The sequence below is a fragment of the Xenopus laevis genome, chromosome 1S, assembly GCF_017654675.1.
Source record: "Xenopus laevis strain J_2021 chromosome 1S, Xenopus_laevis_v10.1, whole genome shotgun sequence".
NCBI lineage: Eukaryota > Metazoa > Chordata > Amphibia > Anura > Pipidae > Xenopus > Xenopus laevis.
In genome coordinates this window covers 101,430,974-101,503,062 of record NC_054372.1, presented here as the reverse complement: position 1 = coordinate 101,503,062, position 72,089 = coordinate 101,430,974, and the positions used below count along the sequence as shown (strand labels likewise).

Sequence of the window (72,089 nt, the reverse complement as noted above, 5' to 3'; positions counted from 1 at the left end):
ATAAATGTAGAAACTCTACGAATCACCCTATGTGGCTTAATATAGAAGTAAAGAAGTAAAGCACTCCCTCATTTTGGCTGTTCGGGACTTCAGGAGAGGAGGTGCGGCTTGGGCCTGGTACAGTAGTACCCCCTGTGCCCCCCTGATATCATCCCTGGTGGGGGAGCATTAGATGTGATCTATTTGGATTTTGCCAAAGCTTAGATACTATACCCCACAAACGACTGCTTTCTAAACTAAGGTTTGTTCGGTTAATGAAGTCGTTTGCACATGGATAGGAAACTGGCTACAGGATCGGGTACAGAGGGTGGTTGTTAATGGGACATTCTCTACTTGGAGTAAGGTTCTTAGTGGGGTCCCTCAGGGCTCAGTATTGGGTCCACTTTTATTTAACTTGTTCATTAATGACTTGGGGAGGGTATTGTAAGTAATGTATCAGTGTTTGCAGATGACCAATTAATTTCATCCAGGATGCGGCATCCTTGCAACGGGATCTTGACAAACTGGCAATCTGGGAAGCTAAGTGACAGATGAGATTCAATGTTGATAAATATAAAGTCATGCACCTGGGATGTAAAAATATCCAAGCCACCTTGGATATGTACCCTTAATGAGACTAAACTAGGCAAATCCATAATGGAAAATAGATAATAAACTTGGCTGTAGCAAGGAATGCCAGTCAGCAGCATCAAGGGCAAATAAGGTATTGAGCTGTATTAAAAGAGTCAAGGGTGGAGGGGGTCATTCTTCCACTGTATAGAGCACTTGTAAGGCCCCTTCTAGAATATGCTGTACAGTTTTGGTCTCCATCACTCAAACAGGACATTATTGTATTAGAGAGGGTACAGAGAAGGGCAACTAAGCTGGTAAAAGGTATGGGAAATCTTAGCTATGAGAAAAGACTGGCAAAATTGGGGATGTTCACGCTGGAGAAGAGGCGTCTCAAGGGATATGATAACTATGTATAGATATATAAGGGAATCATATAATAATCTCTCTAATGCATTATTTACCAGTAGGTCTTTCCAACTGACACGAGGTCACCCATTCCGATTAGAAGAAAAGAGGTTCCGCCTAAATATTCGGAAGGGGTTTTTTACAGTGAGAGCTGTGAAGATGTGGAATTCTCTCCCTGAATCAGTTGTACAGGCTGATACATTAGATGGCTTTAAGAAGGGGTTGGATGGCTTTTTAGCAAGTAAGGGAATACAGGGTTATGGAAGATACTGTAGCTCACAGTACAAGTTGATCCATGGACTAGTCCTATTGCATCTTGGAGTCAGGAAGGAAATATTTTTTCCCCTGTGAGGCAATTGGAGAGGCTTCAAATTTTTTTTTTTGCCTTCCTCTGGATCAACTAGTTGTTAGGCGGGTTATATATAGACTAAAATGAAACTTGGTGGACTGGGTCTTTTTTCAACCTAACTTACTATGTATTATTTACTTGTCCTTTAAATTTCAGATCCTTCCCTTTTCAATCCCTTCATCATTTCTGGAATAGCTGCAGATTGAACTTCTGGCTCGTGTTTTACTATTACACCCTGTAATCATATGTAGCTGGTACCTGCTTATTATTTCCAAATTATGATTATAATAATCCACCAGGTTTGTGTAATTAACTGACACTAATAAATAAAAACGATCACCAAAGAATGTTGCAAAATGTAGCTTAATGCTGGGGACAGAAAAAGGGAAGATATGGTTGCAGAACAATTTATTTAAAAGGATCCCATGTTCGTAAAAACTGCAGTCAACAGGTTTTCCCTTTATATCTTGCTTGGTGGGAAGCAACAGAAGTCACCCAAAATGGTTATTAGTTGGAAGTAAAGGATGATTTATAGTCCTTTCCATACCAAGATAAGTAACTACTTTTTAATAACCACTGCTTGTGACTTTGGCCTAACATAGGCATCACAGGGGAGTTAACTACTCAACTTCCTCCCTGCGACCCACCTGCCTGACCTATATAATCTGTTTGACCCTGGCTATGAATTAGAATGTTGGAAAATAATCAGATTTGGGGGCAGATTTATCAAGGGTCGAAGTGAATTAGAGGGAATTTTCGAAGTAAAAACATTCACTACGACTTCGAATTTACTTCGATTCGAAGTAAAAATCGTTCGAATATTCGACCATTTGATAATCAAAGTACTGTCTCTTTTACAAAAACTTCGACTTCAATACTTCGCCAAATTAAACCTGCCGATGTGCTATGTTAGCCTATGGGGACCTTCTACAACCATTTTCTAAGTCTTCACACATCGAAGTAAAATCGTTCGACCGTACGCTGAAATCGTTCGATCAAACGATTTTACTTCGATCGTTCGATGGCCAAATTCGGTGAAAAATATTTCGACTTCAATATTCGAAGTCGAAGTATTTCAATTCGATGGTCGAATTTCCAAGTATTTTTTACTTTGAAATTCGACCCTTGATAAATCTGCCCCTAGCTGTTGGTAAATAACCATTGAGCACAATTCCTGCCACCCCCTCCGCCAACAAAAGGGGTAGGCTAGCAGAAGAGGTATATGCCTCCACAACCCACTGTGTCCTAGGTATGTACCTATTTTGCCTACCCACTAGTTCCAGCCTTGAATAAGATTTAGTGGTTATTTTACTAAACTCCGAATGCAAAAATCACGAAAAATACGAGATTTTTTAAAATAAAATTGGACTTTTAAAAAAAATCACAAATTTTTCAGAATTTATTAAACCCTGAAGATGTGAAAAGTCAGAATCAGAAAATCCGGGCATCTCAGACCTGTCGAAGTTGCATATTAGTCAATGGGAGAAGTCCCAATGATTTTTTGATGTGGACTGGGTTTTTGGCAATACCCAGAAGTTTTCTGGGTTTTCGTGTGAAAAATCCGAAAAAAAAAAAAGAAAATCAGATGAAAAATCTGTGAAAATCGGATAAAAAAAATCAGATTTTTTCCTGCAAACAAAATTTTCGGGAATTTTTATTAATAAATAAGCCAAAAAAACCCTGTGCGGATTTGGTTGGAGTTTTTTTTTCCGAAAATATTGAGATAAATTCGGACTTTAATCAATAACCCCCTAAGTGTAACATCATTATACCTACTAATAGTGACCACCGAAAAGTAAATACTGTATTTTGTTTTGGAGGTAGCACTTCCCCTTAAAATACGTTTTCTCCTTTTTATGCAAAAGGCACTAATGGGGGAATGTAATAAAAGTCACAAAGAGAAAAACAATTTGTACAAATAAGAATAAAAATGTACATTTCGCAATGTCATATTCTTCCTGCTGTTGCATTGTGAATGTTAATTGATTATTGCAAATTTTAATTGCACATTATGAATTTTAATTGCTCAAATTTAAGAAGTGCTTGAAGGTGTCATAATCTTTTAGAGCGCACATAATATCTTTTTCAGCTGCCCACTGGCACAAACTAAAAAAAAACCCAAACCTTCTTCCACTGTCCGAAGAGGTCGCTAAACAGATTCCAGGGTTTGCAAAAGCTTTATTAAAATAGTGCAAAGAAAACATTTTTGTGCAAAGGCATAACATTTCACATTGCAGATATTTTTCGACTTTCGACTTTTATTACATTCCTTCACAAGTCTGCAAAGATACAGTAACCCATCGCAACCAATAAGATGTTTGCTTTCCAGGCCCAGACTGACAATTTATGGGTTTTGGCAAATGTCAGAGGAACTGCTGTAAGATTCCATAGAAGGCTGATTCTTTCTAGCAAGCCATTTCAAAGGCCAGAAATTAATGGAATGAGACATATTAAAGGAGAAATGAGGGTTAGGAAATGTTCTAGATATGGGTGAAGACCAAAGGGCATATGCTGATATGGGAACAGCTATCCAGAATGCTACAGACCTGGGGCTTTCCAGATAAAGGGTCTTTCTGTAATTTGGATTTCTATACCTAGGGGCCGATTCACTAAGGGTCGAATATCGAGGGTTAATTATTCGACTGGGAATTAAAATTCTTCGACTTCGAATATCGAAGTCGAAGGATTTAGCGCAGATAGTACGATCAAAGTATTATTCCTTCGATCGAACAATTAAATCCTTCGAATCGTTCGATTCGAAGGATTTTAATCCAACAATCGAAGGAATATCCTTCGATCAAAAAAACTTAGGAAAGCCTATGGGGACCTTCCCCATAGGCTAACATTGAGTTTGGTAGGTTTTAGATGGCGAACTAGGGGGTCAAAGTTTTTTTTAAAGAGACAGTACTTCGATTATCGAATGGTCGAATAGTCGAACGATTTTTACTTCGAATCCTTCGATTCGAAGTCGTAGTCGAAGGTCGAAGTAGCCCATTCGATGGTCGAAGTAGCCCAAAAAACACTTTGAAATTCGAAGTTTTTTTTACTTCGAATCCTTCACTCGAAGTTAGTGAATCGGCCCCCTAAAGTCAACTAAAAAAAAAAAAAAAGCTTTAAAACGTGAATTCTCCTCAATAGGATTGTTTTGTCCTTCAATAAGGAGTAATTATATCTTAGTTTGGATCACATAGAAGTTAATGTTTTTTATTACAGGCTAATAAAAATCTGAATTATTCGATTAAAATTGAGTCCATGGGAGATGGCCTTCCCGTAATTCAAAGCTCTCTGCATAATGGGTTTCCAAATAAAGGATCCATAGAAAATGTGTTGTAGTTTCCAGATAAAGGATCCCATACCTATACTGAATATACTAAATGAATAACCAGGAGCACTCAGGAAGACACGGGCTTACTCCACAATCTTTACAATGAGCTGAGAGGTGAAGCAAAGTCATGAGGGCTATTTGGACTCATCAAGACTCAGAATTTGATCACAGGGTAAAGGAGGAAACAGAATGGATGGTGCAGAAAAGTGTGACGGGGAAAGAGGAAGAGCTGAAAAGAAAGAGGGTAGTCACTATTTGGCTTATTTGCTTTGGACTGCCAGTACCTTGGTTCTAAGCACATGGTTAAAATAAGTAATCTTTAAGTCAGATGTACTATATCTGCAATTATACTTGTATAACCAGTTCCAACTTTGCCTTTGACAGAACATTCTCAATGTATTCTGCTATTAATTACATGTTTTTGCTGCCTGAGTACTGCCTGTCTTGTTTGTATGGATGTATGCAAGTAACTATGTATATTTTGCAACTGTATTCGTTTTGTATCTATGCTGCTGTTTGCAGTTCAAAGGTTTAAAGTACATTTTTTGCAGTTTAACCCATGTAGATAGCTTGATCACCCCCTTAATGATCACCCCCTTAATGATCACCCCTTAATGATCACCCCCTTAACACCTCCCAAATTTGAGAAGTGATCATCTGAAAGAACTTTTATACTAAGTCACTGAAATATTGATCTTAGTTCATTTGATTTGAAAAAAGATTGTTCTATATTAATTTTAAAAAGATACGGTCATTTTTTTACTTGGTAAAGGAAAATATTGTCATGTCATAAAATTGCATTTATATATGTAACATTAGTGTTCTAGTTTCACCTTGTTCCTTGTGTAAACAAATCATTAGACTGCATTTTTGTAATGGCAGAGAATAATTACAGGGGTGGTGATTACTCTTACATTACATCAGTTTAATTTAAGAGAACAACAACGGTAACACTCTCATGCTCACTCCCCATTAATTTGTTAATGAAGCTGTCTGACACTGCTAGCGCTGTTAGTTATTACATGGATGGTTTGCAGGTACAGTAACTGACTGAACCAGCTGTGACAGGTTGTTTCCAATATATTTAAATAGAAGCTGCCCAATGGCTAAAATGCAGTGGCAGAGGAATTGTCCCATGTGCCATTAGCTTTAAGCTTGGAGTTCATAGACTGTAGCACAGAGCTGGACCTTGCACTGGCTTCCGTGATCTAGATATGTCTGTCCTTCATTCATTAGAAAGGACAGACAATCATGGAGGGCATGGACTGCTTTAAGCTGTGCATGTGGTCCTCTCCCAAAATGTCTGTGCAGGCTCCCCTATATGATCCAATAATTTGCCCATGGGAAAGCATGATTGATCCTGTTTTTTGTACTTTGCACCCTGCACTTAGTAAGTGACCCCCAATGTTTCCCTTCAATCCCTACATTGACCTTTCTCTTGACTTTCCATTTCTCTTTCTTTGTATTGCTGTTTTACTTTTGTTTACCACTTACTTTTTTCTCCCCATTTGGATATCCAAGAAAACGACTACATACAGTCTCAACATATGAACTAAATAGCCATGCCTCGATTCACTGCCCTATAAAAAGAATTCGAGCCAGGTCTTACATTGGCATTTACTAGATTTCAATACATTGTTCTACCTGTAAAAAAAATGTTTCACATCAAGCTGTTCCCACAAAACACTACATGAACAAGCAGTGACTAGCTTCTCACTAGTAGGGTAAGGATTTTCTTTCTGTCTCAGAGCAGTGGCTGTCGCAGCATTACTGGCAGAAACATTTCTTGACATCATCCTTGACTTACTGCTTGTTAATAAGTCCCCCATTACTTCTTGTTAAGCTAACTCCTTTCCACACCAGACTGACTTTTTGAGCCTGTTTATTTAACACTTAGGGGCAGATTTATCAAAGGTCGAAGTGAAAATTCTAATTAAAATTTTTTTTAATTCAGAGCTAATTTTTGTGTACTTCGACTAGGAAATAGTCCAAATTCAATTTGAATTTGAAAAAATTAGAAAATTAGAATTTCGTAATTTATCATGTACTGTCTTCAACAATTCGCCATCTAAAACCAGCCGAATTGCTGTTTAAGTCTATGGGGGACCTCCTAGAATCTATTTGGTGGACTTAGAAACTTAGATTCGTATGATTCAAATCTGATCGAAACCGGACCTATTTGACTGTTCTAAATTGATACATTTACTTGATACATTTGTTATCTTTGTCCCCGCTGAGTGGAATCTCTGACTTTCATTGAAGGCAGCTGTTGGAATTGATACAAGAGTCATTAATATTTCACACATACTGCTGAGAAATGTATCCACTAAATGTATCGAATTAAATTGTAACACTTAAGAGTCTGCTCCTGGATCACTGAGCTGCCAGACTCAAACAACAGAAACAAGAACATTCATTTTTAAACTTAAATTCTGGTAGAATGGTAAAAAAACTAAAGATTGAAAGCTATTGAAAAAAGTCTTTGTTTATGGTGAATGATATGAAACCAACTGAACTGAAAAAAGTGTTTGGATGGTGAACAACCCATGTAAAGAGTGGCTCTGTATTATAAAGTTGCTCTGTTATACTAAGAGACACCCATGCTGTATCATTGTTGGCTCCTCATTTTGCTATACGTGACTGGAAAATCTGCTGCCCTATCTCACCCATTAATGAAATGGTATCAGGCATGGTTGTGTTGCTCCTGTATCAACCAAAGATTCCACATAAATTCAATTGAGTTTGTACATGAACAGAGGCTGTGTAATTTTAAATAAACATTGTGCTGTTGTTACAACTTATAATAAGGCATGAGGCATAGAAAGTCAACACATTGTGGCTAAACAAATATTGACAGTCTTATAGTCATAAGGCTTTGCAGACAATAAATACCTAACAACGTGTTTGTTTGTCAGACTCCAATTGTTCATTCTGACAATAGATAATTTACAGTAGTTTCCCAGCATTGTACCCTGACTTTCATATGTTCCAGGTAATATGACCTGTGCATGCATACTTCATTTAGCTGATTTGCCTGAATTTCAGCCAGTGGCATAACTATATGTTAATGGGCCCCACAGTAAAGTAATTTTAGGGCCCCAATATATCCAGAGGTTGTCCTATTTTAACAATAGTGTATATATTGGAATTGCTTACTGATTAGGGCCTCATGGGTCCCCTTTACCTCTTGGGCCCCCCTGCAGCCGCAGGTTAAGGGGGCTCTCGGGACCCACTGGGGCTGCTGTCCCAAGGCCCCCCTGCTGCGCCGCAGCACATGTGCACACACGCACGCGCCCTTTTTCGGGCAGTCGGGGCAGTAAAGAAGCCACCGGATCTAGGACCCAGTCCGACCTTACACACCCCCTCAGGCCCGCTGGCGGTATGGCAGTGCTGCTCCAATCACTCTCACAACCCAGCGTGTGTGCATGTGTGGTCATTCTGACTCTGCTTCTGCACATGCAAAGGAAGGTAGCCTGGCAAGTGTAGCACAGCAACAACTGTGTGCGGACCTCTCTGCTTCTCATCTCATCTCACCTCCAGCACCTGCACAGGATTCCCATTGTAAGTAGAATAATGATGCTAATAACACCAACAAAGTACAGTCTCTCTCCCCATGTGTCGTTTCTCTGAGGCGGGTCTTGGAGCATGAGGCAAAACTTAGGAGAATGTGTCTTCCCCCGGGTATAACATGAGCTGACCTCGTGTTCTGGTCCCTTTACTCAGTTTCGGGAGGATCTGTGGACCCTGGTAGTGGGGCACAAAGTACAACTTTCTGCTGCTGTTGCCGTTACTGGCTTCTCTGTATTTAAATGTCAGTCTAATCAGAATTTAGCATGTGACTGCACTTAGCACTTAGCAGGCTGTCAGTGAGGCCCCTGACCCTGGAAAAGGAGCAGCCGCCCCAGTGCCATGGAGGGAGATGATAGTTCAGAGATAGGACAAATGTGAGAACGAGCAGAGGGATCAGGCAGGCCTGGATTTCTGGAAAGGCCACCTAGGCCCGGGCCTAGGGTGGCAGGATTTTAGGGGGGATGGCATGCTGCCCAACCACACCCACATTGGTTCAAAAACACTGGGGATGCATAATTTTTTAAATTTCCCATGCACCAATCCCCATTGCTCCGTTCTAGATGATGAAAATTTGCACGAGTAAAGGGGAGCGGACAGGGGCGACAAACGGCAGTGGGCCTAGGGGCACCCACTATGTAAATCCGGCCCTGGGATCAGGCGCTGAGCGGAATCGTCTTTTAGTTGAGAGCGGTGCTGAGATGACAGGGGATGGGGAAGTGCAGTTGTGTCTACTGATGGGCTGCTCGCTACCTGGAGGAACCCTTTAGTATTGTCCGATCTGCAGCCCTCCTGCTTCAGTTGTTTTAGTTCTGTGTTTTGGAGCCCAGTAACAACTGGAGGCCCGCAGGATGGGCTAAAGTGACACATTATTTCTGGACTCTTTTCTTTCCTTCCTGGCAGCTCTGTGGGGAAGTACGGGGAGCCCAGCAGGACCATTCTTGGCATTGCTGTCAACTTGTGCACAATATAATAAAAGAGAGAAGTGTGTGAGTTGGGTGTTTGGGGACGATGGGAAGCAAATCCATCACCCAGTGACGTAACTTCCAGGGGTGCGATTACACCTGGGCCTACACCCCTTTGGGGCCTGCCAGTGTCGTGATAACGGTTATCGCTGTTGGCTTGGCTGAGGGAGATTTTACTGTACGCCAGCAGCACTCTGGTGTGCAATTCATCGGGGGAAGGGCCCAAAACGGGGGCCCAGGTGCCTATACTGTACCAGGGCCCGCCGGCGAGTAGTTACGCCACAGCAGAGATGTGCAGTTGGGTTTGTCAGCTGCCATTCGTCAGCCGCTTCACTTCTACTCCCTGAAGCTGATTATAAAATGGCAGCATAACAGTAAGGTCCATAAATATTTGGACAGACAACTTTTTTTTCTTCTAATTTTGGTTCTGTACCACAATGTATTTTAAATGAACCAACTAAGATGCAGTTGAACTGCAGACTTTCAGCTTTAATTCAGTGGGTTTAACAAAAAGATTGCATAAAAATGTGAGGAACTAAAGCTTTTTTTAAAACAATCACCTCATGTCAGGGGTTCAAAAGTAATTGGACAATTGACTCAAAGGCTATTTCATGGGCAGGTGTGGGCAATTCCTTATGTCATTATCAATGAAGCAGATAAAAGCCCTGGAGTTGATTTGAGGGGGGGGGGCAGAGCCGGGCCATCCTGGGCAGGCGCCCTAGGCAGGCCCGGCAGTCGCAGCGCCTATTTAGTATGTGCGCATGCGCGAAGTTACGCTTGCGCGCATGCGCGAAGTTGCGCTCGCGTGCGCATGCGCAGAAGCGCGAACAGTCAGCCAGAGAAGGGAACCGGACTTGGGGTAGGCGACAGAGGAGGTTCGTGCCTGGCGCCCTCACAGCTTTGCGCCCTAGGCACGTGCCTACTCTGCCTACCCCTAGTTCCGGCCCTGGGGGGGGTGCTTGTATGTGGAAGATTTTGCTGTGAACAAACAACATGCGGTCAAAGGAGCTCTCCATGCAGGTGAAACAAACCATCCCTAAGCTGCAAAAACAGAAAAAACCCATCAGAGAAATTGCTACAATATTAGGAGTGGCAAAATCTACAGCTTGGTACATCCTGAGAAAGAAAGAGAACACTGGTGAACTCAGCAACGCAAAAAGACCTGGACGTCCATGGAAGGCAACAGTGGTGGATGATCGCAGAATAATTTCTATGGTGAAGAGAAACCCCTTCACAACAGCCAAACAAGTGATCAACACTCTCTAGGAGGTAGGTGTATCAATATCCAAGTCTACCATAAAGAGAAGACTGTAATGAAAGTAAATACAGAGGGTGCACTGCAAGGTGCAAGCCACTCATAAACATCAAGAATAGAAAGGCTAGATTAGACTTTGCTAAAAAAAACATCTGAAAGAGCCAGCACAGTTCTGGAAAAAGTTCTTTGGACAGATGAAACCAAGTTCAACCTCTACCATGTCCATGAATTCAAGACTTCAGGCTGTCATTGCCAGCAAAGGGTTTTCAAGAAAGTATCAGAAACGAACATTTTATTTTCAGTTTTTTTAAATTTGTCCAATTATTTTTGAGCCCCTGAAATGAAGTGATTGTGTTAAAAAAAAGGCTTTAGTGTTTTAATGTAATAGTTCAGTGTAAAAATAAAAACTGGATAAATCGATAGGCTGTGCAAAATAAAAAATGTTTCTATTGGATTAAGGTCCGTGGATTGGGCTGGCCACTCCATAACGTCAATCTTGTTGGTCTGGAACCAAAATGTTGCTCATTTACTGTTGTGTTTGGGTCATTGTCTTGATGAAACACCCATTTCAAGGACATTTCCTCTTCGGCATAAGGCAACATGACCTCTTCAAGTATTTTGATGTATTGAAACTGATCCGTGATCCCTGGTATGTGATAAATAGGCCCAACACCATAGTATGAGAAACATCCCCATATCATGATTCTTGTGCCACCATGCTTCATTGTCGTCACATTGTACTGCGTCTTGAATTCAGTGTTTGAGGAACGTCTGTGGCCCCTAGACCCAAAAAGAACAATCTTGCTTTTATCAGTCCACAAAATGTTTTGTAATTTTTCTTTAGGCCAATATATTCTTTGACAAATTGTAATGTCTTCAGCAAGTCTTTTTTTTCAACAATGGGACTTTGCGGTGGCTTCTTGCCGATAGCTTGGCTTCACATAGGTGTCTTCCTATTACTTCCATTACTGTTGGGTCTGTTGGTTTTCTATTACTCTACTACACCTACTGTTAAATTATTTGCCATGTAGAAATCAAAAACAGTGATTGACCAGGTTAGTGATGTCTGACTTCTATTATTCTGAACACAACTGTATGTAGGATATATATGGTTTTGGTATACAGTATGCTGCTATATGCTTGCCTTCTTTGCCCATGCTACTTGAGGTCCCTCATTAATTAGGCAGTAATACATGTACTAAGCTTAGAACAATATTGGATTTAAGGGCAGAATAATGGATATGTACCAACAGGACTAATAAAATTAAACAAATATAATTTTTTCTTAAGAAAAAGAATATAATTAACAGTATTGTGTGCTAATGCAAACATTTAAATGTATCAGCTTCCCTAATACCCATGATACCTCAGTCCATATTTGCCAGTTAAATATGGGGCAGAGGTAGTACTGTGACTGCCATGGGCGTGACAAAAAAAAAAATACAGGTTATTGATTTAAGGGTCCCTCTCTTTTAGTAAACAAAAGCCTGTCCTCTCTTCCTCCTAGTACTACATTGAATTCAGATAACCAGACTAAAATTCTCTCATATAAAATCCTTGATCAAGGTATCCCTGATAAAGTCACTTATTTCCATGGCTGAACTCACAAGGACAGCCAGTGAACATATTCATATTGAGCGTTGTTATGAAATTCATAATACAGGTAACACATCAACTTGGTTGCAAAGGACACGCCAAAAACATAAGAAGCAGGGTGCGTTGGCAATGCATTCTTTTATTTAGAACACAGTAAAGAGCAGCCAGTTGAAAAAAAGTGTTGCATATTAGGTTTAGAAAATAAAAGCTGTCTATATTTGCAGGAGGAAGCATATAAAGTAGTTTCTGTACGACAGCTATTAAAATGGTCAGAGTAACAGCACTCTACCAGACAGCTGCTGCAAAGGCTAATACAATTTCATTCAAAAATTGAAACTGGAAACAGTAATACATACATAAATCTATCCATGTATACATAATTTAACACACTTGTTTGGGGTGCAGTTTCTTGTTCTAGTCTATAATAAAACAAATGAATTAAATGCAAATAGTTTAAAGATTTGCATCAGATTAAAAGAATAGATTATTATTTTATCATGCAGTCATTGGCTGGGGGGTGTTGAAGATTGCATCAGCATAATATGACCCAGCTTGTAGATGACCAAATCAGGCAAAAATTCCCTTAGTCATAGGCTTTGAAGCTAGAACTATGGAGCAGCCCTGAGTGTGAAGGTGATTTGTTCGCTATAGCTAGTACACATTAATCATGGGCAATAAATGGCACTGTCTCCCATGAGCCTTAAAGAGGTGCTGTTACTTAATGCCTTATGGATAGTAAGTGTTTCAGGATGTGCTGCCTTCAATCAGACTGTAAGAACTTATTGAATTAATTCTTTTTATAGCTTTACACTAGCGCATTGATAAATGAAGCTTTTTTTTGTACTTGTACTGCTTATATATCAGTATTTTATATGCTAAAGTAGTAAATAAAGCATACAATGGTACAAATGTTATCAGGTCAAGCCTCCATGGAAAAAAGCATGTATCAGGTCATAAATGCTGCTCTTGTGTGTTTTATTATTGTTCCTAGTGGAATTTCCCTGAGGTGTAAGTCCACAGTGCCCATTAGGTGGAGGCACTGTGTTCAAAATCCTAGTATATTTTATATAGCAAAGGGGATTCAGACACTGTATTGAAATAAATAAATAAATAATACACACACACACATATATATATATATATATATATATATATATATATATATATATATATATATATATATATATATATATATATATATATATATATATATATATATATAGTGCACCTGTGAAGAGTTACAGTATAATATATGAATCTAATTAGAGGTCAGAAGCTAAAGGCTGTTACATATGTTAAAACTAGTTGTACTAGAGCAACACAAAACTGATGGTAAACTTGACCTTGTATATACAAAACAAATTAATTTAAATGCAGGACTAAAACAGAACATTGTTTTTCTAATGGGTAGAACATCTTAATGAAACAATATGGATGTTTGGAAATTCATGACATCATAATTAACTTTAGAAATCCAAACAATAAGGCCACCACCCAGCATTTATCAGGGTCAACAAGACAGCTTTAGCCTGTATTTCAAGCAGGCAGCAGATCAAGAGTACATACCAAGGTCAAGTTTTCAAATTATTCATCTAAGGCACATTTTCACACAGACCACTATTAACCCCAGGGCTGTCTGTATAATTATTACAATAAAAAGCCTAGCTTCCTTGGCAGTCTGTTTAAACTTACCTCTATGGACTGCTACACAATTGTATCAGCCTTACAAGTGCCATACATGTCTTATGCATGTAGTGTCACCAGGTCTAGCCAACTTTATCTTTGTAGACCTGCCTTCTTTTTAAGATGCGAAAAGTGTGGCCATCTGAACGTTGTGGAATTAGAAATACAGCCACTATATGACCAAAAGTATCCAGGCAGCTTCCTGTTTATCATATCTTCCAAAACCAAATGTATTAATATATAGTTGGTCCTCATGTTGTTGCTAGAATAGCCTTTACTTTCATAGCAAACACGCAACATTGTTGGTGAGACTACTTCCATTCTCTCACAAATTAGGTTAGGCAATGATAATGTGTTCCAATTCACCTCACAGATGTTCAGTTTGGTTGGGGTCTGGGGTGTGCATGCCAGTCAAGTTCTTCCACTTCCACCTCAGCAACCCATTCGATAAAGACCTTGTAGTCAATGTTCCCTCTAATTCCTTCTCTGCAATGTGTGCAAAAAAATCTTTTGTGCACATATTAATATATAGTCAACCTGTATGGAAGAATTTAACTGCATATATATACAGTTGTGTTCAAAATAATAGCAGTGTGTTTAAAAAAGTGAATAAAGCTCAAGATCCTTATAATAGCTTTTATTTCCATACACGCAAATGCATTGGGAACACTCAAACAGTGCACATTATATTCCAAGTGCACAGTGAGGAGAGCCCTCATACACATTGTGGTATTAACCGCATGGAGGGGGTAATAATGACTTTTTGTGCATGTGCCCAAAGGTTTCTTCGACTTAATGTAAAACGCCATGAGCGCTTTTCATCAGATTTTGTGGATCAGATTTTGATCCTCCATGCACAACAACACAACACAGTGCAACAGCACGAGATTTTGTAGGATGCTGCATCATTTAATCTGATCCCCCTAGGCTAGAATGTAAAATTGGATCAGATTAAAGTTGGATGGAGCTCCATGATCAGCTTTGGTTTATGTGGCGGGGAGTCAAATTTATCGATTGCTTGCTAATTCCCATCACTTGGTAGGGGAATTAACTACTGGTGCCCACTGCCATGTGAAGGAACAGGAAAGAAGAACTTTGGCTTTGGTATTCTGCTTGTGCATTCTGCTTGTATTCGCACCTATGCAAAGTTAATTATAATATATCCTCTGTAATGGTTCTGATCTAGATTAATCAGATATCAGTTTATTTTATTATTATGTCTGGAGTTAATGGAATGCATTGGCCATTTCTACAGTCATTATACAGGCACGTCTGTGGTTAATATAGTGGATAATGTACCCCCTACTGTAATTTATAAAGATATTATGTTACCGAGGAGTTATGTGACCATATAAAAGCACGAGGCCGCAGGCCGAGTGCTTTTATACAGGTCACATAACTCCGAGGTGACTTAATATCTTTATAAATTTTCAGTGGGGGGTACATTATTCATTATAATCTACAATTTCTGGGTTCAGTTTGTACTTTCTGACGAGTTCTTTGCTTTTTAAATTATGCCATACTTTAGTATATTTAGCTGGGTACCTTTATTTCTTCTTGCTATGGTCATGTCACATGTGTGTTGCAGCTGGGATGTAGTTCTTTCCTTTTTTTCTTCACAGGATTCCTCTCCATTTTTGCGCCCCCCCCTCTGCATTACCAAAGTCTCCTCCCCTTTGTATACACTACCTGGAGTCTCTCTCACCCTCCCTTTACATTATCTAAGTCTCGCTCCGCCTACCATCCACTCTGAAGGCTAGCTCCCGCACTGTGTGACATTTTCTTTCACTGCATCACAGACGGGTGAAGGCAAGGGAAGGAGGCGGAGCGAGTCTTCAGAGAGTGGACGGGAGGTGGAGCGAGACTTTGGAAGGGTGAGGGAGGGGGAGCGAGACTTCAGATAGTTGATGCGAGGGGGAGTGAAAATGGAGAAGAGAAACGTTAGTGAGGCAGCTGCAGATTTTTTACTGGAGTGAGATCTGCTATGAAGGAAAGAGAAGCCGAAGGGAGGGGGTGGAGCGCGTTGTGGGAGGTAAGCAAATGCAGAGCCGAAAGCTATAGTGGTGGGAAGGTCGGGTAGAGGCGATGGCAGCAGCTGCGAGTGCTGTCCCTTTAAGTTTATAAACGGCGCGTTCTGGCGTCAGAACGCGCCGTTTATAAGGATATAATTTACAGTCTGGTCCCATTGGGAAATGACCAGACTGTAGATTATATGCTAATTATACATTTCCTATAATAATTATACTGGTCTATCTCTGATTAATATGCAGATTAATCTGCAAATTTGGCTCTTAAATGTACCAGGAGCGCCTTTTTCCACCCCATGTAATCTGCTCAGTGCTGACACCTGAGACTAGTTTTACAACTTGCCTCATTGGCGCAGTGCCTCTGTGTACAAATTATACTGGTACGTCTTGGGGTAATATGCAGATTGCCCATTTTCCATAATAATCATACTAAACGTATGAGATAAAAATTCCCATTAACTATTTTATATAGTGATTATATTGGCTGCTCTGGGGTTAATATGATCATTACCCATGTCTGGGGTATGTTTTAGTAAAATAGGTGTGGTATTTGGGTGTGTTTACAAAGTATGTCTAAGAGTTAGGGTTACCAACAATGTTCCCTCTAATTTCTTCTTGGCTATTTGAGCAAAAATATTCTTGTGTGTGCACATTTTAAACTTCTGTGTGTACTTTTCACACAAATTTTTTTGTGCGCATCACAATTTGTTGTGTGTGAACTATTATAACCTATAAATATACTATTATTTATTTTCCATTGTAAAGAAGTAGGTACCTGGTATTATTGTGAAACCAAGATTATCTTGAAACGATCGTTTAAATGTACGATTTGTCCATCAACTAAGGAGACCATTTCAAGCGATATTGTCTAGTAGAAGCGAGGAAAACTGAGGGGAGCTGCCTGCTTGGCCCTGCAAACATAGATAGGTTTCACTGTGACAGATGAAAGTTTTTTAACCTGGTCGATCAATTTTCTGACAGATGACGGACAAAAAATCGTTAGACACACGAACGTTCGATTCCCTCTAACCTCACGATAATTTAACAAATTGGTTGGATTGCACTAAAATCGGCCGTTCACCAAAGAAAAATCTTTGTGTCTATGGGGACCTTTAAGGAGGCACTACCTTTACACCAATCTGGCTGACATTTTACATGGCTTCACAAATTTCTTTGTAATCTGATAATCTCTCTTTATCCCCAATCACCTCCCCTTCTTTGGCAGAAAATGCAGCTGGTGATTAAGATCCTTTTTAGGTAATTTGGGAACCTGAAAACCTTTGGACAGGTGCACAAAATGAAATGGGCAACAGGAGATTAAATAATGAAACTGTATCAACAATTCATTTAGGGAACAGGTTGCTCTGCAGTATTTTATAATTTCCTCGCGCCTTTGTACAAAGCCTCCTGCTGTTTAGCACTTTTTTTGTACCATATTTGTACATTTTTAGGCTCACATCTTTGAGTAGTAGCCCAATCCACTAATTAATATAATTTGGCCATATACTTGTGTTTGTCTCCAGCATTGTGTACTCTACTAAGCTGAAGGTGTGATGTGAGTGTTTAAGATTAGAGATTGTAGAGAATACTTGGACTGTAAAAAATGTTGGCTGTCAGTGAGTTTGTTTAGTGTGGGTGATTTGGGAGTGTGTGCCAGGCTTAACTGAAGGAGCCAAAGTAAATACAGTGCAAATGCTTTGGTCCATCTGCCAGCATCTCTCTGTGCAGTCAGCAAGTGCATCCATGGAGGTCAATTGATATGAAAACATTTGAGCAATTGGTTACTGTTTAAAGTACATTTTGTCCAACTAGTTTTGGACCAAAGTCTATTGTGTTAAAGTGAATCATCGTTATTATAAAAATCTACTATCCTACATTTGGAAATATGCTATTGGTGGATGGTGTTGTTGGTAAGTGTATAGAAATAAGAAGGACGCAGGTAAAACAGGGCCATGCATTGCTGTGTTAACAGTGAACACTGAAAATATGATTTGGTACTTATGCGAAATTCAGTGGCATAAAATACAGTCCCAGTGATGGTCTATCTGTATTTTTGAGCATCTAACTGCTTGCAGCTCAACTTTGTATAAAAATGACAGTATATACACATATTTTTTTTCCTCATCTTCTATTGTTTGTTAGACGTTCCACATCAGGCAATAACAATATATCACCTCAACTTCCCAGATTAATAAAACTTTGCACCTTGTTCCACAATTAAAAACACACACACACAAATACACATCTCACAGAACCAAACTTTATTTCCTGTACACACAATATATATCTATAAATATATACATACACACTGTATATACATGTACATGTACTGGAAATAGTTGCATGTCGTGCTATACACGCACACATTTCTTAATACTTAATTATGCCCGAGCGCGCTCTACACATTCAACAAACTGCACCACACATTCATTCTCTTCACTTCATATATTTCATTAGAACAAGAATCAATAAAGCAGAATATCCAAAAATATATTGAAAGCAGTCATTTGGATGAGGACCCTGTACATACCGTTTCATAAAATCTCAAACAATGCACTTGACATCTCCCTGCTTGATAAACGACCAATGTAACATTCTGACATTCCTCAGCGGGAATCCAGTGTTTGCAACCAGTTGCTTTTTTTTTTTTTTTTAATATAGAACTGCTGCTTTTTCACCATCCTGAGTCTAAATACCTTAAAGTGCTTATTTCATAATAAGAAAGTTAGATACAAACATTTTCTTTAACCATAGGTGAGCGTTTACTTTTGTACTCCCTTTAGGAAGGCTGAAATACTCAAGTGATGGTCTTGTCATCCTGCACAAAGTAGCTTCATGCTGATTCTTGAATGAGGCAGGAATTCAGGGAAGGTTCAAGTGGTGACGAGTAGTGCAAGGTGACATGATCTATCAGCACACAATATATTTACCTGGTTTGGAGTAAAAGCAAACATTAAAGGGGGGCCAAAAATGACATTTCTTACTTAAAGGAAAGCTATAGCCCTCCCGAATAATGTAGGTCTCTATAAAAAGATGTTGCATAAAACAGCTCATTTGTAAAACCCTGATTCATGTAAATAAACCATTTTCATAATAATATACTTTTAAGTAGTATGTGCCATTGGATAATCCTTAATAGAAATTTGCCATTTTAAAAAATAAGGGCCGTCCCCTGGGATCCTAGGATTCACGGTGCACACAAACAAATCAAACATGTTGGGTCCATGAGTCAATTAAAAGACAGAGTTCTGTCTTTTGCTTCCAAACTTCTTCCTGTTACAGAGTTGTAGTATTTCTGGTAGGGATGCACCGAATCCACTATTTTGGATTCGGCCGAACCCCCGAATCCTTTGTGAAAGATTCGGCCGCATACCGAACCAAATCCTAATTTGCATATGCAAATTAGGGGTGGGAAGGGGAAAAACATCTTAGACGTCCTTGTTTTACGACAAAAAGTCACGTGATTTCCCTCCCGCCCCTAATTTGCATATGCAAATTAGGATTCGGTTCGGCCGGGAATGAGGATTCCAGTTTGATAAGATTATTTAATATGCCACTTAATATGATATAAACTTTTGCTTAAATATTTATTTTGGGGGTAAAGTTTTCCTTTAATATTCAGTAACTCCAAGCAACAAACCTGCTAGGTTATTGAAGGATGACCCTCTGCAAAAAGTCACTATTCTACTACCACTAAGCTGTCATTATGGTCTACTGCTGTGGGTCCCTGCAGGGAATTCAGTATGCCAGCAGAGGGCCTGTTTACATGCATGATTTACACTGCTTCTTTCAAGTTGGCAATTACATACAGATCTGAAGAGGTAAAAAAGCAGTCTGCCTGTTTAAAAATTTTCAGCCATATGTAGAATAGTGTCTATTATAATGCAAAACCTGCAAGTGTGCTGCAACTAACTCACTCTGCACACAAAAGGTATAAAAGTTAATTTTTATATAGCTACTAGCAAGGCTCAGATTCTGCAAAGTGACCGAATAAAGAGTGCATAGCATTCTGGGTATTCAAAAAGAACTTCTGGACACAAGACTCCTATAGAGGGTGGCCACAAAAGATACCCACCGATAGGGAAATGCTTGAATTTAGTGAACGCCAGTGATATTGTCCTCACCTGCTGCAAATCTTTTCTTAATCAAAGACATCCTGTATCCAGAGCCCACCAGTTCCATGTCTACACCAGACAGTGTACTGCCCTCAGAAGTAAACTGTGCCACAGCAGGGGTGGGTCTGCTTGGAGCATGAAGTGGCAGCCAACGGGCATAAATTCGCCCCCAACCTGTGACAGAGAACACAGTGTATATCTACATGTGGAGATTGCAAAAGCTTCCTGAAAAGTAATTACACAGCAAGACTGGTAAATAAAAAATATATAATTAAATAACTAAAATTGTACACATTGAACCTCCTATTAATGCAATAAGAAATAAGGTGACGTACGGATGCACAAATGTACATTCAAATTACTCACCCCCCCCCCCAAGGGCTGCAACATAACTTAGCATTTTTGCATTATTTTAAAACTATAAAGATAATGGAGTGCCTGTATATTCTATATTGTATATACAGTATATGGCATAGCTGTTTGCTTCCTCTCTTTAACAACTAAAATCTGCGTAATCAGCCATCTGTATAGAGAACTCTCCATCTGTAAAGACTATTCTTCATCTAAATGTTAGCTCTTCTAGCTACAGACGTGTGCCTCTTTAGCTCCAAGAATTAAAATGCCCTATATACAGGGAAGTAATTATTCTAATTGAAGACAATATGATAACCCATAGCAACCAAGAATTATATTTGAACAGTCACCTACAAGTTAGAAAACAAAAGCAGAGATCTGATTGGTTGCTGGGGGAAAAATTATTGGTAGTAATGTGCGGGCTGGCAGGTCGTGCGGGTTCAGACCGGTTCCTGCAACAAAATCTTCGGATTGGGGGCGTGTACAGGTTGATCTCCCCCGCCTGTGACAAAGCACTGACTACTTTCAGCTTTCAAATTTATTTATTTGTCACGTCAGTAAGGGGGAACAGCAGCCTCTTTAGGGGAGTTTATACTAACAATATTTGCTGCATTTCTTCTGTGATACTTAAAACACTGGATTGTTACTGAATGTTTAAATTACTTACCCTAAATGTATTTGATATTACACACACACACCTAACTTTATTTGATATTACTTACCGTAGATGAAAATAATTAAAAACTCAGGTGCAGGAGGGTAAGAGATACGGGTAGATAGATGAAAAGGAATTAAGAAACTGGCCAAGCATAGAGAGACGGGTATCTGGGTGAAATGTAGGTATACCTGGCTTGCACCTAAACACTAGCTACAGTCCTGGATAAATTTGTTTACATTGTAAAGTATGTTTTCTTAACAACAATGTATAAGTGCAGAATGAGAGGTTGTTACCATCATGTTCATTCCCGGCAGGCTCATGAGGGATCTGCCAGTGTAATCTCTGTTCAGCACTGATGGAAGAATGGAAGTTAGTTAAAAAATTTTTTATATACAGTTGTTTTTTGCATATTAGATACCTATTAGTGTATCCATACATACATTATATTTTATGAAATGCACCAATGTAACACTCTGACAGCACAGCATATAACTGTCAATAAAAGAGTTCCCAAAAGGGATTAACCAGTACTCTCTGCATACAGATCTATTAGATCATACTTGATTTAGAAACTGGTGGTGGCAAAATCTTTTCCTGTTAGTATTTACCATATCCTATGGTAATGTAACAGTTCAGGTTGTAATCCCTGATGTGATAATATTAAAGGAAAAGTCAAGTCTCTTTTTCATTTCAGTATCCCTGTGTAGCCTACCTTAGTCCAATGTGAACCGCATTAGTTGCGCTTTGAAAAGCGCTCCAGTTTCCCTGCACCGTCGTATTCTTTACACCATTGCGCTCTGATTTACCCGGCGGCCATTTTTTTCTGTATGCGCGCTTCCTCGTTCTAATGCGCATGCGCCAATAGCCACATCCTCCTGACCTCTACACTGAGGTTTCTTCCGACGCTTAACACAAGCATGTGCGCATGCGCTAGATTTTTTTGGTGAACTGCGCATGTGCGCATCGCCAAATTTCAGCATGCATTCCTAAGGGAGGGGGAGAGAGGCTGTGAGTGCTGGAAACCAGACGGAAGAGAAGAACAAGATTGCTGCTTCACGGATTAACTGTCAAGGACTTCAGTGGTCGGTATGTAAACCATTCTAAAAGGCTTTTCGCTGATAAGATTTATGTTAGGGGGGTTGACATGTCCTTTAAAAATAGCTCAAACGTAATTTAAATGTGGGCTCCCCTGATCTTGGGGTAAGCAAGTACTACTGTATGCAATATTTTCTTCACTGAAGTTAAATACTAAAACTTAAGGTGGCCATAGATATACAGATAATATCGTACAAAACTAAGTTTAATATGATAATCGCTGCATGTATGGAGGGAGATGAGCCATTATCGGCAGAAGACTCGGATGTTGGTCAGCTCGTCGATCTGGCTGGCTGGCTAACTTTGATTGTTCGCTTTGAAGGCACCCCGAACACCGGCCATTATGCTGCATCGTCAGATACAGGTAGAATTCTACTGTTTCTGTTTTTTATATCTGACAATTCAGCGCTATCATGTTTGTATTGAAAACAAATGATCTTTCCTCAGATCAATGGTCAAAGGAAAGATCATAATTCTTACATCTATGGACACATTAAGAGAGACAAAAACATTTACAGGGGAATGTAATTAAAGTCGCAAAGTGCAAAACAATTCACGTGTCGATAAGACTAAAAACCCACATCTCGCAATGTAATATTGTTCCTTAAACTGTTATTGCATTGCGAATTCTAATTGCGAACTTTTAAGAAGTGCTTGAAGGTGTCGTAATCTTTTGGAGCAAGCAAAGACTTTTTCAGTAAAAAGTTTTATTACATTGACTGCGCATTTTCGCAAACTATAAAATTTGCAATCGGCTGTCCGCTGTCAGAAGTGGTTGCTAAACAGTTTCCGTGCTCGCAAAAGCAAAATTTGTTTGCGCAAAGGCTTAACTTTTCGCATTGCGAACATGGTTGCTGGTTGCACATGCCCCAAACCAGCAGCTCAAGGAGAAACAACATCATCAAAAGTTTTTTGGTAGGAACTCACAGAATCACACAAACATTGTAAAAATTATGACAAACACTATAGCTGCCAAATAATGGTTTGCATTGCAGCATGATGAGATTTTAGCATACAGGCTAATAATGAGAAGACAGTCCATATTCTATATGGCTTCTCTTGTTACTCCATTATCGCAATTACTGCATAGTATCATTGAAGATGACATCTTCCAAACCATACTGGAAGGCAGGGCTATTCAAACATTCCATTTAGTGGGTCAGTTAAAAACCATAATGTGTTTGGAGTAGGCATATCATTTTGCTCCAAAATCTGCTGAATGTGTTTGTGCCGGAGCCTGACACAAATGTTCTGGAAACAAAAGAAGGAAGACACCGTCTACGGTAGAGGCTGAAATCAGCCTGCGAATTTCAGCAGGCTGATTTTGGCCCCATCTGGTCCAAGCCTTAGTTAGTGTGTTATATACTAAATATCAAAAACAAAATTACAAATAAAGTGTACTTTATATTGCTCTCTGAGAAATAGTGATAATATATACATATGAAAATACATTTAGGGAAGTTCTCTCCTCACCAGCGAGCAGGAGGGTCAGACTGCAAGTTAGAAAATGGTTCATCCAGAGGCAACACAATTTGCACATCACACAGGAAAGCAATGTTCTGTCTATACTCCAAGCATAGGTCTGTTGAGGATGGACCACACTTCCAAGATGATGTAAGGTATAATGGAGCAGCAGAGAGGCCTGGTTTCAATACCTGAGAGTAGGAAAGGGAACGAGTGTTGTGATAATGCCAGGTAAATAAAAAGCATCAGCCTGATAGATAAAACACCAGCAGAAGTTTATGAAAAACATTTCTCTGCACCTGGTACTTGAGCAGTGTGACATTGTAGTAAGGAGCTGTGTGCTGTTCTGCCATGTTATTCAGATAAGAGGTCAGACCAGCCATGTTTAGCCAGAAGTCCCTGCTGTTTGGGTCACTCTGGGACAGGTCACTGTCAGAAGAACCATGTGTTAATAGAAAGGCCTTGAATTATTTTTGTGAAAATGCATAATGTACACATATGTATATATATATATGTACACACCATGTGTTAATATAATGAGTAGTTTCTTACCTACAATTATTTAAGTTTCTTTCGTAAATTATTAAGATGCAGCAAATAACATGACCTTGCCATGTAAACAAACAAGTAAACATGACATGTCCACCAACTGCCAAACACATCAAAACATATAAATTTATAGGCACAGTGTCTACTCATAAATATTTTTTTAAAATATAAATTTTATGCTTCTTACACACTGAGAGATTCTAAAGGGCCCACAGAAACCAAGGCAGGTTTTTGTTGTCAACCTGGGGGAAATCAAGTTTTTTTAATCCACCAGCTCAGAAAGTTTCCACATTAACTATGGATAGTCACTGAATTCTACAGATATAAGTTAAACAGAATGTACAGGCTATGGCAATTTATTGAAACAATAAATATTTTGAGAAAAAAATGTTTAGCGAAATGGAAAGTACAGTACTGATTAAATGTACATCACTTTTACAATACATTTTCAACACAGATGGGTAGCTAATCTATATATATTAGTTACCCATCTGTGTTATTAATGCACTGTAAAAATTACAGCACAGTACAGGTATAGGATCTGTTATCTGGAAACCTGTTATCCAGAAAGCTCCAAATTACAGAAAGGCCGTCTCCCATAGACTCCAAATAATCCAAAATGTAACGATGATTTCCTTTTTCTCTGTGACAACAAAACAGTGGCTTGTAATTGATCCAAACCAAGATACAATTAAACCTTATTGGAAGCAAAACCAGCCGATTGGGTTTATTTAATTTTTACATGATTTTCTAGTAGATTTAAAGGAGAACTAAACCCCCCGTTAATCGGAAATCTCCATCCCCTTCCGTCCATTGGCCCCTCCCTCATTGCTTTCTCCCTCCACGGTAACTCAGTGGAAAAAGTGTCCCTGTCATGTACCTTGTAGTAGCACAGCGGAGCTCTCTGGCGCCATCTTCTGCATCTCCACTGCATAATTATGCCAAGGTACATGACAGGGAGTGAGAACGCATTGAGAGGGGTCAATGGACCGAAGGGGATGGGGAATTTTGATTAACGGGGGGTTTAGTTCTCCTTTAAGGCATGGAGATCCAAATTACATCCGTTATCTGGAAAACCCCAGGTCCCGAGCATACTGGGTAACAGGTCCCATACTTGCAATACTTAAAGGTTAAACTTGATGGACTTTTATTGTCTATATGACTATTTTACTATGTAATAAATAGCACTAAATTATAATTGGGTTGTCGGTCCTTCACATGCACTCAGACTCTACTTATTATCTTCACTGTTCCTTTTCAAGCGGTTATAGTTTTTTAACCAGTGTTTTAGTTATTCTACTTCCCCAGTTCTCACCTATACAAAAGCTCAGAGTTGGGAGCAAAGTGTTCCACATGTGAAGTGTGGATCAATTTGAAGCTGAGAACAGGGGGTGTTGTGGTACTTGCAAACACCCGGAGAATGCCTGCTGGAAAGGACATGGTGAGTTCTCCTGAAATCCGCACACTGGAGCTGAAAACAATGAAAAGAGAACAGTATGTGTTGAGTGAAATACGGTCAGCTTGGAATGAGCACCACAAGACGAAAACAAACTCACTACGAACATTGGCATAAGACCTCATAAGAAAGTTACAAGAATTGCAGAAAATCTACAACAAAAAGGAAAGGATGTATATTATGCATAGGTCTTACTGAGGCAGATTTAGAGAGGCCTCCCAAGAACCAAACAATGAACAGCTTCCATTTCCAAGTTTGCCCAAGAAACAGATCTAAACAGATCCTTTGGGTTAGTTTCAACTGAAAAATGTTATCTCACGGTTTATCACGTGAAAAAAGTCATAAACAAGATTCAATTAGAGTAGAAAAAAAAACCTCTCCTAATTCAGTTTTATCCCCACAGACTTCAATAGAGTTTTCAAGTGATAAACTGTGAAAAAAATGTTTTAAATGAATTGTACCAGAGACAGGAACATCAAACTTTAAACTTCAATTTTGTGAAAACAGTAAAAATAAAAAAAGGAAAGTAATAGAAAAAAGTTTTAATTTTTCTGGTGAACAATCTGAAAACAGCTGAACTGAAAAGTGTTTGAAAGGTGAACAACCCCTTTAATCTACTACATCCTCACCTTTTTCATATGAATGTTTCTTGTCCAGTAAAGTTGAAATCATGCGGGGTGTCAAACGTTAAGCACCCCCAGTGATTACAGTAGTTTACCTGGTGTTTTTGTTTACTGAAAACTATTTAAAATATCATTGGATTACCTAACTCTAGCATAAACTGTGATGCCACTACCCTAAAGAAAGAAAAAAATAGAAATTGAAAGAAACCTTAACTTGGTAGCTATAAAGTAAAAGTTAAGCAAACTCACCCTTCGAGGGCCCCTGCTTCAAACACAGCATGGACATATTCTGTAAAAGCAGCAGCCACAGGGAGTGATTCCTGAGAACCTAACACAACAGGACTGGGACCACGAGACAATCCTATAGAAGAAAAGTTTTAAAAATTGCCAAAGAGACTTGAAATATTGTTGGCAGAAAGAGATATTAGGTATGATAAATGTAAAAACGTGTACTGTATTTTTATGTAGACTAATCACTGGTCACTAAGGCTAATGTCACACTTAACGCGTCTATGGATTACAGGCAGAAAATTCATACTTGACGATTTTCTGTCTGCATTGTGTGGGCAGTTTCGGACTGTACCAAGGTTTTCCTCTAAAATATCATGTGACATTAGCCTTGGTGGTCTGCATTTATGGCTGTAGCACATAGGGAGTTTTTAAGATTCAGTCCTACCACTCTGGTCGTTTCATTGAATAAATCAATTGCACAGAGTAATGGCTGCAATAAAACCATAACACATGCTGCAGTACGCTGCTGTGTAAAGGCACTGAAATAAGCTGTCTGAACAGAAATGCATTAAAATCCTGTGGCACACTTACATTGGTTTGGCTTCCACCTTTTGAAACAGACAAGCAACTTGTAGCATAAGTATGACAATATTCACTTAAAATTAAGCTCACATTGAAAGAGAAAGGATGGTGTAATGTAGGATTACAATGGTCTGATCCATGTATATAAAACAAAAGTACCACCCAAATGTATGAATTAGTATTTATTTTACATGTATGGCGATAGCAATCATTTTCCTTTCAATTAATAAACTCTGCTTTTATTCTTTCGCACCTATACAAAGGATTTCAGAAGTGAACAAATCTTAAATGTTTTGAAATGTAACAGGAACATTTCAGACACTGGCTGTTGACTCCCCAATCAATATTTGATCAGATGTTGATTGTCAATATGGAAAATACCATTGGCCAAGGACTGCATTGAGTCATGGATGTGGCGAAAAGGGAGAGAATCAAGGGAGGGAGGATCAAGGGAGAGAACGATTTTTAAAAAAGGAAGATATTGACGCACCTAGGGATGTTCCAGCACCTAAAGAAAATGGGGACAAGCCGCGGTCACTGTGAACTGAGGAAGGAGCACTCGGGGTCAGCAAGGAAGGATTAAGTGAAGCAGTCTGGTTGGAAACAGGTAACAATCAGTGAAACTTGGACATAAAGATAATAAGGAATAGATATTGTCACAAGAGCAATTACAGATACATACTTACCATATTACAGCTTCGTTGAAGACGTGGTGCTGTGGGTGGAGGCAAAGACAGATTATAGTCTGAAGAGTCCCAAGAATCTGAAACATAAAGCAAGGAATGTATTGAGTTAGGAATTTGTAATTATACACACACATATATAGAACAGGCCCTCCCGTATATAAGACACGCGGAACACTGGAAATCAGTATTGTTTAAGGGTGATCAGCAAAAATGTGGGCAGACCTGGACAAAGAAAACCAGATACCAGCACTGATTCCTGCCTTTGAGATAAATGGTTTCTGGTTGATATATAATGGATATCTGAATTACAAAATGAAAAAGTAATAGACAAAATGTGAGCACTGAAAAACTGTACCTACCAGCTTCACATGTGGTATAGTCAGATGCTGAAATACTGGGAGCAGTAAGTATTTGTTCAGAGGCATTCTTGTTGCCTAATGCTTTTGATTCTGTTACTGGAACAATTTCACAATCTGGAGGAGATTCTGCACAAGACTGTGCAGCAAGAAGTGAGTCACCAGTGGAGAAATCATCACGTGGAGTCCAGGGGCGAGAATCAGGGGAAGGCCCAGAGAATGGATGGAAAGGAGAATCCAATCCAGAATCTTCCACATTCTCTGGGGAGGAGGAGGAGAAGGGAGATGGACTAGAAGTGAGAGTGCAGTTCCTACACCCTGAAATAGAAAAGCAGGAGTTATGCATTTGCCACAGTTTGTACATTTCAATACACAATGACACTTAAACCAATTTAAGATTAATGGATTTAGAAAACTTTTCTTTTAAAATTGTATTTGGAGAGTCTATCAGGATAGGTGAGAGTACTTGAATCGGTACTCTTCCCACTGTACACTGGAGCTCTCTGTCAACTCATAGGCATATTAGACTTCCAGTACAATCTTTCCGTGATGATACTCTTTCTTGTCCTGATCTGTCCCCCTTTGTCACAGGTATCCAACTGCTTCTATGCTATCATCTTGAATGCCTTCTTTTTTTCTAAAACAAAATATAACTAATTGTATTCCCCACAACATTACTATGCCCTCCACGGACACTATCTTTTACTGTTACCACCACAAGCATTTATTCCAGAACACAGGATTGCTGTCTTGGAGTCATATTAGATTTAGCACTCTACTTAATTTCGCACATTTAATGCCTTGCAAATTCTTTCCTACTACATCTTAAATATATCTCACAAATACTGCCCCTTTCTCAGTCAGGAAACATAAAAATTCAAGTCTACTTATTAATCATCTCCCACCTAGACTATTGCACCCTCCCCTTTTTTGCCCTACCACTCACTCATCTTCCCTAAAATCCATCCAAAATACCATAGCAAAATACTGTCAAGCCACTTCCGTTGTACCTTTCTGCAGAACCCAGCGCTACCAAGACTTTCAAGCCTCATCTCCAAATACACTTCATTGAAGCTTTCACACTTACCAAATAATCTATAGTTAGTTAATCTTTCATAATATCCATACATCACTTCTATTATCTCCTTGAACTAGAACTATAGATATGTGTGCCACCCTTTAAACAGATTCCACCTTTATGTCTCTTATAAAGTATAAAGCCAAAAACAAATTTGGATTCAGCATAATGGGTTATTTTTTAATTTAAATGTCTTTACAACCTTTGGAAAATGTCAAACCATACTGCAGGTTTTCTAAGCCAGTATATTAGTTCTTAGAATTAGTTATTAGGTACCATCTGATTAAGGCTAGAACTCGACGACGTGTCTGGAGCCGACACTTCGCTATGCGACAAAACACATGCGACGTGTTAGATGTTCTGAAGAAACATGAAGTGAAGAAGAAATCACAGGTAAGAACTACATTTATCCGACTGTCGGATTAAAACGCAGCTGGACAGTCAAATAAATGTAGTTCTAACCTGTGATTTCTCCTTCACTTCCGGTTTCTTTAGAACATCCGACACGTTGCATGCGTTTTGACGCATATCTAAGTGTCGGCTCCAGATGCGTCGTGGAGTTCTAGCCTTAATGTTAGCTCTTTTTGCCAACAGGACTAGAATGGACTATAACAAAATGAACGTCATCCCAGGAGCCTTTGGTTTTGGTGGGATGACTTTGTGACATATTTTCTCTGGGAGTCTTGAGTTCTATAAGTTACACACTTGGAAGAGTCCTGTGTGACCCAAAACATGTTGTGGTAACAACCAACACATTTTGAATCCTGCTCTGTGTGAATATATGCTTGACATACTTAGGGGGTATTTATTACAGGCTGATTTTTTCTGGTTGGAGTTTTGAAGCAGAAAACACAATTTTTCCGGAGGATTTATGTGATTTATTAAACCCGAGGCTGCTAAAAGTCCAATTAAAAAAGTACTCAATCACAAACCTGCCATGGTCATGTAGAAGTCAATGGCAGATATCCTGTTTACAATTGGAAGATATCATGATCTTCTCTGGGTTTTGTATAATAATACAAATAATTCCTGATTTTCAGGAGATAATTAAAAAAAAAATCTGTATTTAATGTATGCATTCCTTTTGAAGGAAGTAGGTTTCCCTATCATTGCCCTGCTTTAATCTGGCACCTGATCCACTGATTTAGCTTCTAGGCCAGGACCTCAAGACAATCCATGGTTTTTACATATCACACACTGACAGTATGGCATTGGGGGAGATACAAGAAAAAAAAAAGAAAGCCAAGCTCTATTTGTCAGCATCATGACCCTTGACATTTACAAATATGTATAATGGAAAAGCTTACAAATGTGGTAATGTACAATCTGGTATTACAGCAAGTAAAGCTGTTGCGCACCTATGTAGAAAACATTAGTTATAAACCAGCAGCAAATTTAGTTTTTTTTTTGCTGACCTTTCCAATATTTGAGTCTAAATAGGTGGTTTTTACCTGCCACTGCAATAAGAATAATAAAAGTAAAATCTAATTGGTAATGGCACTGCAGCTGTTTAGGAAGTCAATTTTCACTTATACTGTAAACCCCCTTCCCCCAGCCCAGTTCCAACAGCAATACACAGAAGATGAAAATGTTACCTGTAAAGTCATCGGACTCGAAGAGAGATTCAAGAAGAGGACCAAATAATGACTGGGAGTGATTCATTGAATTAGTATCACAGCTACAAGAAGTAGAAAACAGACAATCAGAAAGAATATTTATCCCTGCAGATTTCTGATTCACTTCAGTCACATCTAAGGGAGACCAAAAATGTAAATCACATATAGCCAGAGAGGGGTAAACAAAGTGGCAAAAACATACATCAGCATATCTTGACAGCACTATATAAATAAATGATGATGATGATGATGAAATATGAAAAAAGGCAGCCAAGCATGTTTTTTTAGAAGAAAAAGATGTATATGAAAGGGAAAGGTAAGTCTGCAAGGAACAAAAACATGGGTCCAAATAAGCAATTCAGGCAACACTCCGGTTGCAGCATTGGGGTAATTATAGGCATCTATGAAACGTGTAAGGCGATGCTGTTACCCTAATGCTGCAATAGACCTTTTCAAACTTTTCCGGAGTGCCGTCTGAATTGCTTACCGGTATTTTGACCTATATTACAGCCAGGACGCTGAGCACACAGAGTTTGTGGAGCTGACTGGAGGAATATGGCGTAGTGGGGTGAGTCTTTTTACTGACTTTAATAAACAAAAACATGCACAGATGATACCTGCTTGTGAGAGACGAAGGAGGGGTATCAGAAAGACTCTCAGCTGCTTTTTCTATTAAAAACAAACAAAACAAAAACATGCTATTAGTATGTCACACATATTTACTGGTGAGTGGTCAAATGGACAAAGTCAGTTGCACAAGCTAAAAACATACCTGTTTGACTTAATATTTGTGGGTCTCCTAAAGAAATATCCACAGCCCCTGCAGTTCCTGAAGTAGAGAACAAAAGAAAGTAACAATGAGGAGGATACTTTGAAGACAACTATGAATGCAGTTAACGCATGAATGAAGGACAGAAGACATTGTGCAATGCAGGCAGCCTGTGTAAAGGAAAACAACAAGGATAATAGCATGCCGAGCAATTACCAGTAACTTTCCACTCACACAATTTCTAGCTCAGCAGGCAGGGGCGTAACTACAGAGGAAGCAGACCCTGCGGCTGCAGGGGGGCCCAGGAGGTACAGGGGGCCCCATGAGGCTCTCATTGATGAGCAATTTGAACATATATTGGTAAAACAGGACAAACACTGGATATGTTGGGGGCCGTAAAATTAATTTGCTGTGGGGCCCAGCAACATCTAGTTACGCCACTGTCAGCAGGTGCAGTAGTAATAATCTTACAATTGCTCCTCATTGTCATCAGAGTTTTGCCACCCACAGTATATGAAAGGACATAATTTGTGATGTATGAAAACAAGGAGGGCAGGAGAATATGACGGAATTGTGACATACTGGAAAACGCCAAAATAATATGAAGAGCGTGACTGCCAGAATATCTCTATATTTCATAAATATGGTAGTTGAGATACTACATGTTAAGTTAAATGTGGCTACTTACTGGTAAAAATCAATAGTATCATGGTATAATATAAAGGAAATTATAAAAAAAACAACAACAAAGCATTCATATGAGTAAAGAACTACATGGTAACTAATGACCAAATGCTAGTGGTTAAAAAACGTGGTATACACAGTATGGGAAGGAGACTTAACTGGCTTTAAAGAGCGGCTTGGCATTGACCCAAATATGTTTAATATGATGGCTAATAACTAAGAAAATGGGATAAGACATTCTCTTTAGAACAAGTGAAATTTCTAAAAATATAAATAGTGATTGTGCCTGGTGTTGTGAAACACACATGCGAAAACCAGGAGACTTTGCTGTGCCAGCTCATAGTTGGGGGTTAGGAACTATGAAGTTGTAACAGACATATTAAAACACATTGACAGTGTATTTGTGGTAATTTAATATTTCCCCCCCCAAATTAACTGGCTATATCAATAATCCCTCTGTCAGTTAGTTGGTCAATGTACAGATCTACGGTGTAGTAAAATGTAAAAAAAAAAAACAAATAAACAAAAAAAACAAGAAGAAAGATCTGAAACAAAGAGGTATGCAAGAAAGATCAGTATTTCTGCCTACAGGTATGGGATACTTTATCCGGAAACCCATTATCTAGAAAGCTCTGAATTATGGAAAGGCCATCTCCAATAGACTCTGAATTATTTGGATAAATTAGAGTCTATTGGAGATGGCCTTTCCATAATTCGGAGGTTTCAAAATGATTTCCTTTTTCTCTGTAAAAACAAAACAGTACCTTGTACTTGATCCAGATTAAGATAGAACTATTTCTTATTAGAAGCTAAACCAGTCTATTGGGTGTATTTAATGTTTACATGATTTAATAGTAAACTTAAGGTATGAAGATAAAAATTACGGAAAGATCCATTATCCAGAAAACCCCAGGTCCCAAGCATTCTGGATAACATGTCCCATACCTGTACAAGGCTGAATGTAGAACAAGTTATGGATAGGAAAAAAATGGCTACAAAATGTTGCACTCACGTATGTTTTGACGCCTAATAGATACCTGCAAAGTCAGAAAAATGGCCCATCAAATACAGATAACCAAGATTCTGCCACAAAATAGAGAAAAGGGGCATTTGCTGATAAGGTTACATTTTTAGACTATGTCACATGTACATACCACTGCTGAGGGGGGCTGTAAAATACATTCTACAGATTCCCTAAGGCGCTTCATTTCTGTCTCCTGGTCTTTGACATTGTCACTGCTCTGGGGGGGTTTGATCTGAAATCTGATCCGGCGAGGCTCTTCTCCATCATCATCGAAATCAGAATCACTTGAGGAACAGCATTGAACAGAATTCCCTGTGGTATCCATCAAGGAGTAAATATTTTGCAGACCAGTGTACAGATTACTTATCATGGTAAACACCACAATTGCCTCATATGCAGAAATGTTTATACCTTCTATAGTCTCAGAAATAAGCGGTATTTTTTTTATTGTCTTCAGGAAATACAGTATATATAATTTGCAATATATAATACATATGGTAGGCAGGCACATTTTATCATTATTTAATATGGTGGTCAACTGAATGGATATGGGCCCAATTTGTCCACCCAAATAAAAGTGTGTGTATCTTTACCCCTGAAAGTACAGTTGTGATTGCCACAATTATATGACAAATCTCACCAAAAACTGATTTTGCCTGCATTTCAAGACAAAGTATTTGGAGGTGCTATACTTGTGGCAATTGCACTGGAGCACAATGGGAATAACCAAGACAAGATACCATGCGTTCTAGAACTACAACTTTCTGAAGAAAAACAGCATATGGTAAACACACCGACAGATCTCTGAGAGCTGCACAGTCCAGACTATTTCTTTCATAAACACCACCTCAGAATTTTTTGCCACACAAAATAAGCACTGTAAGTATATATTCAGGTGTAGCATGTTGGCCCATTGAAATAAATACATTTGGGAAGTCTAGGGTACAGAAGGAAATTATGCAGGCACCTTTGGGATTTCAAGACTTTTTCATTTCTATTTTTTGTTATTTATACTATGTTTATGAAAGTTCTCATTCATCCAGATCATGGTTTATCTATAAAAATAAGTCAAATCAACTGGACTTACTGTGCTTTTCTTGAAGACGTTTCACCAGTCATCCAACTGGCTTTCTCAATTCAGAATAATTTGTACATAGGATCTTGCTTCACTTTATATCCTCTGGAATGTTGCTCCAATCAGCATAATCTGTTTATCATAATCCACAATGCTGTCATTAAATTAGGTGTTGATTGTATTAGCAACATTGGAGCTTTGATGTGTTATTAAACCTTCCAGGGAGAGGTGCCAAAATAGCATTGTATGTGGCAGATAATAGATGTCGCTTCCCCCCCCCGCCCATATTCAAACTTGGTTTTTCAGTTTTTACATTTATGGCTTCTTTAACATCTCTTTTGAACCAGTCGCACTCTCGGTCTAGAATCTGGACTTGGCAGTCTTCAAACGTGTGTCCTTTTTCTTTTAGATGTAGGTACACGGAGGAGCCGGCTCTTCTGTGCTGCACCATATGGTGGTGGTGTAACTGTTGTTTGGTTTCCCCCACATACAAATCAGAGCATTCCTCACTGCACTGCATACACAATTTTACTCTTCTTGTGCTTTGGCGTTGGGTCCTTTGGGTGAACTAGTTGCTGTCTCAGTGTGTTGCTGGGTTTTAAGCAGATAGAAGATTTTTAATAAACACCACATCCCTAAGTTTTTCCAACAACAACCCAGCTACATATGGGAGGACCAAGTTCTTTCTCCTGTTCGGTTTTCCATGTTCACCAGTAGTCTTGGTGTCATTGCTTCTTTTTCTACCAGTATTCACAAAAACCCAATCTGGATCTGTGGATTATGATAAACAGATTATGCTGACCGGAGCAACATTCCAGAGGATATATAGCGAAGCAAAATCCTATGTACAAGTTATTCTGAATTGAGAAAGCCAGTTGGATGACAGGTGAAACTTCTTCGAGAAAAACACAGCAGCCCAGTTGATTTGACTTATTTTTATAGATATAGTTATTTATACTACTCTTTCAGTTATTCCCTTGTATTTTTTTCTAAACTTTCTTCTTCATTCCTCCTCAACCTTTTTTTCTCTCCTGTTTTTCAATAATCTTTTTTCATCCATGTCCAATTATTTTTCTTGTGTTTTGTGTATACATTTTTCACATTTTCCCATAGTCTCTTTTGACTTTCCTAGGTTCAGCGTCTCCTTTCTTTACCCTTCTGCGGCTGTGTTCTCTTTATCGCTTTTCTTTTCTTTTTTTAATATTCCATTTTCCTTTCCCTTTCATTTTTTATACTCCCTACTTTTCACTCCTGATCTCCCACTCCCCCTTTTCTAGTCTGTCTTCTTTTCAATGTTGTCTACCTTTTATCTTATTCCCTTTCCAAATTATGACAATTACATTTGTTTTCCTAACTTTTCTGCTGTTCTTTTCTGCCCTTTACCCTATGCTCTCCCATCACTCACTTTATGTTTTGCCTTCCACCTCCACCCCACATTTCATGAATCATTATACTGCTTTTCTCATTTTTCTATATTATAAGGTATACATTACAGTAGTACAGTATATTTAATAAGCACACTGCCATTTTAAAAGGATACTGTTCAAATTATCATCTGGTCGAATAGTAAAACCTTCTTCATCTACATCTGGATGATTCTAGAGATTAAACAACATGGTCAAACAAATAGGGTTTTATGCATCTGCATGTAACTCTGTCAGAAAAAAAACATTGTATAAAGAAGACAACACCCCTGGGGAAAAAAATCTTCAATGTGACATAATGGTTTTCCTTAAACAGGTTATTTGTGGAAATTAGATGCCCTCTAGTGTTCACAAATTTTACATAAACTAGGCATTTATGATATGCAAGTGGCCATACTGGGCACCCACCACAGATGGTAAGTTAAAGATTTTAAACAACCCACAAATCACTCGGGAGTGGGTGCCAAAACGTTAGGCAACCTCTACTGAATCTGATTTTTTACCCCAGCAGCACTACTTTTCTTATCGAAATACAAAAGCAGCAGCATGTGCTGAACATGTGTGTCTTAGTCTGAAGATCAAAACCTGGGAAAGTTAGGTAAGATGGTGTTCTGTATGTTTACTCCCTAGCAGGTGCATTTTTATCCTAAAATGAGCACCAGCTCAGGGAAAAACGGTCTGATTCAATTCACTGGGAGTGAATAAACATTGCCCTTTTTTTTCCAGTGTATTATTTTAATGTTAAAATTATAGCAATATATGAAAATTACCATACCTAATGTGCATAAACACAAGTTTAATTTAGTCTGCCCTTTAGAAAACGTTGCATCATTTCTTGAAAGCATTGCATTTTTATTTAAATGATCTTCCTGTAGGGCTTTCTTGGAGTTCCAGTTGAAATAAACCTGGCAGGGAAGTGTTTAATAGACAATGAAAGGCAGCAAAACAACCCTTTAACCTCTGCCCTCAAAAGAGGCATCCTCAAATGACATAGGGGCAAATTCAATAACCTCTGAAAATTTGCCAGCAACGGCTTCGCTTAAAGCGCAACACTTCAACAGGCGTAATTTGCCAGGACAATGCTAATTAACTAAAATCCGAAGTTGTGTCCAGGGCCCCGAATGCTGGAGAAGTTGCGCTAGCGTTACTGCCAAGCGAAGCTGCGCTAGCGTTGGCTAATTTGCATACGGAGGAAAGTTAAAGTTCAATGGACGTATATGTTGCTTACCACACTGTTTAACTCTGATGATTCCCTGTCAAAAAAACAACAAGATACTGTCAAATTTTGTTTTAATCAATAGAACTGACAATAAAAATAAAACAAAATTATGAAGACACTGACTTACACAGGATGTGCTTCTTTCTCTCTTCTGCTCAGACCACGAATACGAAAAGGCTTAGACCACATACGTTTCACACCTGTTAAAATGAGTAGTAAGACAAAAGAGCCATGATACAGAAACAAATTAAACAGAAAGAAAAAGAATGAAGGGAAAAGGAAGGTTTATTTGGTGGAAATAGAAAGTTGCTGTATAGCTTGTGGACAAGATATAAAACAGGAAATTGATTTTGTTATACACTGACCTTCTAAAGAAGCCGGAAAACGGAAACCTTCAAATTCCACTGGCTCTGGTAAAGGATCACACAATTTCATATAAGTTTAAGGCCAATTTCCCATTCTACTTTTTTCCATATCAATATGTGAGTTTTAATATAATATAGCTGACGTTTTACATTAAGCATAGTTACTGGGTGCCCTGACAGGAAACTATGAATCCATATACAGGTCAGTGGAAAGCGTTTAGTGACCCTATACCTACTAATTTGTCCACCAGTCCAGTTCAGCTTTCCCCATATTTTCACTTAGATATGTTCCTTCTTTCTGCAACACGCTCTACGTCTCTTATGGTATTTCAGATAGTTTGCTCTGCAGATACATACTGTGTAGATCTGCAGGCCGCAACTTTGTCCATTGGATTCAAGTTTCTCATCATATATACACTCCAAGTACCCAACAAGCCATCACTGACTCTGTAATAACCACCCATTATCACTGCACAGTGAATGTGAACTAAGAATTATGTAATGGGATCCAAGGCAGCAGCTACATATTCTGAAGAAAGTGGTGCGACTAATTTACTTCACCTGCAGTTTGCAATAACAGAATGCCTCAATAGGAAACTCTCTTTTTGGCACGTTTAGGTTTGTTGTTTGAGAGAAGGGGAAAAATGGGCCCTAAGGACTAAAGCTATTCTGTTAAGATTGCAGATCCATGAATAGACAGAGGGAAAAGTCCCACATATGTACCTACTTAGGATTATCCTTATTACAATCTTCATCTTCAATAGGTCTTTTTCTCCCTAAATTGGGGATTCTGCCCCTCACAAGGCAGGCCCAAATGACAGAATAAAAAGGTCCAGTCCATCGTGATGGCTAGTTATTGGGCAATTTGGGTTGATGCTAAACTGCTATCCCGAATATTCTTACAAATACTTTGGCTTTTATAACAATTTTTGATTAATGCCATAATAAAGGCGTATAAACCCACGTTTTCCAAGGTTCTAAGGCTCTCATGAGTAGCTTTGAGTTAATTTGTACAACAAGGAGTGAAGAAAACCACTAATGAACTGATCAATTCAAGAAACTCCTAGATCGCCTTTTACCTAAGTCATTTACCTGGCCTATCTGTTCCTGTCCCATTGCTTTCTGCAAATTTTCTGATCAATTTGTCTACAGCAACATTTTCCATGTTGTGTTTAAACTCCTCATGAACCTATTGGAAGAATGTTAATAAGAGTTATACTTAAAAAGACACTGAGAATAGGTAATGTCAAGGTTTAAGGAAATAGAAATAAGGATGAAACTAATAAAGTTGAACCTCCACATAAAATCTAAACTAACATATAGTAATTTAGAGTATGGGGGAGATTGTTTAGATTAACAATTTAAAGCATGGTATCACAGGGACAGGGGAATAATATGAAGGGTAGAAAATGAGACGTTAAAATAAGAAGGCTAAAAATCACAGAAGAGCATTTAAATAAGCAGGAGTTGTATTTTAAGGTTTTCTCCATTGAGTCCACTTTAAGCAAATATTATTTATTTTTTAATGAATTCCTGTTTCTACTTTCTCTGTAATAATAAAACAGTAACTTGTATTAACTAAACTACAATAAACCCATGTTGGTGACAAAACAATCCTATTTGGGTTTAAGAAATATTTTAGTATTTAAAGCACCAGTAACATCAAAACATTTTTTTTTAAAAATTGTTAGTATACAACGAAAAATAAACACCAAGACAAATGAAACATTTAAATTGCAAAGCCTTTATTAAAGAAATAACTTACCAAAACTCCACTTCTGCTCCTCTTCAAAAAAGGAATGACCATCCATCCTGCAGTGCTTGATTTCTCCTCCCTGGCTATTCTAGTGACAGAGTCTGCAGCAACTTCCCCGCTGCTGCAGAAGAAGGTGGAGGAGCCATGCAGGCGCACTACCAGGTGCCCTACCTCATTGGGGAGCAGAGTTACTACAGGACGGTGGCGGCAGGAGGAGGCTACACGGGCATGGCTACCGCTGGACATGCTGCTGCTGCTCAGACTCTCTATGTTGGGCACGACGAGTGCAGGAGACATGGACAGAGGAGGAGACGAGGTGCCGTTTTCTGTCTTTATATCGTGAATCCTAACCAGCTGGGAGGATTCAGCAGCAGACACTGCCAGCCCCGCACACACTCAGATGGGCACAGCAATGGGGAGCAAGTGGCATGCACACCCCACTGATCCGGCTCTCCCAGTACCTGCTGCTGGGAATAGGGGAAGCCCTGCAGACTCTGTCACTAGAATAGCCAGGGAGGAGAAATTGAGCACTGCAGGATGGATGGACGCCCTGTTGCCTTTTTTGAAGAGGAGCGGAAGTGGAGTTTCAGTAAGTTATTTCTTAATAAAGGCTTTGCAATTTAAAAGTTTAATTCGTCTTGGTGTTTATTTTTCGTTGTATACTAACAATATTTTTTTAAAAATATTTTGATGTTTCTGGTACTTTAAGTATAGTGAGCCAAACTACAAAAAGCCTCAGGTCTAAGGACTAAGATAAATGCCCTGGGTAAATAAAAGTAAAGACTACAATTTTCAGTTAGACTTACCTGTCCAATCTGAACATGAGTGTCCTCCACAGAGTGAGAGTAGGCAGCGACAAGTCGCTTCATGTGTCTAAGATGAGTGGCCTCTGTATCTTGGAATGTCTATTTGAAGAAAGAATAGACTTATACAGTGTAATCTACAGGGATCATACAGCCAAATGCCCCCATTTAGTAACAAATAAAACATCAAGTTGCATTTACTTTTCTACTGGAGTAAAAAAATACTAAAATAGATTTGTTGCATTAGCTAACAGAAGCAATTTTATTACACTTGATGCTGATCAGCTCTAATATTCCTTAATCCTGGGTGGTTTTGTGTTCATAGAAAAAAAACAAAAAAAAAACACAGTACTGCTTTTTCCTTACAAATCAGATTCTTGCATTTTTCACTCTCCATACTGCCTAGACTAATGCAACCTTCTAGTAACTTGGCTAACAGAATTCCACTACTTTCTTTCTCAGTATATATTAAACTATTCTGCTATATTATTTTTGTTCTTGACTCGGAATAATATAACATATAATATAACTTCAAAATCCATTTGCATGGCTATAAGCCACTACATTTCTTTTAATTTTTTAAACAAAGATTTACCATTCAGAACCACTGTCTTTTCATACTACCCACATACCCATATTTACCACTTGTGGCTTCTAACCTCCAGAATACTTACTCAGAATTTCCCCATAAACTCAGCATCTACAAAACTAACTATCTTGTAGTGCAAATGCCGGCACTTATGATCTAATAGTCTAACCACTGTGATTGGTTGCACTAATTATCCTCCTATATCTCTGGGATCTATGTATCTAAACATTTTGTAGCAAATCCTTGAGCTAGATTACACACATTGGAGTGTGCCCTCTTGATTATGCTATATAGGTGTATTTATTTTCTTAATGGTCTGCTGCTACCTTTCTGTAGTATATATACAAATAAATATACAGTACTGTATACATAAATAACACTACATATGTAAATACATATAAACATACACAAAGGAATAACAAGGTGATGTCTAGGATACCAAAACAGCAATGGAAAATTAGCACCCAAATATTGTACTACATACAGCTCACCTACCTGTGCTGACTGCAACATCTTTTGCTCAAATTCTTTGCGTACTGCATTATACTTCTCAACTGAACAGCGCAGGGACTCTGCTGCTTTTCTAGTCTTTCGTTCTGCCTGGGACAGGTAGCACAAATGATCATTTTGTGGCAAAATGTTTTCTTTTCCCATGCACATATTAGTGCATAGTTATGAAACAGATAAAGAATGGACTGTTTTATAGACTGGTCTATAAAATAATGCTATAAGTGCTTAAAGTCTTAAGTTAGAAAGGAAAATAAACAGGCACGTGAAAGATATCCGTAAAATAATTATATGCTAGATCAGTTTTTTGCCATGTTGCAATAATATTCAAATCCAGTTTGCCTCACCTTTTCTAACTCTTTTTGCAGCAAGCCCTCTCTTCTGAGGCGCTCCTGCTCAGAGAATTTGGTACAGTAATTGTCCTTTGATTTCTGCAGCATCTGGGAACTGCACTGAAGTAACTGTATGGCCTCCAGTGTACCGGACATCTCATCTTTGGACTGTGCATAAACAGCATACCGAGTGTTTCACATATGTTAAACATTTACAATAACAAATAAAAACCTTTTTCATTTGTATTAGAAGCAAATTCCATATTTAATCACAATACAAAAACCAAAAAGCATGAACCTTGTTTGGTTTACCCCTACTTTCCCCACAAACCCAGATTTTTTTCCAAGCATATTACCCTACAAAGATAACAAGAAGACACTATAAATACAAAAAAATAAATAAATACAAAATCAGGGTAGAGAAAATACAGATGTATGCAGATGATACCCTAATTTACTTGGGGGACACCCATGCCTCTCTCAATGCACTTCTGGACATAACCAGGGTTTTTGGAGAGGTTTCAGGCCTAAAGACTAACCCCTCAAAGTCAATTATATTTCCCTTAGACCCAGAGGAGGGGGATGGTATTGGGGCAGATATTCCGCTACTGAAAGTTAGTCAATTCATGTATCTAGGGGTTAAGGTGGCCCGGCCGGTCTCCACTTATTATGATCTCAACATAGCTCCCTTATTGCCCTGGGTTCAGCGTAAATTTCAAGTTTGGAAGAACTTGCCGTTGGGCCCTATGGGCCGCATACAGACCATTAAAATGATTATTGCTCCTAAACTATTGTATGTACTATGGCATACCCCCCTCACAATACAGAACCGCTTCTTTCTTGACTTGGCTGCTACTTTTAGACGGTATATTTGGGGTACCTCCCGTAGTAGACTGTCCTTATCCTCACTCTGTAGACCAAAGGATGAGGGAGGTGTGGCGCTGCCGGATATGCACCAGTACTATGTGGCAGCACAACTCTCACAAATGTGGTCTTTGAAATTCGCTGGACCAGGGGAAGCAGTGTATCAGTTGTGGCAGGAGATACTGCAAAGTGACCTGCCTCCTTTCTATGCCCTAACGGCTATCAATCCGAAGAATGCTAGGCTTGCTAAAATCAACCCTCTTTTACGATTGCAAAGAGACATTGTCACAAGGGTTCACCATCTAACGAACCAGAAGGGCCTAGGCCCGTTTACGACCTTATGGTACAATGCCAAATTGACACCATTGGATAAACTAGTGATACCGAGAGTTTGGTTCGAGGCTGGGGTTTACTGCCTAGACCAGGTATATGGTGAACAAGGAGTAATTTCATTTGATACTCTTAAGGAACAGTTTTCCATTCCCTCATCCCAGTGGCTGACATATCACAAAATGAGATGGGCAATTAAAAAAGCACTTAAATTGGCTATTTTTAATTTACGGAATACACCTGTGGCCGAGGCGTTTAGACAGGACCAACCTAGCCACAAGATTTCTACTTTTTATAGAGCCCTGCAGACCATTAATATACAAAAATCCTCCATGAAAGTGAGAGACCGGTGGGAGGCTGATCTCTCACCATTTACTGATGAGCAATGGGAACAGGTGCTCCGTACCCCTCTTAGCATCTCCCCTATTTATAAATATAGGATATTGCAACTTTACTTTGTGCATAGGGCCTATTATTCCAGAACAGTACTACACAAAATCAACCCAGGGATCTCACCAGCCTGCCTGAGATGTGGTGTGGCGGAGGGCACACTTTTGCACACTTTCTGGGCTTGCTCGGAAATTGTGCCTTTTTGGGAAATGGTACAGACCCGTATCACAGGGATGCTGGGGTTTGAAATACAGTAAGACCCCAAATGGTACTTACTAGGCATGGACCCCCCGACTCCTCTAACGAAACCAGCCCACACTATGGTACACAAGTTACTTTTCTTAGCTCGTAAACTGATAGCCCAGCACTGGAAGGCCACAGATCCCCCTACCTATCAGATGTGGCTGAAGTCGGTTCAGGTCTTACAAAAAATGGAGGATCTGATTGCCAGGAGACGGGGGTCTACTAAGGCTAACACCGCTATTTGGCAGCTATGGATTCTGGAGCAGGTTTGAACAGCCTGGGGCATCGGTGGGAATTAGCTAATACAAGATTAGGGTACATATCATTTCTCCTACGCTACTAGTTAATGCAAAAAATTTTCAGTACCTAACGGCCTTATGATCGAATTATTAGGTACAGTGTGGTCCACGGCATTGCCATTTCTCTATGTCACTACTGTCAATAAAGATGTGTGTTTACAATGCTCAGATGATAAGTGTTTAAAGATAACTTTACTATCCTTGTACATTGTCTTGAGGTACATTGCATACGTCAGAAATGTATTTATATACTCGATCAAAACTCTGTGCTTGCAGACGGTTTGCGTCCAATCTGCGTATTGGATCTTGTCCCTTTTCTATGTTTACTGAACGGTGATATTGTCTGTACAACTGTCTTTTTCTTTACTCAATAAATCTCACTTGAACCAAAAAAAATAAATAAATACAAAATACATCCCATTCAATGTACCCTCCAAGGTTTGCAATTGTTCACAAATTTTGAGGACAGCTCACAAAGAATTTTGTGTGAAAATAAAATATTTTGTATTAATTCTGACCTGAGCACACAGTTTTTAAAAACTGCGCACAGAAGTTTAAAATGTGCGCATAAAATAATTTTTTTGCACACATAGCCGAGAAGGAATTAGAGCAAATATTGATCCAATTACTTTCATTGTTTTATTTCATTATTACTTTCATTAAAGAGTTTACTCAGGAATAAATACTTGCAAATCGCATCTCTTGTAAGGTGTCAGGACCAACTTGGCAGAAAAAATGGTTTTATTACTAAACAAGATACAACAAATCAGGGTTAACATGGTGCTGTCCTGTAATACTGGGGTCCTAGGTTTGATTCCAGTCATGGCACAATATGCAAAAAGGTTGCATAATGTAGTTGTATGTAATATGATAGGGATTTAGATTGTAAACTCACATGAGGCAGGTAAAAAACTGTGAAATATATAGGTGCTATGTAAAGACTAAACAGTTTTAAACACATATGTATAAATGGTGATATCCACACATTATTGGTATGCTTTTACCTTTTTGTGCATTTTGATTTGTTCGTCTCCATACCGACTGATCTCTTTGATAAGATCATGCAGCTTCTTGCTCAGTTCCAGGTGGCAGAGAGCTAGCTTGTCTGAAGACACCCTGTACATCTCCCACATTGGGGCAAATGTCCTGCAGGAAGAAAACAGCCAAAGCGTGAATCCTACTCACCTCTAAAGAGTAAATATATCAGACTGATTGGATTATGTTACACTGTTACATATTGAGACCATTTGAAATAGCAGTCTACATAGGTCTTTTTAAATCAACATTTTGTAACACACTAGAAGCAATGTTTTAAAATTGCAGACACTCGTGAGCCTTGTCTTATAGTGCCCATAAGTGATGGCCACAATTTTTCAGCAAGTATGGATTTGTGGCTAAAGTCCACATCAGTGAATATTTTTGTGAAACCACTGCAAAACTTTGCAGCAAAAAAAGTTCCCACAAAACCCCCATAGGCCCAAAGTATTCAAAGAAAAAGCCAGTGAAAAAAACACCCATTGACGTAAATTACTTTTGCTTGTTGATAGTGTTCATACAAAGGCAGATACTGGCCTCATCGAAATAATATTGGCTCAGACAGGCACAAAATTATCTCTACCTATTCAGTTACTGAATGTCTGTGACACATACCCTAAATGGCTCCCACTGCTGACCATCTTGGACAGTTTCTGCATGGATTTTGAGTACGATTCCTCAATGGCTGCTCTGCAAGGTACATTTGGATATGAAAAAAAAAAACAAATCAATATGCAGAGTAAGCCCCTACATATAATGCAAGTTAAAGGTTTATTGTCTTGGAATTTATTTGTTTCCTGAAATGGTTGTAACAATACTAAAAGAAGCAAAAGTGAGCATAAGCACTGTAAACTCATAACTGAAATGCCTGTTTTGGTGAATGAATTATCAGTTGGTATCTACCACATTATCCACATAAAATAGAAATTCACTTATAGAGAATGGTCTTTCCACCCATGATAACTATATCCCTTTGTTTATGCTTTTGTGTACAAAATGTAACTTGTGTTACAGGTAAATGTACAACAACCTTATCTGGAACATTATTTTTACTGTATATGGCAATTGGGTATTTATTTTAGATTGCTGCAGGTTTTCAGGAAGAGCAGCAGAGAACCAGATGTTTGTTCTTACAGAAATTATCTTCTCACTCTTTTCAAAATAAGCAAAAGCTGTTCATAAGAATATATTTTACAGTAATCCCTGGCTTTTGTGCAATCAAAGTGGTTGACTGAAATTTTATACTACTGCCAGTGGTATCCAGGTAAACATGAGAGTAGACAGCTCTGCAAAAAAGCATGCCAGTATGCAGGCATGAATTAAGCTATGCAACAAACAAGGCAAAGTCTATGTCCAAGTCTATAAGGTCATAAATTGGAGTCACAATACAAATATTTCATGAGAGAGACTTATACAAGAACAAATAAAACTTTGTTCGGCAAAGAAGATGAAACAATAAACAGGTTTATATAGTGATTAAAGGTAGTGAACCATCATGGATAGCTAAGAGGTAAAGCAAGGTGCACCATTTAAGCAAAAGGCATCAACCAAATCTCAGACAGTCAATATTGCAATGGAGGCTACCTTTGTAAAGGATACAATATTTACCAAAAAGGAAAAAAAAAAAAAAAAAGAATAAAATAGAGAATAGCCAATTTAGAAGGTAGGCAATACTACAGCAGGACAATAATAACTTCATCATAACACATATAAAGCCACCATGTTTCTTGATCCCCTAAATAGTACTCTTGGCATGCTTAAAGGGATCCTGTCATCGGAAAACATGTTTTTTTCAAAATGAATCAGTTAATAGTGCTGCTCCAGCAGAATTCTGCACTGAAATCCATTTCTCAAAAGAGCAAACAGATTTTTTTATATTCAATTTTGAAATCTGACATGGGGCTAGACATTTTGTCAATTTCCCAGCTGCCCCCAGTCATGTGACTTGTGCCTGCACTTTAGGAGAGAAATGCTTTCTGGCAGGCTACGGTTTTTCCTTCTCAATGTAACTGAATGTGTCTCAGTGGAACATGGGTTTTTACTATTGAGTGTTGTTCTTAGATCTACCAGGCAGCTGTTATCTTGTGTTAGGGAGCTGCTATCTGGTTACCTTCCCATTGTTCTTTTGTTTGGCTGCTGGGGGGAAAAAGGGAGGGGGTGATATCACTCCAACTTGCAGTACAGCAGTAAAGAGTGATTGAAGTTTATCAGAGCACAAGTCACATGACTTGGGGCAGCTGGGAAATTGACAATATGTCTAGCCCCATGTCAGATTTCAAAATTGAATATAAAAAAATCTGTTTGCTCTTTTGAGAAATGAATTTCAGTGCAGAATTCTGCTGGAGCAGCACTATTAACTGATTCATTTTCGAAAAAATGTTTTTTCCCATGACAGTATCCCTTTAAAGCACAAATAATTATATTTGTGTTAAGCAAACAAAGTAATAGAGCAGCTAGCATGCCAAAATCAACACCACCATTCTTCAGTTTGGACTCCCTTAACTGTGTTTAATTTAGAACTTGTACAAATAATAAGAACAACATGCTCTGAATATAGCGCTGCATGTGATTGGCAAGACTGTATACAGAAAAGGGGGGGGTCTTCTTTGCAAACCCTGAAATACCCGCCTAAAGGTGGCCATAGACGCAAAGATCCGCCCGTTTGGCGCCACCGCCAAACGAGCTGATCTTTCCCAGATATGCCATTAACGGGCATGGCTATATCGGGGGTAATCTGAATGTTCGGCCCTATGGCCGAATGATCAGATTACGATGAGAGCGCAATGGGCTCCGGCTGGACGGTCGGGACAAAATCAAACCTGTCCGATCGACCAAACGACCGATCTCCGCTGGACGAAAAATGTTGGGACTCTCCACACACGGTCCGAAAATCGTATGAATCCTAGATTCATACGATAGGATCTTTGCATCTATGGCCACCTTAACTTGCGCATCTGAATGATCGGAATAAAGATTAGGGAGTGCAGAGCAAAGCAATTGTCCAGCATAAGCATTAAGTGCTCTTCTTTATACACATTAGATTAGCAAATGTGTGTGTGCCACCTACTTCTACATACAGAGGTTACTTTAGGGTTACATTTGTTACTATTTAACAAACAAAGCAAACAATCATTAAAACCAGTTGTTATTTATAAAAAAACTATAATGCAATACTTACATTGGGAGCCAGACTTGCCCCAGCAATAGCCTACAGATGATTATAAAGTGAAATTGTTTCTAAAGCATGTTTTCTACAGCATGCAGCAAAGACAGTGGGGCTCATTTATCTACACTGGGCAAATTTGCCTGTGGGCAGTAACCCATAGCAACCAATTAGTTCTTGGCTTTTTCCAAGCAGCTGCAAGTAGAACAATGAATGCAATAATTAAATGGTTGCCATGGGTAACTGCCCATGTGCAAATTTGCCGAGTGTTGTAAATGACCCCCAGTGTGTGCTTTTGTTTCCATTTTTACTTCTGCTACCCCAAACCTCTGACCATTTTCTGCTCCTAAACAAACAGGAGTTCTGCCTGATAATGTTTGTTCTGCTAGTAATATCAATAAATGCAGATAGATTCCTGCAAGAGTTTTATTCTGTACAAGAATGAAATCCCCTACAGACATCTGACCTCTGCTTAGCTCCCATTGATGCTAAAACCAAATATTGCTATTATATATATACTTTATGTTATTTCAGTCATACAATACATACATTATTCAGAATGCATCTGTAAAAGTTGCCTATTGAGAAAGTAGTGCAGTGAGACTACAGCCTTTGTGCAGTTATCTTAATGTTACTTTTAACAGTTTTTAACCTGATGAAATGGTTGTGATGATACACTTCCTAATTATCTCATGTACAAGGGTGCATTTACTTTTGTCTTTGAAACCACATGCTTCCTTTTTCTTGTTATTCACTAGGCACACAACTTAGTTTCTCTGTCTTTCCATTTGTCTGTGTGCTAAGTTTTTTGGTGTTACAATGACTTCCCTATTGCATACACTCTAAAATTCCCCATCTAGTACAAAGGGCATGAATATTGCTCACAAAATTTGTTATAACTATAAATGGGACTTAAAGGGAAGGAAATGCAAATGTTCCACATATATTATCATCAAGTTTGGGTTCTGAATAAAGTGTAGTGGAATTAAGGCTAAAATAAACAATTACATATAAATATATATGGTTAAAATAACCTTATATGCACACATACATATAGCCGTCAGTGGCAACTTGTGAAAAACATTATCCACTTGTGAAAAGAAAATGAGCACTGCACAGAGGTGCTCAGTGAAAAGTGGCACTATTTGTTCAGCAAAGAATTACACTATTTATAACAGCAAACTGCCACAACAGACTTCAAATACAGGCAGTCATCTCAAGTGTGTCAGGTTTGATAATGCAATTTGTGGGGCAGGACAGACCTTAATAAACTTCTGCATAAAACCTTATATCAAATGACACGTTTTAGTACAGGAAACATAGCATATCTTGAGGTTGGTTTCATAAATGTTTACCTTTCTCGCACAAAGTCTGCCAGTTCTTTGACAGATAGTTGTCCATGTTTCATATTATGGTACAAAACAGCAAAGCCAGAGTTTTTATCCCCCTGTTAAAAACAAAAGGCAATTAATTAACAAATCACATGTAAAGCTACTTTCAGGTAAGGATCACAAGCTAGAACTGACTGTTGAATGAATGAAATGAAATAATGTAAATATATATATATATATATATATGTAAATATATATATATATATATATATATATATATATATATATATATATATATATATATATATATATATATATATATATATATATTATATATAGTGAATAAAGTACCCCCTCTTGTAAAATATAAGGATATTATAAGTTACCGAGGAGTTTCATGACCATAAAAAAACACGAGGCCGAAGTCCGAGTGTTTTTATAAAAGGTCATGGAACTCCGAGGTAACTTCTAATATTCTCATAATTTGCAACTGGGAGTACTTTATTTATTATAATACACACATTTCAGTGAGTCATGTGACAGAAATGACATCAGAACTCACTGTTTATAAGGATATAATTTATAAGATATTCATGGCTTTTGTGTATATATAGGACGGCTAGAGTTTGATAGCAGAAACGTTGAGGAATAAATCACAGCCCTTGTGGCTTTTTTTCAATACAAGTCCTGTGAGTGCGGTCTTTTTTCTTTGAATATATGCAAGTTTTACCAGCACCTAGGCATTTAACTTTTTCATTGTGGAGTGCACCAGTTTGGATTCTTGATATAGAGATATATATATTTAAACACAAAAACTGTACAACATAAACATAGCCATAGGGTTGCTAGGCTTTGGCAGGGTTTTGATCAGGACAGCCTGGTATTTCCTTGGGCTGTCCTGTTTGGGGTTCTGAAACACAGACAAAACTCTGATACTGGGTCCCCCCAATCAGCCCAAACAACAGTCCACTATATCATTACCCTTGTCCCCAATACCACTGCCCACCCAGCAACATCACCCTGCCCTGCCTCTCATTGCTGTCGCCACCCTGTTTTACAGTTGACAAAGGTTTCAACCTAGATAGCCATGAACATCAATAGCTGGTTATTATGTTATAGCCATCAGGAGTCAGTCTGCTATCAAGGTGGGGTCCTGTTGCAGTCGGATATGCTGAAAGACACACAACGGCTTCAAACATGAACTGGTGTGCTTGCAGAAGGGATGGATGAAGTTTAAGAAGATTGTGGAATAAACAGGGCATGGCAAGAGCAAAACAATGGACAGACATGTTCTATTTTCATCATATTTTTCTTAATTGGGACTCTATTCGATATTTGGCAGGGCCCACCATCCAGAGGGCCTGGCCAGGACGTGGGCTAATTACCCAAAACCCCTGCAAAGGGGGCCTCTTATGATTACCAACAGCAAGAGTACTGTCAATGTGTAAGTCAAACTTGGAAACTATTTACCAATTACTGGTCATGTTTATTTAATTCTTATAAAACTTAGACTAAGCAGAAAACACAACTACTTATGTTGGGCTCACTGTATGTAACTGCCAGCACATTACATTTCACTCACACATAGAAAACTTGCTTTTTTACATTTAAAAATAACTGTAAAATCACTGAACATTTTTCAATTAATGTGTACCATACATTATTATACAACAAGTAGATTTTGGATGAATGCCTCCATTAACTTCTGGTACAAAAATAAAGTTAAAATAAAAAGATCATAATCTGTTATTTGGAAACTTATTATCGAGAAAGTTCCAAATTAATTGAAGGCTATCATAGATTTACATACATATATACATACATGTGTGTGCCAGTATATTTCAGGAAAAAAGATTCAGTTAGCAAATTTAGCTGTTCATTCTTACATTCACTGGATCTCTTACCATGTGTTTGTAGATCAGAAGAAAATTCCAACATAAAACTGCGTATTAAGATATACCAGTATTAATAATGCATCACATTTGATTATCTGCTGTGTAAAGACTGCTCTGCTTGCTGAAGTGTGGTAGGGATGGTGCAAAACTATATTTCAGAATATCTGAGTGCCTGGTGATGAGTAAAAGGAAGTACTGAACATGCAATTGGGTGCTACTGACTGCCTCTTGTAGCGGAAATCCCCAACTGCCCCCAGAGATTTAGTTAATTTTTTAAAATAATGTACAGAAAGGATCTTTAAAAGCCCTTTGAATACAATAAATATGTACTTCAACATGTTACGGGTTTAATTAATTATTACACTCCCCTAAAAAAATACTATACTTTGGCAAGAAAGACTTTTCCATACAGTGACTTTTGTATAGATCTGGTAGTGAATGTACACAAGATGTACAATACAAAATTAGGGTGGATCATGACACAAAAGAAAAATGAGAAAGTGTTGCTCAGGCATGTATTTGCATAGCTGTACCAAATTTAATGAAGCACCTGTATCCTATGTGAACCAGCTCATACCTAAATGAATCAGTGTGTCTAAATGCACCCCACATATGTTTTAGTGAAGCACTGTACTAAGGTGAATTGAATTGCTAATCCAGCCTCTATTTTTTTAAATGCATATATTACCTTGCGATGGAGCTGTAAAACTTTAATGGTCATAATAAACGGAATCTCATAAAAAATCAATATTGGTCTTATCATGTAAAGTCTGGATTTGTGTATACTGCTGGAACTAAAGGATCCATGGTTGGTCAAAAAAAATTAACACACTCGTTCTAAACTGCATTTTATTTTCCAGAGGGATTTAAAATGACAATGGAAAATTATATCACCTATTATTACACAGCTTATTACAATGTGTAAAGAATGGAAAACCTAGGACACAAGTCATAAGAACATACGTATGAGTTTGAAATTTTTTTGATAAATTTCGATTGCTAATTTTTTATTAGAATTTCGAGTTCATGGGAGTTTATGCGAGTTTTTACAAACACCCATGAACTCTTAATTCGATCCTTGATAAATCTGCCCCATAGAGAAAAGCAACATCACAAGGGAGCAGTGACATGGCTAAAAAGGGACGAGAAGGCCAAAAAAAATCTTTTTGCAATGAAAAGTTTTGTTTCCAAAATCTAGAATTCCTTGTGGTCAAACCACTATAAATAAATAAAAAAAAAAAACAGCCCAATGAGGGAAATTCACTAAAGGGCGAAATGACTAACGTTAACGAAAATTCGCCACTGTGACGTCATTTTGGTACATCGCCAATTTACTAACGGGCACAGGCGTGAATTCACTAGCGAAGGAGATAGACTGTAGCGCTACTTCGCACTCTTAACGCCAGGCGAATTTTCACAACTAGGCAAATTCACTAAGATGCGGATTTTAATGAATGTTACCTCTTGCGTCAGACTTGCCTTCGCCACCTCAGACCAGTGAATCCTTATTTTGTGGGTAGGCAACTAGCAACTAGAAACTGCTTTACAATAGTTCCCTGTGTAAAGGCTGAGCTGTAACTGGCTACCAAAATCCCATTTTGTTTGTGTTCCCACTCATTTTAAACACAGTCAGGGAGCACAGATAATAATATAAATGCATTTTTAAAAAGTGTAATATTTAGCCCAAATTTAAATCACCATATATCATTTATTATGAGCAACACCAAGAGGGGTTTTTTTTTAATGTTATATCTAACTTCTACTAGAAGAGCCCTGCAAACCTTGAGAAATATCTGTTTTGTTACAATGTTGCAAAAGGTGTATAGTGTATATGGTTTAATTTATGCATACATAGGATTATGCGGATTTCTCATTTTACATTTGGCTTTACATTAAATTCAGCTGCCTATAATATAAAGCATTTGTTTACAGCTACAAACACCCCCAAAAAATATTGCCACATCATTCTCCTGCCAAAAGGTGCTGGGTGTCAGTAAGGTGCAGATCACTACTACTTTGCCATTCTCTTTTAATTTGAAGTCATCTCATTGATGGCAAAGCTCTCAAAATGTTGCTACTTGACAGGTTTACAGATTTATCTACATAATCCCAGTTTTCAAAGGTCACACTAAGGAACTGAGCAGTATCAGATCCAAAATGGCAATATGCATAAAAAATTTGCATGTGCAGGGAATACAGATAATAGGTGCTGAGTAGCCTTGCCCCTTTGACACATGTAAAATCATCTTTTATTATAAGACAAATTACAGTAAAAACCATAGAGGGCAACAGGGCAAGCTTCTTTGCTGCACACAGGCTGTATGACTACACATGTGCAGGCACAAATGCAAAAAAAAAAAGAAAGTCAAAAAGTAGGTTTGCAATAATATGCAGTTTAGTTTCATGCTACTTTCTGATTATGATGTGCTATTTTACCGCAATAAATGTCACTGAGCATACAGAAGCATCACTAGAGTAATGGGAAGTGTAGCCTATATGACGTTCCGCTGAATTGAAAACAGCAAGAGACAGGAAAATTAGCATTAAATAAAAGGCCCTACCAAGCATCCCTATATAGGCAAATAACAGAAAATCCACACAGCTGCTGCATGTAGGACACCTGCAGAGAGACACTGTGTTAGTATGTCAGATGGCACTGCTGCCCACTGGCTAGTAACAATGCCAGCTTGTCTATTGCCCTATGGCACAGAATGGGCCTGTGTGCCAGTCTGGGTCTCACCAGCCCTGTTGCCAGGAGAGACTGGTTGCCCCTGGTTACTGAAATCCCTTTCTGAATGTCAACAAGGCCGAGATTCACCCACATTATCCCCAAAATAACATACAGCGCTTCTCAAAATAATAAAGCATGAGACAGAACTATAAAATCAAAAAACTTTAATATACAACCACAGTCATCTCTATTGATTAGCAAAGTAGTCAAATAATATTTGAGCAATGTGCAGCATTTTTACCAATTTTCTGCAACTCATCCCTGGTTTATTGTTGTACCGGTACAGAATCTATTATCTGAAATGCTTGGGACATTGGATTTTCCAAATGCTGGGACTTTTTTTTAACATTATAAAACCCAATAGGATTGTTTTGCCACCAAGACAGATAGTTGCAGCACAGTTACAATCGGGTACAACATAAGATAAGATATATACATATATATATATCTCACACACTGAAAACTTTATCTTAGAAAGCTACAGATCCTTTACATCATTTCGGTTTATGGTCTAAAAACTTTTTCAAGATTACTTATATGGTAGGGATGCACCGAATCCAGGATTTGGTTCAGGATTCGGCTTTAATCAGTAGGATTCGGCCAAATCCTTCTGCCAGGCCGAACTGAATTTGAACCCTAATTTGCATATGCAAATTAGGGGTGGGGAGGAAAATCACGTGACTTTTTGCCAGAAAACAAGGAAGCAAAAATTTTTCCCCTTCCCATCACTAATTTGCATACGCAAATTAGGGTTCGGATTTGGTTTGGTATTCGGCCGAATCTTTCACAAAGTATACAGGGGTTCGGCCGAATCCAAAATAGTGGATTCGGTGCATCCCTACTATATGCTAATGCACCTATGTGGTATATAGTAAATCTCAAAGAATTCCTTTTAATTAGTTCCTTCGATAGTAACTCCAAGACCTGTAAAAAAAAAAAAACTATCTTAAAATCCTGGGGAATATTAAAAACAGACCCCAAATACGGTCATCTGTTTCAAGCTTCTTCTCTATTATCATATAGGAGAGGTAGGTTTGATTAATTGGCCAATATTTCTAAGGCTAAGCAACATACAAAGGATCATCTTTCAGAACACTCTACTGGTATATTTCCATGCAGAAATTGCAGTCATTACAATGTTATTTTTTGAGCAATATGGCCACACACCCTCAACAAGGTACCAATCATAAATTAAAAGGATTTTTTTTTACATGCAATAGTTGTGACATTATTTATTGCATTAAAGAAAAAAGACACCCTCCGAACAATGTCGGTCTCTATACAAATATACTGAATAAAAAAGCTCATATGTTAAAACTCTGCTTCATGTAAATGAACCATTTTGATAATAAAATACTTTTTAGTAGTATGTGCCATTGGGTAATCATGAATAGAAAATTGCCATTTTAAAAAATTAGGGCCGCCGCCATGGGATCCTAGGATTCACAGTGCACACAAACAAACCAAACAAACAATACATGTTAGGACACAAGAGCCAATAAACGGAAAAAGTTCTGTCTTTTTACACACTTCTGTTCAGTTAGAGTTGCAGTATTTCTGGTCAGGTGATCTCTGAGGCAGCACCATCACAAAAAAGTGGTTAAAGGCAAGAGATGTAAAAGGGCAATATTTACTTAAATATATATACCAGTTTGGTAAGATTCTTTAATATGCCACTTAATATGATATAAACTCTCTGTTGATTAAGTATTCATTTTGGGGGTATAGTTTCCCTTTAAATGACCATGCGGTCTAGCCTATGTGGGACAAACCAAATCATCTTAAGAATAAACTCTGGAGACAAACCTCTAGACCCATAAAGGTTAGACTGAATGAACATAAATCTACAATACGCAATTATCACCCTCCTACAGCACCAACTAGTGCTGATGTAAAGATGAAAACCAATCCAGGGAAATACAAGAAGGAAACTATGATGGCCAAACACTTTTTTATACATGGACAAAGCATGGCACAAATCACGTCTTTTAGTTAACTTTATGATATGTATAAGTTTTGCTCTTCACTACTCTGGACTTCGACACCAACAATTTTTGAGTGAATCATATCTTGTTACTATGGACTTAGACACTATAATTGGATTTATCTGTTTTCTCAAAATTTAATTTAATCCGGAATTATGGAGATAGAATTTTGGAGCTATGGAATTATGGACTTTGCATTTCAGTAACTTTTGATTGCATTACATTTCTCACATTGTATTACATATAACTGACTTCCAATCATTTTTATTGTTTCCCCTTTAAATGTCCCTTGGTACCTTGATCAACTATGCTTGACAAAGGGGCAAAGCCCCAAAATGTTGCACTTAATCACTTAAAATTTTGCAAGGGCTTGCCCTGCATCTACACGGGTTGCCAGTGTGCTTCTTCATTACATGATTGCCTGGAAAATTTTTATATTCTAATGTACAACATGATTATTTGGTGGAATTTATGTATGTAAAAAGTATTTCTGTCTCACAAAGAAAGTTAAAAACAAGTGGTGTTTTAGAAGCGCCTCAAAACATAAAGCTCTAAATGTATATGACTTTTCAGATTAATAGAAATAGTTTATACAGTAGATAACACAAATTAAAAGCTAATAATTTGCCCACTTGCTTTTAAGTAACACACTTGGGGGCCGATTCACTAAGCTCGAGTGAAGGATTCGAATGAAAAATACTTCGAATTTCGAAGTATTTTTTGGGTACTTCGACCATCGAATTGGTTAAATTCGTTCGAATACGAAATCGAACGAATCGAAGTAAAAATCGTTCGACTATTCGACCATTCGATAGTCGAAGTACTTTCCCTTTAAAAAAAACTTCGACCCCCTACTTCGGCAGATAAAACCTACCGAAGTCAATGTTAGCCTATGGGGAAGGTCCCCATAGGTTTGTTAACCTTTTTTTGATCTAAGGATTTTCCTTCGATCGTTGGATTAAAATCGTTCGAATCGTTCGATTCGAAGGATTTAATCGTTCGATCGAACGAAAAATCCTTCGATCGATCGATCGCAGGATTAGCGCTAAATCCTTCGACTTCGATATTCGAAGTCGAAGGATTTCAATTCGAGGGTCGAATTTCAAAGTATTTTTAACTTCGAAATTCGACCCTTAATGAATCTGCCCCTTAAACTACAATTTTCCATCAGAAGTTTAAACTGACATCTATCTCTGAACTGCGAAAAAAAGATGTAAAAAGTAAATAGCACAAGAACTAACGCTATAAAAACAGAATATGTATTTTATCAAAGAGGTTAACTTGAAAACAAGCTAAAATAATGAATTCCGCTCATAGACAATGGGTAAATTAGCCTTCAGAAATTAAGTTGTGCACATTGATGACATTTAGTCCCGGAGGCATCTGGAGTTGCAGGATGTAGAAAATCAAATTATCTTTAATGTTCACTACATTATAGTACTGGGTCGGAGTGAGCAAGCTCCTATTTAATAAAATATGGTGGAATATGGCAGTTAAGCTGAGCCACCAATTATGTATTGTAAGACAAGATATATGTCTTATAATGTAAATTTGCAGAACTTTGTGTATTATGTCCTATTAGTGTATACTACATGTCACTGTGGATAAGGGATTCCACAGATAAAAGAAAACCTCGGAGAGGCACCAGAGCGGAGACATTTTTAAATAAGGTTACAATCTAAAAAAACACTCTGGACATTAAAAGAAATATATACATATGCACGTGTACATGCAAAGATATATTAAAATGATCTTAAAACAGATTGCTGCTCTCACTCCACCCACAGCTCACCCCCCAAAGCTGTTACACTTGACAAGAGATTACAGAGGCGTATGCAGGAGTTATATAAATAACAGACTACTGCTCTGAGTAAGTGCATGTGGAAGCGTATACATACAAATATGAACTTATTTACATATATAATACCTATGCATCATAAGCTGCATTTAAAAGTACAGCGAGTCCCATGGTAAATAAGGCAATCTGTTAAAACAATAATAAATGCTTAGATTGTAAGGGAAAGTGGAGATCCTTTCACTTGTCTCTGTAACACTTAGCACTCAATCTTTAATGCAAAAGTACTTTGAATTTGTATTTATTGCATTGACCTCCATTGTTCTATCAATGTATTGTTCTGCTGTATAGCCCTGCATGCATAAGTAGCTTTATATAAAAACATACATACATATAAATGCAGAGGAGCTATATACAAAACTTAATTGTAAGAAGAAAGAAGAGAAAACATGTTAATGAAGAATTTGTGAAAGATTAACATAAAACATTGGTGGATAAAAAGCTTAAAAATCAAAAGAATAAAAAAAGGAGGAAGGTTTAGGGAAAGTATAAATAGTAAATTTAAGGAACAGCACAGTTTGTTCTTACCCAGAAGTGTTCTCCAAAAAAAGACATATTGTATCTGTAAGGTGCAAAGTAGCCACCTCTGCAGCCAGAGCAGGTCAGTCAGCAGTCACAGAGCTAAGGGGACATGAGAATGACAAGTGAATGATACCAGGAGAACTGTATATGAAAGAGGGGAACTGGAAAAGAAAGGGAGGGGAAGAGGAGTGAATGAGCCAAAGGAAGAACAGAGGAGACGCTTGAAATAGGGAATAGATATCAAAGAACATTTGTAATAGCACAGATGAAAGTAAGCAAAAGGGGATGAAAAGGAAAAAGAAGAGGAATTTTAGACACTGTTCTCTGTATGGTTTATGTTAGAAGAGTTATCCGCATGTACGTATGTGCACACGAAACCATGTAAAAATTGCAAAATCTCTTTCATATAGCAGCACAAACCAAACACTTCATTAAGGGAGACAGAATCCAACAGATGGAGGGAAGGATTGGAGGGTCAAACCAAAGTAAAATACACGTGTGTTAAAAGCATACCTATCAGAAGGGTGTGGTTTGGGATCAGATTATGGACAGGGCAACTACTTCAGAGACACTGCCTCATTTTATAAATCTTGTGTAAAGTGGATCTTTAGTTTGCTCAGTTTTTAATATAAAGAGCAAGAGATACAAGGACAATAACACAGGGATTTAAGAATAAAAGAAGAATGGAAGCTGTGGCAGCCAGAAGAAAGAAGTTATGGGTTTTAGTATGGAGAGAAACGCCAAAAGCAGTAAAGTTGACATGGAAACATCTATTGTTGAATGATGACTGTAGTTAGGGAGTGGCATTGACAGTCAAGTCATCTAACCCTCCATATGACACAGGTCATTCAGAAGAGAATAACAGGTACTCACAGTGTACCGATGTCTGTGCAGCTCCTTTATCAGCATCCTCCAATTGCAAAGGAGAAGGAGGTATCACTGCAAGAAGACACTCCAGGTTTGAATTTCATTGACACAAGAGCTTTTCTTGCTACATGCATACAGGTGACTGTTCTGGCTTCCCTCATTTTAGGTTTGCTTCGATAGAGTCAATGATAAACTGTATTTGGCATTTTGATCATTTAATGTGATTATTAAAAAGTCACACTGCTCCAACAGTATTTTAAAGGACTTGTCAACCAAAAATATAATTGTTTGCCAAATAAAAGAAAATTTGTATATGTAATTCCTATTGAAAGCAACATTTGCTTAACTCCTGGTTGTTACTTTTTAAACAATGTTGCAAAAGCTATTCTCTTTTAGCAAGACAGGTCTCTCAATTTGTTGGCTTGAGTTACATTGTTTCAAAAGCCAGAGCCACCAGGGAAGAGAATTTAAAGTGAAAAACACTGTTTTCAATATCAATACATATAACTTAAAGGGGTTGCTCACCTTTGAAATTAACTTTTATTACGATGTAACAAGTGGTATTCAGAGGCAATTTTGACATTTGTTTTCATTTTATTATTTATTGTTTTTGAGTTATTTTGCTTTTAATTCGGCAGCTCTCCAATTCGCAATTTCCGCAGTTAGGTTGCTAGGGTCCTGATTACCCTAGCAACTATGCATTGACTGGAATAAGAGACTGAACAGGAGAGGTCATGAATAGAGATGAGTAATAAAATGTAGCAATAACAATAAATGTGTAGCCTTATAGAGCATTTGTTTTTTAGATGGGGTCAGTGACCCAATTTGAAAGCTAGAAAGAGTCAGAAGAAGAATGCAAAAATAAATTAAAAAAATAAAGGCTAATTGAAATTTTGCTTAGAAATAGCCATTCTATAACATACTAAAAGTTAACTTAAAGGCAAACCACCCCTTTAACAACCATTGAAAAGTTGTAATGAATGTATATTGCAAAGTTGCTTAGAATTATGTTTTCTTTTAATTGGCAAAAATAATTTTTTGGGTTTTCACGTCCTTCAAAAATATTCTTTACTTCTCATGGTCTAACCCAGTTATTTTTTATTACAGCAAATTGTAATTGTGCTATCAGTTTAGTCTAATCTTCTTTAACCTGTTCATATCTATGTCCACATCAATCCAAACTTGTAATCAACTGTCAGTATTATATCCTTCCCTGTACAGGCAAATCTGTCACAGAAAACCACATTAACTCAGCATATTAAATTCATTTTGCCAAGATGCATAGCACATCTATCCCTATAACATCCTCTGAAAAGCTACGCTGAGGGCCACTTACACTCATGCGAATACTCTTCCTTTGCGGTGGTAACAGCTGTAATATAAAAGAATGGCTAAGTTACTTCTATCTTTTCTTGTGCAGGGTAATGCTTCAAAACAACTGCAACACAAGAGTAAAAACCTGTGTAGATCATGCAAGACCTATCCTGGTCTACTAACAAGATTCAACTAGATTTTTTTAAGTGTATACATCAGACCAGTATAAGACTAGGTGCTGATTGATTGCAATGAGTGACTTTATCCACCAAAACAATCTATCAAGTCATCTAAAACTGGTAGTGATGACCTACATTTACTACTAATAATATTATATTCTTCAGCAGTGTACATGTACAGAATGCAATTGTTTGATATTACAATCTACAACAAAGAGCAAGTTACATGAGAAAATACACAAACCAACATCAAAATGAAAGAAAAAAAAAAATTAAAGGTTTGAAAATAAGAAATGTTAGAAATGACAGTGCGGCTTGTTGAAGCTAGCCAAGTCCCTGAAAGATGCCTGGATTTTCCCTGAAAGATGTGTGGGAGGGAATGAAAAAAAGCATTCTGACAGGGTGACAGCCTAAAAAAAAAAAAAAAGAAGTGACAGTAATAGAGAAAGCGGCAATAGGGAATAGGAAAGAGGACAACATCATCATTATCCTAGATACAATAATTGTTAAGTGAAAAAAGTATTTTACATAACACTCTAGTCCCACCCAGCTCATCTGTACTATTAAAGGAGACATAGGATAAATGAAAAATCCCTAATTTTGTAGGAAATTATGAGTAATATAGCCATTTTATTGAAGCTCCCTGTCCGTGTTTCAAATGAGGGGTGGGCATGTCCTAACGGTGCCTGCCAGAAGCACAGTAAGAGGGGGGCAGCCAATCACAGCCCTGCAGTAACACAAGCAAAGACAGGCTTCAGTTCCCTATCAGGTCCTGCTAGCTGCTGATTGGTTCCTGTCCTACAGTGCAGTGAGCTGAGTGCTGCCAGCTCCCCTGCACAGCCTGGGAATTCAGAGAGCAGGAAGTGGAAGAGAAGGGAGGGGAGGGATTATTAGTGTTTTTGCAGAAATATTCAATAAATCAGCCTGAAACACTACTTTTTTAAGAAGAATGCTTCTTTATCTAAATGAGTATAATGCACTGGTACATTCTTATGTACTTTAATGTACTATAAGAAAAGTGCTTATATATACATAGCTAAACTAGTGAAACCATAAAATATATAGTTAGTTAGTCTGTAGGGCTATACTGTCAATAATTTCAAACATTTGGGCTTGTTCTCTAACAATGGGCACATTTACACCTGGGCAGTAACTGGACAAAATGAAAGCTACATTTTGGCTGGTTGGCTTAGGTTGCTTCCAATATTAGCAAATGAGCCCCATGTGTGAGCTTGGCCTAATGGCAGAGAGATCTGAGAGCTATTATAAACATATCATTAAAGATGACGAGTGTTTACTGGTGGTGATGCAGCACTGGATACAATCAAAACTAAGAAGCACTGAAATGCATTCACAACATTGCAGGAACTAACCCCTGAAACAATGTAACAGAAGCAGTTCATTAGACCTGAAGTCAAAAACAGAGGACGAAAAGGGATAAACAAATACTGCTTCCAACTACAATACAGGTATGGGACTGGTTATCCAAAATGCTCGGGACCTGGGGTTTTTCGGGATAATGGATCGGATATTCATACCTCAAACCAGAAAGATATTTAAACATTAAAGGGCACCCGTCTCCCAAAAAAATAATTCATAATTCTATTTTATCACATCAGTCAAGCAAAATCAACTTTAATTACACTATATAAATTATTTGAATCTTGTTTCCTCCAGTCTGGGAATTCATAATTATAGCAAGAAGGCAGGAGCCATTTTGTGGACACTGTTATTAAGGCAAGTCTTGCATCAGCTCAGAATCTTGTTTGTGCACCAGAAAGGGGGACCTGATGTCCATTCCCATGGCTACACAATTAAATGGTGAAGAGAACGGGGAATGTGTGGAGAGCAGTTACATCTAGGAAGTGCTGAATGGAAAGTGAAAGTAATTGTCTGCCCCGCCTCTATGCCCAGGACACAGTTAATGAAGGTTTTTCTCTAGATAGTCCCAATTCTAGTAATACAACTAATGATGCATGGTTCACACATGAGGAAATTCCAAAGAGACTAGAACATGTTAAGATAAACAAAGGTCTGGGGCCAGATGGTATTCATCCCAGGGTAATTAGCGAGCTTAGCTCTGTGATTGCCAAACCTCTTTACTTAATTTTTCAGGATTCATTGAGGTCTGGCATGGTGCAGAGAGACTGGCAAATTTCTAATGTGGTGCCGCTATTCAAAAAGGGATCCCATTCTCAGCCTCAAAACTATAGGCCAGTTAGTCAGACGTCAGTAGTAGGACAGTTTTTCGAAGGGTTAATAAAGGATAAGATACTGGACTTCATTACAAATCATAATACTATGAGTTTGTGCCAGCATGGTTTTATGCATAATAGATCTTGCCAGACTAACTTAATTTCTTTTTATGAGAAGGTAAGTAGGGACCTCGATTCTGGGATGGCAGTGGATGTGATTTACTTAGACTTTGCTAAAGCATTTGATACAGTGCCACACAGAAGATTACTGGTTAAATTAAGGAATGTTGGCCTGGAACATAATATTTGTACCTGGATAGAGAACTGGCTGAAAGATAGACTAAAAAGAGTGGTGGTAAATGGAACATTTTCTAATTGGACCAGTGTTGTTAGTGGAGTACCGCAGGGCTCTGTACTAGTTCCCTTGCTTTTCAACTTGTTTATTAATGACCTGGAGGTGGGCATTGAATGTGCTGTTTCTATTTTTGCAGATGATACTAAATTGTGCAGAACAATAGGTTCCATGCAGGATGCTGCCACTTTGCAGAGTGATTTGTCTAAGGGTAGAACTACAAGGCCGTTTTTGATGCGATCCAACGCATTGTGACAAAACGCCGGCGTCATGCGATGTGTCTGCATCTGAAAGTCGTGTTGCGTCGGATCAGCACTGCGAAACCATCCGACAATGCATTCACTTAACTTATTTCCATCCAATGTGATTTGACGGTAGAGATTTGTCGCAGCGTGTCGGATTGCGCAGAAAACTTCCTTGTAGTTCTACCCTAAATTGGGAAACTGCCCAGCAAATTGTAAAATGAGGTTCAATGTTGATAAATGCAAGGTTATGCACTTTGGCAAAAATAATATAAATGCAAGTAATACACTAAATGGCAGTGTGTAGGGAGTTTCCTTAAATGAGAAGTATCTTGGGGTTTTTGTAGATAATAAGGCAGTGTCATTCTGGGGCTACTAAAGTAAATAAAGTTCTGTCTTGCATAAAAAAGGGCATTAATTCAAGGGATGAAAACATAATTTTGCTCCTTTCTTGGTCCCTGGTAAGGCCTTACTTGGAGTGTGAGGTGCAGTTTTGGACTCCAGTCCTTAAGAGGGATATAAATGAGCTGCAGAGACGTGCAACTAAACTGGTTAGAGGGATGGAAGACTTAAATTATGAGGGTAGACTGTCAAGATTTGGGTTGTTTTCTCTGGAAAAAAGACACTTGTGAGGAGACATGATTACACTTTACAAGTACATTAGAGGACATTATAGACAAATAGCAGGGGACCTTTTTACCAATAAAGTGGATAACCGTACCAGAGGCCACCCCTTCAGACTAGAAGAAAAGAACTTTCATTTGAAGCAACGTAGGGGGTTCTTTACAGTGAGGACAGTGAGGTTGTGGATTGCACTGCCGGGTGATTCTGTGATGGCGGATTCTGTTAATGCTTTTAAGAATGGCTTGGATGAACCAGGAAGTCAAGTCAAGTCAGCCTGAGCCCACGGGTATCGGCCAGGCCGCACATCACTAATGCACTGCTATTAGAGTGTGGAGTGTGGTATGGGGAGAAGATAAAAAAAAAAAATCAGCCAATGATAAACCAGAAACACTATTATCCTTGATGCATGTTTGGGACAACCTAGTGATTTGGCCAAACTCTGATGTGATCTCATCATAAATGAGCAGACAAACCAGCCTGTTCACAAATATATGACTACCATAGAAGAAAGTATCAGTAGTTAGACCCTAAATAAATATATAGAACGGCGGAGAGGCAGCATTGAACATGGCAAGGAAAACCTAACATGAAAAAAGGCAGTGTTTGGCCCTGAAACATTGTGTGTTGTCAGAGATCTGAGCCATGTGATAAAAAAAAAAGTATTTTAAAATCAGATTATTGGATGATGTTGTGACAAATAGGCAATTTGACATTTACAATGGCACTTCCAAAGAAGTAGAGAAGAAAGCATGGAAAAGGAGTTCTGCTAGGTTTAAATAATTAACATGTTCCTCCACAAAGGAACTGCATGCATACCCTAAAAGATGGAAGATTAACAGAGGCATTTGGGAGCTAATCTACTCCATTTTTAGATTGTAAGCTCTTTTGAGCACGGCCCTTTTAACCTCTTGATTTTTGTGTACTCCCTTTATGTTTTTTATATATATATATATATATATATATATATATATATATATATATATATATATATATATATATATATATATATATATATATGTATATGTGTGTGTGCATCTACTGTCCAACCCTGCAGCATATGTCTGTAATCTGTTACATTCGAACCTATAAGAAAAGTATACCAAGAACTGCAGCAGGCCTAGAAACTGAACCTCAAGAGAGCAGCAGGAAGCAAGAGTGCCTAAAAGGTGAAAGAATATATTCAAAAAAAGTGTGGTATTCAAGAAACGTCCATGGGTTGAAGAGTGGGCCAGGCATTAAACTGGTCAAAAGGTGTTTTTTTGTAGATTGTCAAAGAAGCAAGTGCATCAAGTAAATAGCTGCAGGAAAGAAGAATAAACTTCATATTTCAGGCAGCACGGTCTCAAACCTGTAGGTGACTGGCGCGGCTATCTCCTAGGCTACATAACAGTGTGTGCCAGTTTCTTCTGCTAAACACCTATTAAAAAAGGCTACACTAATGGAAGCACTGCACAAAGAGCAGACATGTAGCTCATAAATATCACTGAACAGCTCAGGTACTGAGGATGAAATGCATTGTACCCTCATATTCCCACTCACCTCTCTGGGATGGATACAGTTAGGGGGAAATGAACACTTGTGTTCTGGTTGATACAGTGAATAGGATCATGTGCTGCAGAGACTTCTCTGATATGGTGTATGAGGGGGTGGCTGCCTACACTCTCAGCACTTTTTATGTCACATGTCACAAGTGCAAGTCATTAGCTTAAATGCCAGGAGGAAACCCTCGTGTTCAAAACCCCAAGAGACAAGCTGAGGAGGTGCAGGGAGTCGATATAATAAACACAGGTGCAACACACATAATATAGATTGAGGAAGAGCCTGGAGAAAGAGTGCAGGTGTACTAACTGGGCTCTCCGTGGCCCAACACTTCCCCACTTTCCCTTAAGTAGCCATGTTGACTCTAATCCCATCTCCCTTGGCTATCCTTCCTTGTACCCCATCTCAACATGCACCTTTTCCCACCTGCCGACGCTATCACTCTTGTAAGTCTATCTTACCCAGATTCCTACAGAGCAACCACCCCACACAATTCCACGTACAACCACTTGCCCCTCACCTGTCACCGCACACACAGGCCTCGCAACGCTGCTGCTTCCCCTCAGGTACCGCATTCCCCCCTCTCTCTCTCCCCCAGGATAACCACTTCAGCCGCTATCCATGGCCACGTCCCTCCCTTGCTCTCAGTTGGAGGGTATCGCTGCTTCTCCCGCCCACTTGCCAAGTCAAGGCCAATCGATAGCAACTCCTGTTTTCTTCACACATACCGCTGGCAGACAAAAGCCCCGCCCCTTATCGAGTTTATTGGTTCACCAACTTGTCCATCTCCAGAGATATTCGTGAGGAGGCGCTACTGTCACTGATTGGACAAGACGGTAAAAGTGTACTGCTTGGTGATTGGTGCGACTTAGAGTACGCAGAAAAATACACGTATAGTAGTTCCCAAGTATTTCAGTTCCTCTTGACGAAAAAGGTGATATAGTAGTACTAGTAGTACTAGTAGATATTCTTTGCTCTGTGGCACTGTCTGGCACACGTCTTATGTAGTGGTATGAGATCAAAATACATTATTTGTCTATATAAATGAGCTGAGTTCTTCAGTGGTAGAGGGAGGCACCGATTTAGCAGGCGGCAATTGCTCATTTACTGAGAGTATAAGCAGAAATGAAGAAATGAAGTATGTAAAACGGACAGTCCATGGCTGTGTCCAGCTACAACTACTTCCATGTCTTGCCCCTATATACCTGGAACCTGAAAGCTTTTTTAAAGGGGTTGTACAACTTTAAGCTCACTTTTAGTATGATCTAGGTAGAGAGTGAAATTCTGATAGGGTCGGACTAGAGCATTGGGGGACTACTGGGGCTGCAACACCAAGGGCCCTCCTAGCAGTTCTGGGGGGGGGCTCGTCCCGACTTACAAACCTCTGCGCCCCCGTACACATGCACGAATACCAGAGTGTATGCCCAAATGCCGGTGCGACACATGCGCGAATGCCTGGCTGCCGAGCATTGATATTTTACTTTAGGGGGCAGGGTGTCCGATAAGGTCTGGGCTGGCGAGGGTCCACAATGGCCTGGGCCCACCAGGTTTTTTCCCGGTGTCCTGACGTAGGGTTGCCACCTTTTCTAAAAAAATGTTGGGTGGGCGGGAACAAAAAGGGCAGGTCGTGACGTGAAGGGGACGAAGTCACGCACAGTGATGCAAAAGGGGCGGAGCATGGACAAAAACCAAAAAAAAAGAGGTAAGTACTGAGCGAATTGGGGGCAGGCCAAGGGCTTTTTCTTAAGGGTATTACAAATTACCAGCAAAATTTGTAATACTTACCCCGGCTTTGGCAGGTGGTTTACCGGCTAGGCCGGTAAAATACCGGCCGGGTGGCAACCCTATCCCGACATAGAGTCCTACGCAGAACCAATTTCTAAGACCCGGACTCGATACGAACCCGCAACTCGAACCGCGACCTGCATATTTACAACCACTTTGAACCGCTACCCCAACCCGCAACTGCCTTATCCGCAATCCGCCAACCACCATCAAACCGGAAATGATGTTGCTGCAAACCATAAGTGACATCATCAAATGTGGTCTCTGTGCCTCTGTGTACCTGAAATGCCAGGGCCTATTTTAATTCTCAATCCGGACCTGGCTGAGAGCCCCAGTGCATCTCTGGGAGAGAAAAGGGACCCAGGGGAGTGCCTTGCTTTGGAACCAAATGCACAGGGTTACAGAGGGAGCCCTGTTGTAGCAGCAAGCCAGAGCCAGATATGTGCAGCATGTGTTAAAGGAGCTGCAGAAAAGAGAGACTGTATGTGTGTACTCAACTGGATAGCTTTGAGTTTTCAGTCTAAAGGGAGAGGTTACCCTGCATCCAGTTCAGATGTTGGATGCCTGTTGAAATCCTTGTGTGTCCCTTGTGTGAGGACAGCTTTTGCTTGTGTACCTACCACGTGGGAGCGGCTAACAAATCCAAAGGGAAAGGTACCTTGGGCAGGTAACTCTATCTGGGAACATAAGAGCTATTGGGGAAGGAAACTGAACTGGGGAACTTTATCCACTCGTGTGGAGTGGAGTGTGGGACTGTGGCATTGAAATACGTTGACAGGGGTTTGATAGCCAACACAGGTCCCCCAGGGCAGAATTAGTTGTGTGAATTGTATTTACAGTTATTGCATTCAATTTTATATAAAGTTAAAGGGGACCTGTCACCCAGAAAAAAATATTCCAAATACTATTTTATAAAATTAGTCAAGCAAAATAAACTTTAATTACACTATATAAATTATCTGAATCTTGTTTCCTTCAGTCTGGGAATTCATAATTATAGCAAGCAGGCAAGCGCCATTTTGTGGACACTGTTATTAATTCAAGCCTTGCATCATCTCAAAATCTTTTTTATGTACCAGAATGCGGGACCTGATGTCCATCCCCATGCACTGGTTACACAATTAAATCGTAAAGAGAGAGGGGGAATGTGGGGAGTGCATTGATATCTTGTAAGTGCTAAATGGAAAGTGAAAGTAACTGTCTGCTCCGCCTCTATGCCTAAAGAATTTGGATTTCATGTTTAATCTGAAAAGGACTTTTATTATACAGCTTTTTATGTCAGGGTGACAGGTCCACTTTAAATTGGTTTACTGCAAACTGTGTCTTTTATTTTTCTAGTGGAAATCCCCTGAGGGGTGATCCTCAGTGCTCATTAGGTGGAGACACTGCCCTGTAAATCCCAGTTCCCAGTTTCTTTTCTACACTAAGAGAACTCAGCGCCCTGCATTGCAACGGGTTAATTGCTGTTTAAAAGAGTGTGATCCGATTCTACAAGAAGTGTGGTAAGGAAAGGGTTACATTAACCTAAAGTTGAACTACCCCTTTAAAGATGCGGTGTAGCTGACACCTGAAAGCATGCTGGTAGAAAAAAAAACAATTAAGTTCTATTGAATATTATTATGAGGAATGATGGTGGAGCTAGAACTCTAGGGGGTCCCTGAGGTGTGACTACCCTCTCCAGCATTCATTGCAAATGCCCAGAATGGTAAAAGGATGATGTAACAGTACAAAGGTGATGTCATCAAACGCCCACCTTTTCCTGCAACACTGTGTTGTTTTGCTGCCGTCTTCCCTAATAGCTGTTTCAATTGTTCAATTTACAGAAGGTACAGTGACTGAGCAGTGGTAGAGCAGATAAGGCAGCAGGATACATATGATCTTCCAATCCAAGTTGACTTCATTTGTTGCAACTTAGAATTGAGGCAATGGGAGTATTAGGGCACTGGTGGATCCATGGCTAAGATCCCATTCATTTTAGTGCATTTGACTACAAGCCACATGTGCTCATTTTGTCCTGATGGTGAATGGTACAAAATAATATATATTAAAAAGTTCCATATTCTAAAGGATTCTGTTAGAATCTCTGAACTTTCCAGAAAGTGTTTACTTCCCCTTTAATAAGATTTTATATGTTATGCTGTCATCTAGAAATAATAAGTGTTATAAATACATGTATTAATAATACATTCATAAAAATGTATATAAACGTTAGTAAACCATGCAAAGCAGAGTACCATGGATGCATTAATAGGTGAAAGCACATCGGGGGGCCCATTTACTTAGTTCGAGTGAAGGAATAAAGGAAAAATAGTTCGAATTTCGAATGGTCGAATATGGCTACTTCGACCGTCAAATGGGCTACTTCGACTACGACCTTTGACTTCGAATCGAATGATTCGAACTAAAAACCGTTAGACTATTCAATAGTCGAATTACTGTCTCTTTAAAAAATTGTTCGACCCCCTAGTTCGCCACCTAAAACCTACCGAGGCCAATGTTAGCCTATTGGGAAGGTCTCCATAGGCTTCCTAACAATTTTCTGATCGAAGGAATATCCTTCGATCGATGGATTAAAATCCTTCGAATCGTTCGATTCGAAGGATTTAATCGTTCGATCTAACGATTATTCCTTCGATCGTTCTATCGTAGGAATAGCGCAAAATCCTTCGACTTCGATATTTGAAGTCGAAGGATTTTACTTCGACGGTCGAATATCGAGGGTTAATTAACCCTCGATATTCGACACCCTAGGTAAATGTGCCCCTACATGTGATGCAGTGACAGATGATTGCCATTTAGTCAACTAGCTCTGGTGTCTTTCACGGATTTATTTCTGGCACAAGCTATTATCACCTCCTATCACATGAAAGTAAATGAACTCTTTAAAATATGATATTTGACAAGTTACTTATCAAGAAATTGTTAATATAGCAGCAATTTAAGGAAGTAATGTAGTGATACAGAGACAGAGGTATAACTGCAAATATGACAGGATCATCAGTGCATTCTACTGTCTTCTAACATTTAAATGTCCTGATTCTCCATATGGTAAAAAAAATACATTAGTAAAATGTACAGGAAATTGCGAGACCGTATAAGAGATTAGGGCAGGGGTCCTCAAACTACGGCCCGCGGGCCGGATACGGCCCTCCAATGTCATTTACCCGGCCCCCTATCGCCTAGGGCGCAGTCATAGGGGGCGCAATATACAAAAGGAAATTTTATTTTTATTTTTCTTTAAATTTTAAACTTTTGTGCAGGCCCCCTGCAGAGTTCCGCTCTGCTTCCGACTTCCGAGACCCTCTCTACTTGTCCTGCTGGCTGGATCCGTCTGGCAGCAGGGCAGCAGCAAACCGGCCCAGCGACTTGCGCATGCATCCAATGATGCGCCGGCTTAAAGATAGGCGCGCCGCCGCGCTGGCGTGCGCGGTGACGTCAGCAGGGACCTGTGCGCCTGTGTAGTGAGGCCTGGGCCCTGGCGCGTCGTATGGGTGCGGCCGTCTCCTCCTGGCTGCCTGTGCCTGGTCGGTGAGTGGCGACTGAACTGCTGCTGATATAATTGGACACACAACAACAGGTACAGACTTGGGGGGGGCTGGGGGGTGGAAATGCATTTTTTTTTGTCACAACAGGTACAGATTTGGGGGGGGCTGGGGGGCTGGGGGGCTGGGGGCAATGAATTTTTTTGGCACAGCAGGTACAGATTTGGGGGGGCTGGGGGGGGGCAATGAATTTTTTTGGCGCAACAGGTACAGATTTGGGGGGGCAATGGATTTTTTTGGCACAACAGGTACAGATTTGGGGGGCTGGGGGCAATGGATTTTTTTGGCACAACAGGTACAGATTTGGGGGGGCTGGGGGCAATGGATTTTTTTGGCACAACAGGTACAGATTTGGGGGGGCTGGGGGCAATGAATTTTTTTGGCACAACAGGTGCAGATTTGGGGGGGGGAAATATTTTGGGTGCTGCTGGCTGGCACAGGTACATATTGGGGGCAATATTTTGGGTGCTGCTGGCTGGCACAGGTACATATTGGGGGCAATATTTTGGGTGCTGCTGGCTGGCACAGGTACATATTGGGGCGATATTTTGGGTGCTGCTGGCTGGCACATGTACAGATTGGGGGCAATATTTTGGGTGCTGCTGGCTGGCACAGGTACATATTGGGGCGATATTTTGGGTGCTGCTGGCTGGCACATGTACAGATTGGGGGCAATATTTTGGGTGCTGCTGGCTGGCACAGGTACATATTGGGGGCAATATTTTCAGGGGTGCTGCTGGCTGGCACATGTAAAGATTGGGGGCAATATTTTGGGTGCTGCTGGCTGGCACATGTACAGATTGGGGGCAATATTTTGGGTGCTGCTGGCTGGCACAGGTACATATTGGGGCGATATTTTGGGTGCTGCTGGCTGGCACATGTACAGATTGGGGGCAATATTTTGGGTGCTGCTGGCTGGCACAGGTACATATTGGGGCGATATTTTGGGTGCTGCTGGCTGGCACATGTACAGATTGGGGGCAATATTTTGGGTGCTGCTGGCTGGCACAGGTACAGATTTTGTGTGCTGTTGGCACAGGCAGAATATCTTGGCTGCTGCTTGCATGGATAATTGATGGATTGCACTTTTCTCTTAGTAGTTGTGTTAAAAGTAAAATGTTGTGGATATTCTAGTTTTGTAATTATCACAGTGTCTTATGGTGGATCTGTAAATTCTACAGGTGGACAACAATACAATTATGTCAAGGAAAAGAAAAGTTGACTCTGAGTGCAGGATATTCAAAGAACAGTGGACCTATGATTACTTTTTCATGCAGTGCAAGGAGAGAGCTGTTTGTCTGTTATGCCAGGATTCAGTGGCTGTGTTCAAGGAATACAATATGCGTCGACACTACGAAACTAAACATAAAGACAAATATGGTTGCTTGGTCGGACAAGGGAGAGAAGACAAGATATTAAAACTGAAACATGGATTGACAACTCAGCAAAATGCATTTGTGAAGCAGAAGGAAATAAATATTTCATCATTGCGAGCAAGTTTTCAAGTTGCCAAGCTAATAGCCCGCACTGGCAGACCATTTGTGGAGGGAGAATTTGTGAAAGAATGTCTTCTTTCTGTTGCCAAAGAGATGTGTCCAGAGAAGGCTGATTTATTTGGAACAGTGAGTCTTTCAGGACCTACAATTACACGAAAGATTGAAGAAATGGGGGAC

At 39.0% G+C, this 72,089-nt stretch overlaps 1 protein-coding gene across 3 annotated transcripts; it reads right to left on the bottom strand.

Moving 5' to 3' along the window:
* Positions 1–17,964: 17,964 nt before the first annotated feature.
* Positions 17,965–65,761, bottom strand: fcho1.S (FCH and mu domain containing endocytic adaptor 1 S homeolog). 3 transcript variants are annotated; one of them, XM_041580010.1, is made up of 31 exons: positions 65,610–65,754; positions 59,981–60,016; positions 58,651–58,716; positions 57,784–57,876; positions 48,814–48,905; positions 47,474–47,503; positions 44,911–44,985; positions 44,265–44,406; positions 41,150–41,302; positions 40,791–40,895; positions 39,710–39,808; positions 38,240–38,336; positions 37,148–37,192; positions 36,910–36,982; positions 36,792–36,816; positions 35,680–35,737; positions 33,195–33,376; positions 33,053–33,077; positions 31,360–31,416; positions 31,205–31,256; positions 30,567–30,649; positions 27,897–28,211; positions 27,538–27,614; positions 27,342–27,444; positions 26,288–26,399; positions 25,275–25,430; positions 23,710–23,839; positions 23,420–23,601; positions 21,145–21,203; positions 19,849–20,013; positions 17,965–18,654 (listed from the first exon to the last, which is right to left on the bottom strand). In XM_041580010.1, the coding sequence occupies exons 4-31, from the start codon at positions 57,808–57,810 to the stop codon at positions 18,635–18,637; spliced, it is 2,739 nt and encodes a 912-aa protein (XP_041435944.1). In that variant the 5' UTR covers positions 57,811–57,876; positions 58,651–58,716; positions 59,981–60,016; positions 65,610–65,754; the 3' UTR covers positions 17,965–18,634. The 3 variants fall into 3 exon arrangements, with proteins under 3 accessions (XP_041435944.1, XP_041435943.1, XP_018095397.1); XM_041580009.1 differs by lacking the exon at positions 59,981–60,016 and having other exon boundaries at positions 65,610–65,761; XM_018239908.2 differs by lacking the exons at positions 47,474–47,503; positions 59,981–60,016 and having other exon boundaries at positions 65,610–65,761.
* Positions 65,762–72,089: the final 6,328 nt, after the last annotated feature.

Excerpts from the sequence above, each read along its gene's own strand:
- fcho1.S (XM_041580009.1), bottom strand. The coding sequence starts at position 57,810 with ATGTCTTTTTTTGGAGAACACTTCTGG. Across the intron at positions 28,212-30,566 it reads CGAGTCCGATGACTTTACAG|GGTGTAGGAACTGCACTCTC; the intron begins GTAACATTTTCA and ends TTTCTATTTCAG. Across the intron at positions 21,204-23,419 it reads TCTGACCCTCCTGCTCGCTG|TGCTGAACAGAGATTACACT; the intron begins GTGAGGAGAGAA and ends TTCTTCCATCAG.